General features: G+C 39.1%; 1 protein-coding gene across 1 annotated transcript; it reads left to right on the forward strand.

The window, feature by feature from the left end:
• The first annotated feature begins 10,284 nt into the window (after positions 1 to 10,284).
• On the forward strand, positions 10,285 to 29,642 carry LOC144233695 (uncharacterized). Its single transcript, XM_077766702.1, is given in 5 exon segments — positions 10,285 to 10,299; positions 16,071 to 16,197; positions 16,697 to 16,792; positions 27,268 to 28,801; positions 28,803 to 29,642. Coding segments are annotated over 5 exon segments (1,893 nt in total). The 3' UTR covers positions 28,924 to 29,642.
• Positions 29,643 to 72,089: the final 42,447 nt, after the last annotated feature.

Below are 72,089 nucleotides of genomic sequence, written 5' to 3' on the forward strand. Positions count from 1 at the left end.
CATTAACCCTTTACTGTCTTTTTCTTTTTTAAATATATAATTTTTTAAAATAATCTCTATACCCAACATGGAGTTCAAACCTACAACCCCAAGATCAAATGTTGCATGCTGTACCAAGTGAACCAGCCATGCCACCCCCCTTTGGTATTTAAAATGCATTTACTGGACTCTTTAGCTCCTAATTTTTGTTTCATTGTTTTGTATACTTTCAGCTTGAATTTTATTTTGGTTATGCATAGTTTTCCTGATATCATTAAGTTCCCCCATTTGTTTTCTTCCTCCATGAGCATGGTTATGATGATTGTTTTGAGTTATTTGTCAAGTAATGAATAGTTATGTATAAATTTATGGTAAGTTTTAGAGTTTTACTTTGTTCCTTCAATTGGAACACATTTTTTCTGTTTCTTGCTATGCCTTGTGATCTTTCACAGAGCTTTGGGAATTTAAAAACTAGCCTCTGGTCCTGGGCTTTATGAACTTGCTTTGTAAAGGAGAACACAAATAATAGTCAGCTGTGCTAATGAATTCTGGGTCCTATGAAACATATTCTGAGGATGTGTAAAGTCTGAAATTTTGTAATTTCCCAGTTAAAGTATGTGTTAAGTCTTATTTAGACCACATGATACATTTTTCTCCCTGATGTTTGGTTTCAGGTCTGCATTCTCTCTGACGTTTGAAGAAATACTTAGCTCCTTTTCTGAGCAGCCAGCACAATATATTCATAATATGCTTCCATTTCTTGAGCCCTCAGTGTCATATATGACAGAATCAAGTCCCCTTAGGTAGCTGCAAAAGAGTCAGATCATTGCCCACGCAGGTCAGTCATGTCTTCTTTCCTCATCAGAGTCGAGCATTTTCTCATAATCTTGCCATGAAGTGCCAGGCAGGGTAAAGAGCTATTGGGAGAAAGTGTCACAAACTTTTCTTACCTCTTTGGTGTGAGTCTTCTTCATTTTGTCTTTGCTTGGGGTGCTTCATTCTCCCAGTTGGATTCTGGAGCATTTGAAAAGGTAATTTGGTTTGTTTCTCCTTGAAGAAGCAAAGTTTCTGTGCCTCCTATTTCTCAAATCTACTGATGTCTGGCGATGGGAATTTTTTTTTTTTACATTAGCACATTATAGTATATGTATGCAAGTGTAGTTATGGGATCATTTGTTACCTTGCAGTTATGTCTTTTGATCACACTTTGGACTTGTTGACAAAGACAGGCAAAGGAGACTCTTTCCATGGGGAAGATATGGTAATGGGAAGATATGGTAACTGTGACTTTTGAGAATTCAGTTACTGAAAGATTGGAAAGGTGAAGGGGAGAGGAAAGAGCAGAAGGAGTATTGTGATGGATAGAACCAAACTGGGCATTTATCCACAATGAAATCCTTATTGCCTAAAGAGATTGAGGAAGGGCACCTGTGTGGATCAGTCAGTTAAGCATCACTCTTGAGTTTAGCTCAGATCATGATCTCATGGTTTGTGAATTCGAGCCCTGTGTTGAGCTGTGCACTGAGAGTAGGGAGACTGCTTGGGATTCTCTCTCTCCCTTTCTTTATGCACTGTCCCTCTCAATAAAGAAAGAAACAAACAAACAAACAGAACTTTAAAAATTCTAAGATATAAAACATTTGGAGGTAGACCCTACTTTAAAACAACTGTGTTTGTGGAACAATGTCTTTATGAATACAAAGACCCAAATCCATTTCTTAAACATGTATATGCTCTGAAAAAAACATTTAAAAAATCTATAAAGTCACCGAGTGCATGCCAAAAATGACCATTCCAACCATTTCAAATATAGGATAGGATCAATTATTTCAACACTTCTGATTTTTCGAAATTTAAAGTGAAGATAAAATTTCTAAATATCCATTTGAAGTGCCCTTTTTGAGGGTTTATTATCGTTTCACTAATAAATAATTCCTCTTTGTTCCAGAGTCTCTAATGTTGATAATTAGGAGAAGGTCTTTATCCAAACATCACTGTTCAATAAGATCACATAATATTGAATTTGGAACAACTTTACATGTTGTGAACTTGGGAAGATCTTTAGCGAGGACTGTATCTTCAATAATTACCAATGTGTTTACCATGGAGACAGAACTTATCAATGCAACGAATCTGGGTAAAATGTTAACCATGCATCAAATCCTAATAAGAAACAGAGAACTCAGTTTCTAGAGAATGAGTATAAAATAAATGTGGGGAAGTCTTTTATCAAAGCTCCAACCTTATTAAATGTCATTGTTTCCTGACTGAAGAGAACACTTACAAATGTAGTAAATGTAGCAAAGTTTTTAAACAGTCCTCACAACTTGCTCAAGAGTTTTCAACCTGAGAAGAAACCTTACATATGTAAAGAATGTGGCAAAGCCCTTACCCATTACTCACATTTTTTCACATGACAGAGCTTATACTGGAGAAAAGCCTTACAAATGTAAAAAATGTGGCAAAGTCTGTACCTGGAGTTGAAGTCTTCCTGGATATCAGATAATTCATACTACGAAGAAACCTTAGAAATGTAAAGAATTTGCTGAAGCCTTTAACCATTGCTCAGACTTTCCTTGACATCAGAGTAGATATATTTGGGTTGAAGCCCAACAACTTACGGAGACTAGGAGAAAGCTTTAAGCCCAGTATGGACTCCATTTCCTGAACTGTGAAATCATGACCTGAGCTGAAATCAAGAGTCAGCAGCTTAACAGACTGGACAACCGAGGTGTCCCTATAAAGTTACAATTTTTAATGTAAATTTTTATGATGTAATAAATGAATACTTGCAGATGTGTGGCAGAGAGAACACAGAGTTCTCACATACTCCTCACCCTGTTCCCTTGTCCTTGACGTCAGACATTACTCCGTATTTTTGACAAAACATACAACTAACAATGGCACCTTAATATTATAGAATTACATAATTATTATTTCACTAATTTTAATTTTTTTTCCTCCACAAAGATGTGATCCAAAATATCAATTTGTAGTCATCATCTCTCTGCAATATCCTTTGCTCTGTATCAGTCTTTCTCAAATTTTTATACATTTAAGGTTTGAGAAACCTTGGTATGGTGTGGTTTTTGTTTTAATCTCTAATATGGAATTTGATGTTTTTCTCAGGATTAAAATGTGTTCATAGGTACTGTGATGAACTCTGAGGAGGCTTGGAGATGCAAATTGATAGAGAAAGTGATTATTTCTATTTAATACAGGTATTAGAAATACAGAGATGAACAGCCGTGGCCTCTATGATTGAGATTTTCAATATAGACCAAATGTTTATTTGGTTGAATTCAAGGTTGAGGGTCACTGCAAGGAAGGGGTGATTTATGGGGAATTATGACTTCATTTCTCTGTAGTTTTGTGAGTACAAAGGTGCCCCTGAAGGCTACCCACAAAGAAAAGAGTTTTTAGTAGTATTAGTAATACTTGTATTTGTTTACCTTGTTAAGAATAAGATATAGTTGACCCTTAAGGTAGCAGTTAGGGGCACCAACCCCAATATGCAGATGAAAAAAATCCCTGTATCACTTATGATACTTCGAAAATTTAATTCTTTAAAAAAACTTTTTTAACGTTTATTAATTTTGAGAGAGAGATAGACCTCAAGCTGGGAGAGGGAGAGAGAGAGGAGGATACCCAGAATTTGAAGCAGGCTCCAAGTTCTGAGCTGTCAGTGCGGGGCTCCATGTGGGGCTCAAACCCATGAGCTATGAGATCATGACCTGAGCTGAAGTCAGATGCTTAACTCACTGAGCCACCCAGCCTCCCTGAAAACCGAATTCTTAACAGACAACTGTTGATTGGAAACCTTACTAATAACATAGTCAATTACACATTTTGTTATATACATACATATGTATATACACACACATATACATATATATATATACACACACACATAGTCTTACAATAAAAGTAAGCTAGAGATCTGTTAAGGAAATCACAAGGAAACACATTTACACTGTTCTGTGTTTATCTAAACAAAACTGTATGCACAAAGACCCCTGCACTTCAAACTTTTGTCTTTCAACAGCCAACTATAGTATTGTCCCAGAATCTCTAAGTGTTTATGTTAAGTCACTTACCATTTTCTGTCATAAAACAGTGAATTGGCTTAAGTAGAGTATAAGTTTTTCTTAGACAAAAGTAGACAAAACTGAAAATATCCCATAGGTAGGGAGATAAGAAGCCTAGAGCCCTCTGCCTCCACAGCTCATCCAGAACCCTCACTTGTAAAGCTTTTCTAGGTCAGGCCCCACCCTGGGCTCTCCCCTTACTGAACAGATTAGAGGAGATCAGAAGTTTGGCTCACTGCTCCTCCCATGTCTCATTGGTAGGTGCTAATATTTTGGTGAAACCCCAAATCAGATACATAGAAGCAAAGGCTGTATATTTTGGTGCCTTAATTTCATTATGTCTCATTACATAATGTCCTTTGAAAGGGGTGGGGACAGACCCTGCCAGAATGTGCCACTTTGGCATATGGATTATTTGGAGCTGAAGGCAATCAAGACCATGTGGGATCCAGAGAAACTTTGGTTCCTCCCTTAACTACATAGAGGATTCTAAATTGGGTACCCTTTCTAAAACAAGGGTTATTACAGAGGATAAATTTTATCTGACTGATCCGTGGCAGAGCAAACATCTAATTACCTGTGTCAGATGGCAAGAATTCATGCCCCCTTCAGGGGTCTTTCTAGCTGGACTAAGAATCAAATTAACAGAAGACAGATTAACGGGAGAAAATCAAGTGTACATAATGGCATATACACAAGAAATTCACAGAGACGTGGACATTTTAAAGACAGGTAAAACGAGGTACATATGTGATTCTGAACTGAGAAGTGAGTAGGACCTGGAATCTCAAGGAAAGGAATGTGCTTCACAGGGTGATAGAAAAAGAAGTTTGGTGATAAGACATTTACCTTCCCATACAGATGAGTCGCTCAGAGAAAATTTATTTGTTAATAACCTTTATTCTGGAAAGGACCTCCAATATAGATTATTCTATGTGGCTAAGGGGGNCACCCAGGTGCCCCTAATGGTCACTTAAATTTTTAAATATACACAGACATTGTGGAATGGAAAGAAGACCCAGAAGTGCCTTCATCTGTCTCTAATTTGATCTTCATCTATACTTTCTAATTCAGTCCTTCTTGCCAGTTTATCTTTTAGCTCCTGTAGAAGCCCTACTAGGCAAAGCATCCCAGGATGGGAAAGGAAACCATCCCTTCCAGCAACAGGGACTCCCCTGACCCAACAAGACCCTACCTGCCTGACAGCAACACAGTGATCAGCCTGACCTTCACCACCTGCATGTACCACCACCCTTTGTCCTACATTTTCTTTATAGGAACCTGGAAGAATTTTCAGCAGTCTGGACAATGTTTGAGATGTTAGCCCGCTGCCTTCTCGGTGTCAGCCGCACTGAAGAAAATTCCTTTCTTTTTTTGTTACCACTCATCCCTATGCTGTTCCCTGGTGTGCAGGGAGGGTGCAAGAGCACCTGTATCTGGGGTACCAAACAGACCAGATCTGGCCACTCACTGCTGACAGAATCCAAAGGCAGAGAGAATAGAAGTGGCAAAACAAGAAATGAAGTCATTTCAGGGAGGCCGACACGGGGAAGAGAGCTAATCTCTCAAAGATGGTCTCCAATGTGCGGGAAATACTTCCAGGTTTACGTAAGGGAAAATCCACACTTGGNTACCCAGGTGCCCCTAATGGTCACTCAAATTTTTAAATATACACAGACATTGTGGAATGGAAAGAGGACCCAGAAGTGCCTTCATCTGTCTCTATTTTGATCTTCATCTATACTTTCTAATTCAGTCCTTCTTGCCAGTTTATCTTTTAGCTCCTGTAGAAGCCCTACTAGGCAAAACATCCCAGGATGGGAAAGGAAACTATCCCTTCCAGCAACAGGGACTCCCCTGACCCAACAAGACCCTACCTGCCTGACAGCAACACAGTGATCAGCCTGACCTTCACCACCTGCATGTACCACCACCCTTTGTCCTACATTTTCTTTATAGGAACCTGGAAGAATTTTCAGCAATCTGGACAATGTTTGAGATGTTAGCCCACTGCCTTCTCGGTGTCAGCCGCACTGGAGAAAATTCCTTTCTTTTTTTTGTTAACACTCATCCCTGTGCTGTTCCCTGGTGTGCAGGGAGGGTGCAAGAGCACCTGTATCTGGGGTACCAAACAGACCAGATCTGGCCACTCGCTGCTGACAGAATCCAAAGGCAGAGAGAATAGAAGTGGCAAAACAAGAAATGAAGTCATTTCAGGGAGGCCGACACGGGGAAGAGAGCTAATGTCTCAAAGATGGTCTCCAATGTGCGGGAAATACTTCCAGGTTTACGTAAGGGGAAATCCACACTTGGGGCTTTGTTACTTTCTTTGATGAATGTCTCCTGGAAGATTACTTTTGTATGACTGGGATTCAGATCCCTGTTGTAAGGGAAAGAAATAGAGATTTCTAGATGTTGAGATAAAAATCCTCATGATATTTCATATCTTCAACTTTAGTGTCCCCTTCTTAAGGTACCATCATCCTTTTTTTTTTTTTANGACCCTACCTGCCTGACAGCAACACAGTGATCAGCCTGACCTTCACCACCTGCATGTACCACCACCCTTTGTCCTACATTTTCTTTATAGGAACCTGGAAGAATTTTCAGCAATCTGGACAATGTTTGAGATGTTAGCCCACTGCCTTCTCGGTGTCAGCCGCACTGGAGAAAATTCCTTTCTTTTTTTTGTTAACACTCATCCCTGTGCTGTTCCCTGGTGTGCAGGGAGGGTGCAAGAGCACCTGTATCTGGGGTACCAAACAGACCAGATCTGGCCACTCGCTGCTGACAGAATCCAAAGGCAGAGAGAATAGAAGTGGCAAAACAAGAAATGAAGTCATTTCAGGGAGGCCGACACGGGGAAGAGAGCTAATGTCTCAAAGATGGTCTCCAATGTGCGGGAAATACTTCCAGGTTTACGTAAGGGGAAATCCACACTTGGGGCTTTGTTACTTTCTTTGATGAATGTCTCCTGGAAGATTACTTTTGTATGACTGGGATTCAGATCCCTGTTGTAAGGGAAAGAAATAGAGATTTCTAGATGTTGAGATAAAAATCCTCATGATATTTCATATCTTCAACTTTAGTGTCCCCTTCTTAAGGTACCATCATCCTTTTTTTTTTTTAATGTTTATTTCTGAGAGAGAGAGAGAGAGACAGACAGACAGCGTGAGCAGGGGAGGTTCAGAGAGAGAAGGCAGTACAGAATCTGAAGCAGGCTCCAGGCTCTGAGCTGTCAGCCCAGAGCCCGATGCGGGGCTCGAACCCATGAACCATGAGATCATGACCTGAGCCGAAGTTGGACGCTCAACCGACTGAGCCACCCAGGCGCCCTAAGGTACCATCATCCTTTACTGTAGATGAGTGACAACTCTAAATATTGGGTGACATTAAATGCTATTGGCTACTCCTTCCATTCTCATTTCTACTCCTTGTTATTTATCAATAATACTTGGAAGTGGAGGGCTTTTTTAAAAAAATAATTTAGTGTTTTTAAGTGGGATCCTTTTATAACAAATATCTATGATTTATTCAGGAGTTTGAGGGTTAAAATTTCTCTTATTATTTGAGAATTCTGTTAATTATGCTTCCTTTTGTATGATAGTTCCCACAACATTAATTAATTTTGATTTTGTTTTTTATGTTTTAGGTTTGTGGGTGACAATTTTCAAGTCAGCACATTTTAAGATGGGGTTTAATTCAAATAGGAATCAGCCATATGTCAGTTGCCAATAAATTACTTACATTTTTGTCTGTATTAATATTATCCATACATTCTTTGCTCATGATTTACCTTGCTTATTTTTCTTGGTTAGTGTGCTCAGTGGTTGTTTTCTCCTGACTCTGATGTGTGGGAAATACTTCCAGGTTTGTGTCAGTGAGATGTGGGGCCAAAGTGAGTGGGTACCTGCAGGTAGGCAGTGAAGGTTAAATCTGTCATTGTCTGGGGTGGGGTCTTTCTGGCTCAGGGAAGTCCTTGTGACTTGAGGGGGTAGTTCCAGTTCCGCTCAGGTTTGCTTTGTCCTTAGGGTCTCCCTCCTGAGTCAAGAGACAAACTGGAAGGTACCCAGTGAGAAAACAAAATGTTCTTTAGCATTATTCTGCTGCAGCAAGGGAAGATTTCCTCTGAGACTGATATACCAAGTATAAATTAGATGAGGTACCTCTATCAGGAAAAGAGCTAATACTAGAGAAGAACCTTTTATAAAAAGTTACCTGCCTGGCATGGGCAAACATTTACTATGTCCTTTTTCCTGTGAATGTACTTCCCCTTTCTGAAATTCTAAATCCCTACCCCCTCTCCTTAAGTCACAATGGCACATAACCATCATCCATCCCTCTGTCTTTGAGCCTCAAATCATTGATGTTCCTATAATAAGAAATATTTTCTTCTCTTGTAAACCTGTCTTATGTCAGTTTATTAAACCAGCCAAAGAATTGATAACAGGTGAAGAAAAAATATTCTCATCTCCTACACATTCATTCTGTAGTTGAAAACTGACCTTGGTGCTCCAGAGTCAAAATATAACATGAAGACAGAGTTTGGGATAAAGAGGAACAGTTGGTTTCTTGGTTTGGGAGGCTGGGGAGGCTGAGGCAGGCTAGGGCCTTCAGAACTGCAAGGCCACCCAGAGGAAGGGCTGGGGGGTTGTAGGGAACTACAGGACCCACCTGGTTTCAGCAGGAGTTGTTTGTGCTGCCAGCCTTGTTCATCCTGTGTTCAGGGTGGTACTGGGTTTCTCATTAAAAACAAAACAAAAAAAGGCTAAGAGGGGTGCTTGGGTGGCTCAGTTAGTTAACCATCCCACTTTGGTTTAGGTCATGATCTCACAGAGTTCCAGCCCCACTCCAGGCTCTCTGCTGTCTGTTTGGAGCCGTGTCTCCCTCTCTCTGCACTTTCCCAGCTCACTCAAAAAGAAGTTACTTGGTTTAGTATCAAGCCTCGTTGATGGTTTAATGCGTCCATTTTGATTTCTGTTCAACACTATACTTATATAAGTTTCCTTTGTAAGTAGAGTTTCCTTTATAAGAGATATTTGCATGTATAAGGGGATGTTCCTGTTTGGAAGGGTGTCTCCCTCTGTGAAGCAGAAAGAGGGAGAATGTGTTAATCTCCAGAAACTCTGATCTGTGGAGAAGGAAAGGATTTAAATCTGGGTAAGAACCACACTCTTGTTTACGGTTTTTCACTTGGTTACCTCCCCCAAATGCTTCCCAATAGGATCACCGGTGGAGTTTCAGAAAAGGTCACTGCTGCTGCTGTCCCCCTCAGATTCTGTCAATTGGTGCGAGTGGAAACCATAGTGTTGTTTTAGTGAAGTGCTCCAGGTGATTCTGTTGCGGGATTTTTCCCCTCGATACCCAGGATTCCTTGCCTCACCACTTTGAATAATAAAGAGGTAGACACAAAATGAGCAGCAGGCAAAAGTTTATGAGAGTATAAGAAAGGAAGAGTTGTAGGAAATCTCTTTACAGAGAGTGGACATTCTCTTGGTGTGTTTCCATTGCACGAGGGGTGGTCTATGGCCATAGTGTTTCTTGGGGGTTCTAAGCTTTTTGGTCTACTACTTATTTTTAGTTAGGTCTTTAGTCAAACTATTGAGGGAAAACTGGGAGTGGGTAGGTGTCTGTTATTGTCTTACGAGTCACCTTATGTCTGAGGGGGCTTGCTGTGGTTGGCCACTCCCAGTATTGTTCTAAAATGTGTTTTTCCCCACCCAGGGACCTCAGCTCCTAATCTTTAATTTTCTGTAAACAGAATCGTATACTTTCCTGTCATAATTCTCAGTGAGCACAGAGTTAAGCACGAAGGCTTCCCATTAGTTTATGAGAGTTGAGTGCAGGCTTTGGTTCAAGGAGAGGCGACAGGGTCTCCTCCATAGGGGTTGGGGAGGGTCAGGTCCATGCAGCACACTGTTCCTATGCTCAAGCAGAATTTGCGGGCTTCTGTGGGAGGGGATGCCCCTGAAAACAGAGAAGGAAAACTCAGAGATTGGTCTCCAAGTGGGCGCTCATAGTTTCTGAGTAGCCCCTGACACAAAGACTAGGAAGTTGGGCCTTTTCTGCATTACAAAGTCCTGCCTGCAAGTGGGCAGTTTATAGATGAAGAGGCTGTGTTGGAGGCTTTAAAGACATTTCCTCCTAATTCAGCTGTGATTTCTCCACAAATATCTTCTGAGAAAAAAATCTAGAGGACAAGGTGAAAGAAGAAGAAATGGCCAGTTCTCAGGTAAGCCTTGCGTCCCAGGCTGGAGGCCCAGTTGTCTTTTTCTTGGGAAATTCCATGCATGTAGAAATTGCAAAGCACCTGGGTGGCTCATTCCATAGAACATCAGACTCTTCATGTCAGCTGAGGTCCTGATCCCAGGATTCTGCTATCTACCTAGGCATCGGGGTTAGTGCTGAGCATGAAGCCTACTTAAGATTCTAGTCTCTCTTTTTCTCCTCTGTTTGCATGCATGCTCTCTCTCTCTAAAAGAAAATTAAACACACCAATGATTTTTTTTTTAGTTCTAATGTTTCTGCTTTATGTTTTCACCTAATTTTAACCTTCTCAGAAATGATACTCAAGGTTAAGTCTTTAGAACACTCCTCCCCTGTATCCCAGAGACTTCTCTCCCTTCTCTCCAACCTGGCTTCCAGTAGGGCATCAACAGTTGTCACTTTGAATTAAAGTCCTGCAAGTATTGAAAATATTCCCTTTGTGACAGATCCAGAGCAGAAGATACTGAGTCCCAGTTTCCTATTGCTGATGGGGTTTGGTCCTGGGATTGCACTAAAATAACACAGTTCCCGTTTAGGTCTGACGTCAATGATTTCTCTGCTCTTGGTAGAGTAGGTATTTTTTTTTTTTAGGAGAGAGAGAGAGAGACAGCGTGAGCAGGGGAGGGTCAGAGAGAGAGGGAGTCACAGACTGAAACAGGCTCCAGGCGCTGAACTGGCAGTCAGCACAGAGCCTGACGCGGGGCTCGAACCAACGATCCGTGAGATCATGACCCAAGCGAAAGTCAGACGCTTAACCGACTAAGCCACCCAGGCGCCCCTAGAGTAGGTATTAAAATGGACAAATACACAAGATGGGTATGAGACACAGAATAATTCGGAATGTTCTGAGAAAAAGGAACTCTAGTTCTTTTTTTTTCCAATATTCTTTTTTTTTTTACAAATAGTTTATTGTCAAATTAGTTTCCACATAACACTAGTGCTCATCCCCACAAGTGCCCTCCTCCATGCCCATCCCTCCTCCCCCCCCCCCCCCCCCAATCCAANTCCCCACAAGTGCCCTCCTCCATGCCCATCCCTCCTCCCCCCACACATCCATCAGAAAGGAACTCTAGTTCTTTAGGATGTGGAAAAGATTCTCTACGATATACTACAGGATACTAGATATTACAAGACATGGAAACTATATGTGATTGAAGACTGTATAAATCCACTGTAGCCTCAAAGTTGTTTATATTCTGATTTACTGTTTGGGGGTCTCAAGAACATACCAGCGATCCTGTGTCCAGAACTATGCCTTAGGCAGTGATATAAATTTATTTCCTTAAAGTTGATGTTAAATTTTTTTTACTTGACTTTCAGCTCTCTGCCAGATTTCCTCTCTGTAAAGTTCATATTTTCCTTCTTATCAGTTGTAACGATTTTAGGCAGATTCCCTGAGCGATTTCCAGACATTTAAACTGGAAACTTCTCTCTCCTAGTTTCTCTTTACTTGTATTTTTTAAAGTTTGTTTGTTTGTTTTGAGAAAGATGGAGTGGGAACAGGAGAGTTGCAGAGAGAGGGTGCAAATCCCAAGCAGGCTCCACAGGGTCAGTGCAGACCCAGACTCAAGACTGGAACTCACAAAACCATGAAATCTTGATCTGAGCTGAAATCTAGTGTCAGACCCTTAACTGAATGAGCCACCCAGGAACTGCTTCCTTGTAGTTTCTGTTGAAGAGAACAAAGGAAAAGAAATGCAGATAAAATTAAGTTTTCTTACAACTTGCAACCCATTGACAAATACTTGAGACTGGCAGAGGAAGATGTTCCTCAAGGAATTCACAACTGCTTTAATGTTAATACTTTTCTAGAGGCACAAAGCAATCTTAGCTTGACAATAGCCAGACTTCCAGTATCCTGTAAGTCTTCTTTAACATATTAAAATCCTTTAAAACATCTATTATTTCTACACCCTACCCCCCACATAGAATTATTTAATCAGTGGTTCCTCCCAGTCACATTGCAGCTCATTCTGCCTCTGGATACTGACCCTGTGCTTTAACAAAGAGTTTCATTGAGCAAAAAAGCCTAAAGATATTTCCTTGAGCATTTATTTCTGGCCCACCTCACATCAGTTTCCACTGGGCAATGAAGGCAGTCACCTTTACGCAGTAGAGCTATTGACTTCTGGGAGTAGAGGTTCTAAATCAAACAGATCTTCATCCCATAGGTTTTTATTTCACTCCATAGTCATGACACAGACATACTCTTCTATTTACTTCTTTTACTTCTTTGTATATTCAGAAAAAGGAAATAAAAATCACATAATTAACATGTTTGAGTGTCTTAAAATCCTGAAATACCATAGAACACAATGATGATTGAAACAAAAGCTTTCAATCAGGGGCACCTGGGTGTGTTGGTCAGTTAAGCCTCTACTCTTGATATCGGTGCAGATCATAATCTCCTGGTTCATGAGATAGAGGCCCAAGTCAGGCTGTATGTTGTTTACTTGGAACATGCTTGGGAATTCTCTCTCTGCTCGTCCTTTCTCAAAATAAATAAACATTTAAAGAAAAAAAAAAACTCAGGGTACCTAGATGGCTCACTCCCTAACCATCTGACTTTGGCTGAGGTCAGGATCTCATGGTTTGTAGGTTTCAGTCCTGTATGGTGTGACCTCAAGACCTACTTTGGTTGAGCACATGCCCTGCTTCAGGTGAACATGTTCCATGCTTCCTCCCTCTCCCTCCCTCTCCCTCCCTGTCTCTCTCTCCACCCTCAGTCACTTGTGCCCTCTCAATAAGAAATAAACTTAAAAGTTAAAAAAATAATTTAGAAAAGCTTTCCAAGAACTAGTATGTTATGGGATTATTGAATACTGTGGTCAAGATACTATTCTTGAGTTACTGTATGGTACAAGATAGTTAATTTATTGAAGAAGCACAGAGATAGAACACTTGGGCAGAAAGAGCTATACTTTAACTGCATGGAGCTTATATGTATATTCAAGGAGGAGGGTAGGTGCACAGAGTGTTCAGTCACATATTTCTTTAGCTTTCTACTTATAAAACTCCTTCTGCAAAATTTCTTTGGTGGTTATGATTTATTTCATTAACTATTGGTGAGATGTAATGGCAGTCATGAGACCCTTTAAAATGTATCATCCATGGGCCCCTGGCCTGGGTGACACAGACACAGACTGGAGCCTGCTTGGGATTCTCTCCCTCTCTGGCCCTCCTCTTTTCACACCGTGTTAGCCCATGCATCTCTCACAATAGAAATAAACACTTTTTTAAAATGGAGGAATAAGCCTTTATTTGATGCTTATCAAAACTATCTAGGGATGCCTGAGTGGCTCAGTCACTTAAGCATCCAACTTCAGCTCAGGTCATGATCTCCTGGTTTGTGAGTTTGAGCCCCATGTCAGGCTCTGTGCTGACAGCTCAGAACCTGGACCCTGATCCAGATTCTTTGTCTCCCTCTCTCTCTGTCCCTCCCTAACTCGTGCTCTGTCTCTCTCTCAAAAATAAATAAACATTAAAAAAATTAAAATGTTTTGGAACATGTTCCAGGCTATAGATCAGCCTTCTGTGCTGAAGGTGAACAGTTTTCTTCTTGTATCCCTAGCCACACCAGACTTACAAATACTGTTATTTATATCATTCTATGTGTTTGTGCTGATAGCTGAGTAAAAGATCTAAGCATGATCATCTATAACTAGATTTATGAGTTTCATGTCATTGAAAAATTTTTTTCCTTTTTTTCTTTCTTTCTTTTTTTTTTTTATGAGAGACAGAGAGGGAGGGGCAGAGTGAGAAGAAAGAGAAAGAAAATCCCAAGCAGGCTCCAGGCTCTCAGCACAGAGCGTGAGGTGGGGCTTGAACTTGGGAAACATAAGATCATGACCTGAGTCAAAATCAAGAGTTGGATACCTGACTGACTGAGCCACCCAGGCACCCTTCATTGAAAATATTTCTTAGTCACCCTGATAATTTTCTACTTTATCACTTTTGATGTGTATATAACTATTTTCAGAATGGATCTGTGCATGGAATGTATAAAGGTAGATCAATTTTGCGTGGGTACCTTCTTTTTTCCATCATTTTTCTCAGGCTTGACACCTGCTGTGAACATTGTTTTAGGGTCCCCTCTGTATATTGACTGGTGTGTCATTTTAGGTCAACTCTTAGATGACCTGTGTTAAAACATAATCCCTACCATGTGCTGGATGTTTGACAAAATATTCCCTAAAAATGGAAGAATAATTTGTTCTCTTAGATCATTATTATGTATTTTCCATGAATTTATGAGAAACTGTTAGATGGCTGTCTACTAGGAAATTCTTGGAAAGGCTTGTTGTCACATGTCTTGCTATTCTAGTAGAACTTGTAATTGCTATAAGACCCATTCAGTTCCAAGTCCTCCAAGAGTTCTTGTCTTTGAGTTCTACTTCTTTGTTATTGAAATATGTGTCCTTTGGCCCATAGACTAATGTCTTGTTAGAAATGCAAACTCCTACACTGTCCTAGAACTCCTGAACAGCATTTGCATTATAACAAGATCTCTAATGCACTGTTACGAATTTCAGTTCACATTAGAATTTGCTAAATATATTTGTAACTCACCAAAACTTTCCATTTAAGAAATAGACACCACATGTACTGTATGATGTAAATAGAGGATTCAAAAATGTGTATGCCTGTGTTGATGCCTTCATTTCACAAATTCTCTTCAATAAACACAATATTATCAACAGTTAATACCTCAAAGTTAAAGAATATGTTAGAGCGTAATATTGTGTTACAAATTCTCTTACTGCAGAAAGCAAGAAACTCACCTAAGCCAGAACCAGTTCTAATATAACTGAACTAATAGGAGTCCTTGGTGAATCACACAAACACTACAGGTGGGGATATCAGACAAAAGAAAATTGATTTACAAGAAACAACATCACAGGAGTAACTTCCAAAAGCAGGGACTCAGAGGAAGGGGGAAAGGTTTCCTTTTATTTAGGGTTAGGGTGGATATTAAGAAAGAGGAAGCCATCATCTTTGTCGAGCTTGTGACAAGGTTTGCACATGAGTCTTAAGAAAACTCTTCTGTGCATACTCTGTAGTTACATAAGAAGAGATTTGTGATCCTTTTTGGGAGGAGATCTTAGTGTCATAATGAGGTAAAAGGGAACTCCTGGGTGGCTCAGTCAGTTGAGCATCTGACTCTTGATTTAGGCTCAGGTCATGATCTCACAGTCCTGAGATCATGCCCCAAGTCAAGCTTCACACTGAGCATGGAGCCCGGTTGGAATTCTCATTCTCTTTCTCTCTCTCTCCCTCTCTTTTTTCTTTCTCTCTCTCTCCCTTCTTTCCCCCTCCCTCCCTGCCCCACGCTCACTTGTGTTGTCTCTCTAAAGGAAATAAATATTCTTTTTAACAATGAGATAAAGTAACTGTTCTCCCTGCTTTACTCTATTGTTCATTTGCATAGGTGTGAGTCAGAGGCTAAGCTCAAACTGGGCCAATCTGAGCTCTTCCTCAGGGTACTTACTATGTCTTTTTGGATACTTTCTGTTTCCACCACAGAACACAAAGCCCATGGGGTGTTTTGCCTGAAGTAAAAGATAAGGTAGAAAAGGAGGTTGAGTAAAATGTGGGACTAAGGTCAGTGGGTACAAGCAAGTAACCACTGAAGATCAGGACTTGGGGACAAGCTGGTGACATTAACTACCTTTTTCATCTTAGGTAACTTTATGACCTCTGCCTGTGGCCACTTGGTAACTATAGTATTTATTGCAGGGACTGCTGACATTCAGGGATGTGGTCATAGGATTCTCTCAGGAGGAGTGGAGAATCCTAAACCACAGTCAGCGGCAACTGTACAGAGATGTGATGTTAGAGAACTATGGACACCTCCTCTTCTTGGGTGAGGATAACTACTTTCAAACTTCCCAAACCACCCTCAGGGTTTTGTCCTTTCCTTTGAAGTCATTCTCTTGGAGACTTCCTCTTTGCATGACTGGAATTCAGATCTCTGCAGTAAGGGAAAGAAGTAGGCATTTATAGATGGAAAGAAATATTTTCATGATGTTTCCTTTCAGCTTTAGTTTCCCCTTCTTTAGGGTAACATCATAATTTCTGTAGATTAATGGGAATTCGAAACATTGAGTGGCATAAAGTGGTATTTCACATGCCTTAAATACCAATTTCTACTCATTAATATACTGGTATTATTTGGAAGTGGAGATCAAGAACCGAACATTGAGGGTCCCTCCTTTGTGTTCTAAAGGGGTTGTTGGGCAACATCATTTGGGAAATCGTTTTTCTAGAATTCTACAATGTCCTCTCTTCTCTACGGAGTCTAATACTGGGTCGAAAGGTAGAATCTCCAGGCACACTCATATTCCTTTTTTTCTAATAAACAGATCTTGTTTTGTCAAAGCCAGACCTGGTCTTCTTTTTGGAACAAAAGAAGGAGCTGTGGGGTGTTAAGAGAAAGGAGACAGTAGCCTCATACCCAGGTAGGTGGGAATGAAACAGATGACAGAGGTAAGGTCCAAATGTAAAGGAGGAAGATAGACCTTAAATATGTTTTAAGCAGCTCTCCTTGAATGGAAATAAGTTGGAGAAGTCTAGTTTTATGTCTCTCCCTCTCAGCTAGACATCTGCTTTCCAAAAAAGCATGATCTTGCATTCTCTTAAGATTCTCCTTCAGTTCCACTGAAGGTTCTTCACATCCACAGTGAGGGCCTCAATAATATGATTGGTTCTCCATTGCTTGGAGGGTCTTCGGGGACATCTCTGTATTTCTGAGGAACTCTATGCTAATCCATTTCTGAGTTCTGGTTTGCCTCATGTGAAAAGTATGTCAGGGTGTAGTGGTGGGCATACTGGGGCTTGGTGCAGAAATCTCTGGAACACTGAAGATGGATATCACATGTTATCTTGTTTATGCTTTCCTATATTAATTGGAGGCTTAAATCTTAATTGTATAAATGTGAGATCCAGTAATTTCATCAGCTGACAAAACACCTTCCTAAAATGAGAAAATCTAATCGTTTATTCCATTTGAAAAGTCCATTTTTTGGGGCACATGGGTAGATCAGATGGTTAAGCATCTGATGTTGGTTCATGATCTCAGAGCTTGTGAATTCCAGCACCACAGAGAGCTCTTTGCTGACAGCACAGAACCTCCTTGGGATTCTGTCTGCTTTTCTCTCACTCCACCTCTCCTATTTGCTCTTTATCTCTCTCTCAAAATAAATACAAATAAACTTTCAAAAAATTCTAAAAGTTTATTTTCTTTGTATTAACTAAAATAAGAAATGTCCATCCTATGATTTTCATTCTTCAAAGGTAAAATAATTTAAAGCACGTATTATTTTCCTACAATTTATATATAAATTAATGGCATTTATATATAAGTTAATGGCATGGGGGAGCTAGAACATTTAGAATTTTAAATTTGTAGCCTATAATAAAGTGTCAATTGTTATCTTATTTTTTAATAAATTGAATCATTTAATACTTTTGTCCTGTATAATAAGTAGTTCCTGTGATCTTGTCATGTGTTTTCACTTTCTGAATAGTTATATATGAGATTCCTTTATGATTTATTAGATCAAACATTCTGATGTGACATGGACATGTATTTTATAGAAGAAGATAATTAGTAAACTTCCTATGTAAGAAAGAGTTTTAATAGTAAGTGTAATTTTTTAAATGTTTTATTTATTTCTGAGAGAGAGAGAGAGACAGCATGAGCATGAGAGGTTCAGAGAGAGAGGGAGACACCGAATCTGAAACAGGTTCCAGGCTCTGAGCTGTCAGCACAGTCTGATGTGGGGCTTGAACCCATGAACCGTGAGATCATGACCTGAGCCAAAGTAGTACGCTTAACTGACTGAGCCACCCAGGCGCCCCTAGTAAGTGTAATTTTACTTCGGGAAAAGTTAATTAGTTTTTCTACTTTCCTCAGTGTATCTGAATTTAATCCGAAAGATGTTTTTTAATAAAGCGATTGTTGACATATTTTTCAACTTTGGTGGTGTTTGTTTATTCAGAAATGAAAGTTTTTGGGGTACCTGGATAGCTCAGAGTGTTGAGATCTGACTCCTCATTTCCGCTCAGGTGGTGATCTCAAGGTTTGTGAGCTCCAAGTTCTGCTCTTCACTGACTGCATGGACCCTGCTTAGAATTCTCTGCCCCTCTCTCTGCCCTTCTCTCTCTCTCTCTCTCTCTCTCTCTCTGTCTCTGTCTCTGTCTCTCTCTTTCAATACGCTGTAAAAAATTTAAAGAAATGAAAGGTTTTTATTTGCTTGATTCTAAATAATGGATTATATACACTTAAACTCTTTGTAATAGGATGGATCTATTAACATAATACAAATGTTAATGTCTTTTAAGTGCTTCATTCCATAAAAGTTTTCACTAGAGGTTTCCAATGTTGATTTTATTTTATTTTTTAAATGTTTTTATTTATTTCTAGGAGAGAGAGAGAGACAGCATGAGCAGGGGAGGGTCAGAGAGAGAGGGAGTCACAGACTGAAACAGGCCCCAGGCTCCGAGCTGGCAGTCAGCACAGAGCCCGACGCGGGGCTCGAACCCACGAACCGCGAGATCATGACCTAAGCGAAAGTCGGACGCTTAACCGACTAAGCCACCCAGGCGCCCCTCCAATGTTGATTTTAAAGAATAGACTTTACAGTTTTAGTGTCCATGAAGACAGGTCAGTAATTAAAAATATTCCTTTTTTCATGAGTACACCGTCGCACTTTAAAATTATAGCTACATAGGGGTATCTGGGTGACTCAGTGGTTAAGTGTCCATCTCTTAATTTCAGGTCAAGGCATGGTCTCATAGTTCATGAGTTCAAATCATTTGTTTAGCTCTGTGCTAGCAGCACATATGATGGTTTGTTATACCTTTAAGATGTTTTAAGTAATCTCTAAGGGAACCACAATGAATATACGTACAGATAATATATTCACCAATAAATAGATGATGAAGTTAATTCCATTATGATGACAATTCACATAGACATGCTACAACACTCACTGACACTAACCAAGCAAAGAAATATACAAGGTGAGTCACAAAGTATACAAGGGTAATATTTCTACAAATAGATTATTTTATTGGCATAGGGCATAAAGCTCATTTATATTTGAGTTACACTCACAATGTCCAAAAACATAATGGGCTGAAAATTGTCACTCTAACAAAATACACAGGTAAAAACAAAACCTAAATAATGCTGTGGAAAGTCCCATACAAAAAGAAGCATATTATTATGAAATTATAAAACCAGAATGAGACAAAATATAACCCCAAAAATTCTATATAAATAACGATGAATTATTATTTAAAAAAAATTTTTTTTAATGTTTTATTTATTTCTAGGAGAGAGAGAGAGACAGCGTGAGCAGGGGAGGGTCAGAGAGAGAGGGAGATACAGACTCTGAAATAGGCTCCAGGCTCTGAGCTGGCAGTCAGCACAGAGCCCGACGCAGGGCTTGAACCCACGAACCGCGAGATCATGACCTAAGCGAAAGTCGGACGCTTAACTGACTAAGCCACCCAGGCGCCCCACGATGAATTATTTTAATGAAACCTACTATAATTTTACGTTAAAGCTTATTTACTTGGACAGATAGCACAAGCTGGGGAAGGAGAAAGAGTCCCAAGCAGGGTTGCATTGACAGCACAGACCCTGATTCAGGGCCCCGACTCACGAAGAGTGAGATCATAACCTGAATCGAAATAGAGATAGACTCTTAACTGACTGAGGCACCCAGGTGCTCCTCTGTGTGTGTGTGTGTATACATATTATATATATATAATTTTAAATTTTTTAATATGCTTATTTATTTTTGAGATAGACCATGTCAGAGAGCACAAGCAGGGGAAGGTTACAAAGAAAGGGAGACATAGAATCTGGGGCAGGTTCCAGGCTCTGAGCTTGATGCACAAAGCACAGAGCCTGAAGCAGGGCTCTAACTCAGGAACCTTGAGACTATTACTTGAGCCAAAGTCAGACCCTTATTGACTGAGCCACCCAAGTACCCTGAGGTGTAATTTTATTATTTTATTTTTCTTTTTCTTTATTAATTCTCTTCTTTTATAGTTTATTGTCAAGTTGGTTTCCATATAACACCCAGTGCTCATCCCAACAAGTGCCCTCCTCCATGCCCATCATCCCTTTTCCCCTCTCCCCCATCTCCATCAGCCCTCAGGTTGTTCTCAGTATTCAAGAGTCTCTCATGGTTTGCCTCTCTCCTTCTCCCCAACTATTTTTTCCCCTTCTCCTCCCCCATGGTCCTCTGTTAAGTTTCTCCCGTTCCACTTATAAGTGAAAACATATGGTATCTGTTCTTCTCTGCCTGCCTTATTTCGCTCAGCATAACACCCTCGAGTTCCATAAACGGTGCTATGCATGGCCAGATTTCATTCTTTCACATTGTCATGTAGTATTCCATTGTATAGTTGAACCACATCTTCTTGATCCACTCATCAGTTGATGGACATTTAGGGTCTTTCCATGATTTGGCTCTTGTTGAAAGTGCTGCTATGAACATTGAGGGTACATGTGCCCCTATGCATCAGCACTCCTGTATCCTTTAGGTAAATTCCTAGCAGTGCTATTGCTGGATCGTAGGGGAGTTCTATTGTTAATGTTTTGAGGAACCTCCACACTGTTTTCCAGAGGGGCTGCACCAGTTTACGTTCCCACTAACAGTGTAGGAGGGTGCCCGTTTCTCCATATCCTTGCTAGCATCTATAGTCTCCTGATTTGTTCATTTTAGCCACTCTGACCAGCATGAGGTGGTATCTCAGTGTGGTTTTGATTTGTATTTCCCTGATGATGAGTGATGCAGAGGATCGTTTCATGTGTCTGTCATCCATCTGGATGTCCTCTTCTGAAAACTGTTCATGACTTCTGCCCATTTCTTCACTGGATTGTTTGTTTTTCGGGTGTGGAGTTTGGTGAGTTCCTTATAGGTTTTGGATACTAGCCCTTTATCTGATATGTCATTTGCAACTATCTTTTCCCATTCTGTTGTTTGACTGTTAGTTTTATTGATTATTTCTTTTGATGTGCAGAAGCTTTTTATCTTGATGAGGTCCTAGTAGTTTATTTTAGCTCTTGATTCCCTTGCCTTTGGGGATGTGTCAAGTAAGAAATTGCTGCGGTTGAGGTAAAGGAGGTTGCTTCCTACTTTCTCCTCTAGGGTTTTGATGGTTTCTTGTCTCATGTTCAGGTCCTTTATCCATTTTGAGTTTATTTTGTGTTTGGTGTGAGAAAATGATCTAGTTTCATTCTTCTGCATGTTGCTGTCCAGTTCTCCCAACACCATCTGTGAAAGAGGCTGTCTTTTTTCCATTGGATCCTCTTTTCTGCTTTGTCAAAGATTAGTTGGCTGTACATTTTTGGGTCCAATTCTGAGTTCTCTATTCTATTCCATTGGTCTATGTATCTGTTTTTGTGCCAATACCGTACTGTCTTGATGATGACAGCTTTGTAGTAGAGGCTAAAGTCTGGGATGGTGATGACTCCCGTTTTGGTTTTCTTCTTCATTACTTTGGCTATTCAGGGTCTTTTGTGGTTCCATACAAATTTTAGGATAATTTCTTCTAGTTTTGAGAAGAATGTTGGTGCTATTTTGATTGGTATTGCATCGAATGTGTAGATGGCTTTGGGTAGTAATGACATTTTAACAATATTTATTCTTCAGATCCATGAACATGGAGTGTTTTTCCATTTCTTTGTGTCTTTTTCAATTTCCTTCATAAGTTTTCTATAGTTTTCATCATACAGATCTTTTACATCTTTGGTTAGGTTTATTCCTAGGTATTTTATTTATTTATTTATTTATTTTGTGCAGTTGTGCATGGGATCAGTTTCTTGATATCTCTTTCTGTTGCTTCATTATTGGTGTATAAAAATGCAACCGATTTTTTTTTAATGTTTTTAAAAATTTATTTCTGGAGAGAAAGACAGCATGAGTAGGGGAGGGTCAGAGAGAGAAGGAGACACAGAATCTGAAACAGGCTCCAGGCTCTGAGCTGTCAGCACAGAGCCCGATGCAGGGCTCGAACCCATGAACCGTGAGATCATGACCTGAGCCGAAGTCGGATGCTCAATCAACTGAGCCACCCCGGTGCCCCAAAAATGCAACCGATTTCTGTACATTGATTTTGTACCCTGCAACTTTGTTGAATTCCTGGATCAGTTCTAGTAGGCTTCTGCTGTAGTCTGTTGGTTTTCCATGTAGAGTATCATGTCATCTGTGAAAAATGAAAGTTTGACTTCTTCTTTGCGAATTCTGATGCCTTTGATTTCCTTTTGTTGTCTGATGGCTGATGCTAGGACTTCCAGCACTATGTTAAACCACAGTCGTGAGAGTGGACATCCCTGTCGTGTTCTTGATCTCAGGGGGAAATCTCTCTTTTTCCCCATTGAGGATGATGTTAGCTGAGGGCTTCTCATAGATGGCCTTCATGATGTTTAAGTAAGTTCCTTCTATCCCGACTTTCTCGAGGGTCTTTATTAAGAAGCGATGCTGTATTTTGCCAAATGCTTTTTCTGCATCTATCAACAGGACATATGATTTTTTATCTTTTCTTTTTTTAATGTGATGTATCACATTGCTTGATTTGCCAATATTGAACCAGCCCTGTAACACATAATGAATCTCACTTGATCATGGTGTATAATTCTTTTTATATGCTGTTGAATTAGATTTGCTATTTTGCAACTATTTTGTTGAGGACTTTTGCATCTGTATTCATCAGGATATTGGCCTGTAGTTATCTTTTTTTGCTGGATCTCTGGTTTGGGAATCAAAGTGATGCTGGCTTTGTAGATTGAGCCCGAAAGTTTTCCTTCCATTTCTATTTTTTGGACCAGTTTGAGATGAATGGGTATTATCTTTGATTTAAATGTCTGGTAGAATTCCCCAGGGAAGCAATCTGGCCCAGGGTTCTTATTTGGGAGATTTTTGATAACTGATTCAATTTCTTCACTAGTTATGGGTCTGTTCAGATTTTCTCTCTCTTCACATTTGAATTTTGGTAGTGCATGTGTGTTTAGGAATTTTTCCATTTCTTCTAGGTTGTCCAGTTGGTTGGCATATAATTTTTTGTATTATTCCCTAATAATTGCTTGTATCTCTGAGGGATTGGTTGTAATAAATCCATTTTCATTTGTGATTTTCTCTATTTGGGTGCTTTCTCTTTTCTTTTTGAGAGCCGGCCTAGAGGTTTATCATTTTGTTTATTTTTTCAAAACAACTCTTGGTTTCATTGATCTGTTAAACTGTGAGGTTCTTTTTGGGGGGGGGGAATTCTATATTGTTTATTTCTGCCCTGATCTTTATTATTTTTCTTCTTATGCTGGGTTTGGGTTTTTCTTGCTGCTCTGCTTCTAGTTCCTTTATGTGTGCTGTTAGATTTTGTATTTGTGCTTTTTCTAATTTCTAATTTCTTGATATAGGCCTAGAGTGCGATGTATTTTCCTCTTAGGACTGCCTTTTCCACATCCCAAAGAGTTTGGATTATTTTCATTTTCATTCGTTTCCATATATTTTTTAAGTTCTTCTCTAATTGCCTGATTGGCCCGTTCGTTCTTTAGTAGAGTGTTCTTTAACCTCCATGTTTTTGGAGGTTTTCCAGACTTCTTCCTGTGATTGATTTCAAGTTTCATAGCATTTTGATCTGAAAGGGTGCCTGGTATGATCTGAATTCTTTTATATTTCTTTTTTTTAATTTTTTTTAATTTTTATTTATTTCTAGGAGAGAGAGAGAGAGACAGCCTGAGCAGGGGAGGGTCAGAGAGAGAGGGAGTCACAGACTGAAACAGGCCCCAGGCTCCGAGCTGGCAGTCAGCACAGAGCCCGACGCGGGGCTCGAACCCACGAACCGCGAGATCATGACCTAAGCGAAAGTCGGACGCTTAACCGACTAAGCCACCCAGGCGCCCCATGAATTCTTTTATATTTCTTGAGGGCTGTTTTATGACCCAGTATGTGATCCATCTTGGAGAATGTGCCATGTGCACTTGAGAAGAAAGTGAATTCCATGGCCTCAGGATGTAGAGTTCTAAATATATCTGTCAAATCCATGTGGTGTAATGTGTCATTCAGGTCCATTGTTTCTTTAGTATTTTCTGTCTAGTTGATCTATTCATTATTGTAAGTGCAGTATTAAATTCCCCTGGTATTATCTCATTCTTATCCATAAGATTGTTTCTGTTTGTGATTGTTTTATGTATTTGGGTGCTTCCAAATTCAGTGCATAGATGTTTATAATTGTTAGCTCTTCCTGATGGATAGACCCTGTAATTATTATATAATGCCCTTCTTCATCCCTTGTTCCTGCGTTTACTTTAAAGTCCAGTTTGTCCGATTTAAGTATAGCTACTCCAGCTTTCTTTTGACTTCCAGTAGCATGATAGGTATTTCTCCATCCCCTTACTTTTAATCTGAAGGTGTCCTCAGTTCTAAAATAGTCTCTTGTAGACAGCAAATAGATGGATCTTGTTTTTGTATCCATCCTGATACCCTATGTCTTTTGATTGAAGCATTTAGTCCATTTACCTTCAGTGTTATTATTAAAAAATACGTGTTTAGAATCATTTTGTTCTCCGTAAGATTTGTGCTTGTAGTGGTGACTCTGGTACCTTGTGATCCTTGCAACAGTTCCCTCACAGAGTCCTCCTTAGAATGTCCCGTAGGGCTCATTTAGTGGTGATGAATTCTTTCAATTTTTGTTTATTTGGGAAAACCTTTATATCTCCTTCTATTATGAATGACAGGCTTGCTGGATAGAGGATTCTAGCCTGCATATTTTTTCTGTTCATCACATTGTAGATTTCCTGCCGTTCCTTTCTGGCCTGTCAAGTTTCAGTAGATAGGTCTGTCACCACTCTGATAGGTTTCCCTTTGTATGTTAGGGCCCTTTTATCCCTAGCTGGTTTCAGAATTCTCTCTTTGTCCTTATATTTTGTCAGTTTCACTATGATATGTCATGCAGAAGATTAATTCAAGTTATGAGGGGAGTTCTCTGTCCTTCTTGGATCCCCATATTGGGGAATTTCTCAGCTATAATTTGTTCAAGTACCCTTTTTCTCTCTTTTCTTGTGGAATTCCTATGATAAGGATATTGTTCCATTTGATTGTATCTCTCAGTTCTCGAATTATCCTTTTGTGCTCCTGGATCAAGTTATCTCTTTTTCTCGGCTTTCTTTTTCTATAATTGTGTCTTCTAATTCACCTATTCTCCTCTCTGCCTCTTCAATACGTGCAGTGGATGCCTTCGTTTTATTATGTATCTCATTTATAGCATTTTTTAATTCATCACCACTATTTTTAAGGTCCATAGTCTTTGTAGCAGTAGCTTCTCTGGTGTCTTCTATGCCGTTTTCATACCTAGCGGTGAATGTTAAAGCAAACCAATGACCAGAGTGTCCAGTCCAGGGGAGGGGTGATATAAGAATGAGATAAGGGCAAATATATCTGAATAGCAAGAATTGGTCTAGAGTTAATCACGGCAATGCATCAATGTTGGTCTTTCCCCAGGCTCCAGGAAAAAAATGGGGGGGGGGCAGCTCTCCATCGTGGATGGGTGTGGTTGGGTGTAGGCAGGTCTCCCCTCCACTGCAGGTCAGTGGGCCACTCTCTGAGGTCCCACCTGGCAGTTTTGGGGAGAAAAATGGCAATGCCCCAGTCCCTTCTCGAACCAAGTGTTGCAAATCACTCTTTTGGGTCCAATCTCTCTTTGCCATAGGTGTAACCAAGGTGGGCCGTGTTCTATGTCCCAAGCCCTGCCTCGTTTCCAGATCGTAGTCCGTATGCGTTATTGCTACCACCTGAAATGTAATCCCACAGGATGGGCCGCTTCCTAGCTGTGGGTCGAGTAGTGGGAGCAGGGGAGTAGTTTCTCCTGGCGCTGCCTGGGACTGGGGCACCCAGCCCAAAGACAGCACAACAGCTAGAGTTAGGATCACTCTCTGAATGCCCTGTGGTTAGACATGGGATCATAGGATCCCTCTCTGTCAGGTCTGAGGGTTTTCTCTTCTCCAGGGACAGTGCTATGAGCAGTTTCAGCCACTCTTTCTCTTCCCCTCGTCTCTCTGTGGAGAGGGCTTCTTCCCCTCTGCCTCCAGGTCCCGGTCTGTTTTTGTCTTCCCCAGTTCTCAATCATGCACCTATGAAGCTGTCTTCTTTGTGGACTCTGTCTCATCCTGCCAGACTCTTGTGGTTCAGTGTCCTATGTCTTCATCCCTTCTTTGAGAAATGCAGGTGGGCGAAAAGTACAGAGCTCCCTATTTCTCTGCCGTCTTGCCTCCCACCCCTGTAGCTATAATTGTAAACTGTGAAGGTGTTCCCATGAGAAAAGCAACATTTTGAATTATTGGCATGTCTTCATGAACAGTAAAATTATGAAAAATATTCATAAAATCAACCGTGGGAAGCTCTAATGAAAACTTTTATGAATGAAGCACTTAAAGACATTTAAAAATGTATAGATCCCTCCTATTACACAGAATTTAAGGGTATAATCCATTCGTTAGAATTAAGGAAATAAAAACTTTTCCCTTTTTTAAATTTTTTTAAGATTATTTTTAAAGAGAGAGAATTCCAGGCAGGCACCACACTATCAGGGCAGAGCGGGATGCCGAGCTGGAACTCACAAGCCACAAGTGACAACCTGAGCTGTAGTGAAGTCAGATGCTTAACACTCTGAGCCACTGAGGTCCCCCAAAACCTTTCATTTCTGAATAAATAAACACCACCAAAGTTGTAAAATAGGCCAACAATCACTTTATAAATAGAATCCTTGGGTTAAATTAAGATATATTGAGGAAAGTAGAAAAACTAATGGCTCCTTTTTCCAGAGGTTGAAGTTGTCTAATTTTAGTTTTGTGTATAAGAAATTTTAATTGTATTCATCTGATAGTAGAAATTGGAATGACGTTACTTTTGTTACCTTTCAGGTATATCTTCAAACGATACCCAGAGCCTCCTTCCAAAGAGGTGCATGGAAACTATTTTCCAAAGAGTGTCAGTGGATAGATACATACATAATGCCCTTGCGAATGGAAACTTAATATACTGGAACAGTGTTGGGGTGGGTGAAGGGCATCAGAGATGCCATGAAGCACATATCGAAATGGAGGCAACAGCCCATAGGAAGATTTTCATCACCCACAATAGTGAAGGATATAAAACATTTTGGAAAACCACCTTTTCAAAGTCCACCACTTCTGGAAAGCAATGTATTTCTATAGTCAAAGGCTCAAATCAAACAGTCAAACATACATATTTGCAGAACAAAAATGTAGAAAATCCAGGTGACCAAGTACATGCTGAAAATAATTATTTGTACCATTTTGACAATAGGATTGCATTGAGCTCTCAGTCAAATATTTCTGAAAATCAGAGATTTAAATATGAAGAAAAAAGTGGTAAGTGGTATCCATTTGGAGGGTACTTCACTGAGCAGTCAACCTTAGAAGGTAAACACAAGATTTTCAGTGAAAACAGAATTGGTCAGTGCAGTAAATCTGAGAAAATATTTAACCAGGGTTCAAACATTAATAAATGTCTGAGGACTCATTCTCCAGAGAGCCATTATGAATGCAATAAATGTAGGGAAGTCTTTTACCAAAGCTCCAAACTTATTTTACATAAGAGAATACATATGAGAGAGAACCTAAATAAATATAAAGAATGTGGGAAAATTCTTAACCAGTCCTCCAGTATTGGTGACCATCAGAGGATTCATGTGGGAAAAAAACATAACATATGTAATAAACCTGGGAACATGTTTAGTCATTCATCAAAACTATCTATAATTAAAACAATCCATAGTGGTCAGAAAGGTTACATTTGTAAGGAATGTGGCAAAGCCTTTAAGTGGCCCTCAAGACTAATTCCACATCAGCGAATGCATACTGGCAAGAAACTTTACAAATGTGAAGAATGTGGTAAAACACATAGGCGAATCGTTAATGGAGAAAAACTTTACAAATGTCAAGAAAGTGGCAAGTCCTTTAACTGGCACTCATCCTTTATTGGACATCATAAAGTTCATGCTGGAGAGAAACCTTACCAATGTAAAGAATGTGGCAAGGTCTTTACCCGCCCCTCATCCCTTACTATACATCAGAGAATTCACACTGGAGAGAAACCTTACCAATGTAAAGAATGTGGCAAGGCCTTTACCCACCCCTCAAACCTTATTGTACATAAGAGAATTCACACTGGAGAGAAACCTTACGAATGTAAAGAATGTGGCAAGGCCTTTACCCAGTCCTCACCCCTTATTATACATCAGAGAATCCACACTGGAGAGAAACCTTACGAATGTAAAGAATGTGGCAAGGTCTTTAGACAGCAGTCAACCCTTATTCAACATCAGAAAATCCATACTGGAGAGACACCTTATCAATGTCAACAATGTGGCAAAGCCTTTAGGCAGTACTCAAACCTCAGTGAGCACTACAGAAGTCATACTGGAGAGAAACCAATGTGAAGAATGTGGGAAGATCTTTACCCAACACCGGAATCTTATTCAATGGCACAGAATTGATGCTTGAGAGAAACCTTACCAATCTAAGGAATGTGGGAAGACCTTTATTCCAGGTTAAGCTTCATTCTACATCAAAGAATTTATACTGGAGGAAAAGACTGAAAAATGTATAGAATGTGGTAAAATTTTTAGGACTGTTCAACCTTTACTCAGTATCACAGATTTCAGACTGAGGACAAACATACAAAGGAAAGAATGTGCCCAGCATATTAGCTGAAACTCACAACTTGGTCAGTATCCTTATTGTCTTTCAGGATCAAAACCCTAAATTACAGAGAAAGTTGCAGAGCCTTTAACCAGAACTCAATCCTTAATATTTCAACGTGCACGCTAGATATAAGCCCTACAAACATAATAAGGAAAGTCTTCATATTTAATGTACACTTTAGGACATACCAGGGAGTCTATAAAAGTAATTTGAAAGCTATAAATACTTAGAAAAGTACTTAATTGAACATCAAAAGTCATCACAAAAGTCAGAGAAAGAGCAGTATGTCAGTCACTATTCAGATATTGCATCAAAATATTTATTATAAGGAATAATACAAAGTTAAACACTTTTCAAAATGTATATGGTATTATGCTTCGAAAGATTAAGTGGATGAATTATTGCATAAATATAACTAATTTCATTCTGAGTTTTTTTGGGAGACCTTGGTGGATCAGTTTGTTGTGTCTAACTTCGGCTCAGGTCATGATCTCCCAGGTCATGAATTCAAGCCCCATGTCAGGCTTCATGCTCAGACCCTGGAGGTTGCTTCAGATTCCGTGTCTCCCTCTCACTCTTTATCTCCCCACTAGCACTCTGTTTGTCTCTCTCTCTCTCAAAAATAAACATTTTTAAGAGTTAAAAAATGGTTCTCCCTCCTTCAAATCCATCCTGACATGATTACTAAATATTAATGTATTTTTATTCAATTTCCTTCTGAAATTCATTCCTTCAGAAATTATGTGGCTGATTGTTTCTGCATCAAAGGTATGACATGTCCTCCCTAGGTGTGACTCCTGTAATTTACTATGGAAGATGAAGGACATAACACATAATATATAAAGGAAAACTAATTCAGATGCTATTTGTGGTTATAACATTGATGTAAGTTACCATGAAATAGGTGTTCAGAAGATCATTTTTCTCCCTGTATTAAAACAAAATCTTGGATGTTATAAATAAGATAACTCGCCAACTGGTCTTTAAAGATAAAGAGGTGGTAGTGCGGTAAAACAGTGATGTGTCTTCATTACAGCAATAGTTAGAAGGAGGAAAGGTCAGTTATGTGAGTGAAATGAAATCTTCACACAACCAGAAAGGGGATAGCTAACTCTTCCCCAAGGTGGGGTAAAATTGTATATACAAATTGTTTATGCTTTAAACAGTTTTTATTATGCTTCTACTTTAGGCCAATAACAAAGATGCTCAAATCATGATGAATTTTCATTTCATCCTACAGTCTTATGCTGCTTCTTCCCTAGGATTTTTTTGAATATACTTTGTCAAGTTGGTATCCATATAACACCGAGTGCTCAGACCAAGTGCCGTCCTCCATGCCCATCACCCCCCTCCTCCCCCACTCCCATCAACCCTCAGTTATAAGTATTTAAGAGTCTCGTAGTTTGCCTCCCTCCCTCTCCCCAACTATTTTTTTCCCTTTCCCTTCTCCAGGGTCCTCTGTTAAGTTTCTCCTGTTCCACTTATAAGTAAATACATATGGTTTCTGTCTTTCTCTGCCTGACTTATTTCACTTAACATAACACCTTCGAGTTCCATCCACGTTGCTACAAATGGCCAGATTTCATTCTTTCTCATTGCCATGGAGTATTCCATTGTATACATAAACCACATCTTGATCCATTCGTCAATTGATGGACATTTAGGCTACTTCCATGATTTGGCTATTGTGGAGAGTGCTGCTATGAACATTCGGGGTACATGCACCCCTACGCATCAGCACTCCTGTATCCCTTGGGTAAATTCCTAGCAGTGCTATTGCTGGGTCACAGGGGAGTTCTATTAATTTTTTGAGGAACCTCCACACTGTTCCAGAGGGGCTGTACCAGTTTACATTCCCACCAACAGTGCAGGAGGGTGCCCGTTTCTCCACATCCTCACCAGCATCTAGCGTTCTCTGATTTGCTCATTTTAGCCACTCTGACTGGCGTGAGGTGGTATCTCAGTGTGGTTTTGATTTGTATTTCCCTGATGAGGAGGGGTGCTGAGCATCGTTTCATGTGTCCGTTGGCCATCTGGATGTCCTCTTTGGAGAAGTGTCTGTTCATGTCTTCTGCCTATTTCTTCACTGGATTATTTGTCTTTTTTGTGTGTGGAGTTTGGGGAGTTCTTCATAGATTTTGGATACTAGCCCTTTATCTGATATGTCATTTGCAACTATCTTCCCATTCTGTCAGTTGCCTATTAGTTTTATTGATTGTTTCCTTTGACATGCAGAAGCTTTTTATGTTGATGAGGTCCCAATAGTTCATTTTTGCTTTTAATTCCCTTGCCTTTGGAAATGTGTCGAGGAAGAAATGGCTGCGGCTGAGGTCAAGGAGGTTGTTTCCTGCTTTCTCTCCAGGATTTTGATGGTTTCCTGTCTCACATTCAGGTCCTTCAACTATCTTGAGTTTATTTTTGTGTATGGCATAAGAAAGTGGTCTAGTTTCATTCTTTTGCACATTGCTGTCCAGTTCTCCCAGCACCATCTGTTAAAAAGGCTTTTTTTCTCATTGGATACTCTTTCCTGCTTTGTCAAAGATTAATTTGCCATACATTTGTGCGTCCAATTCTGGGTTCTCTATTCTATTGGTCTATGTGTCTGTTGTGCCAATATCATACTGTCTGGATGATTACAGCTTTGTAATAGAGGCTAAATTCTGGGATTGTGATGCCTCCCATTTTGGTTTTCTTCAATATTACTTTGGCTATTTGGGGTGTTTTGTAGTTTCATACAATTTTAATTCTAGTTTTGAGAAGAATGCTGGTGCTATTTTGATTGGGATTGCACTGAATGTGTAGATGGCTTTGGGTAGTAATCACATTTTAACAATATTTTTTCTTCTGATCCATGAGCAAGGAATGTTTTTCCATTTCTTTGTGTCTTCCTCAATTTGCTTCATAAGTTTTCTACAGTTTTCAGCCTACAGATTTTTACAACTTTGGTTAGGTTTATTCCTAGGTATTTTATGGTTTTTTTGTGCAATTGTGAATGGGATCAGTTTTTTTATTTCTCTTTCTGTTGTTTCATTATTGGTATATAAGAATGCCACCGATTTCTCTACATTGGTTTTGTACCCTGCAACTTTATTTAATTCATGTATCAGTTCTAGCAGACTTTTGGTAGCATCTGTCAGGTTTTCCATGTAGAGTATCATGTCATCTGGGAAAAATGAAAGTTTGACTTCATCTTTGCCAATTCTTATGCCTTTTATTTCCTTTTGTTGTCTGATGGCTGATGCTAGGACTTCCAGCACTATGTTAAACAACAGTCATGAGAGTGGAAACCCTGTCGTGTTCCTGATCTCAGAGGAAAATCTCAGTTTTTCACCGTTGAGGATGATGGGCTTTTCATAAATGGCTTTTATGATGTTTAAGTAGGTTCCTTCTATCCCGACTTTCTCGAGGGTCTTTATTAGGAAACGATGCTGTATTTTGTCAAAAGCTTTTTCTGCATCTATCGACAGGATCATATGGTTTTTATCTTTTCTTTTGTTAATGTGATGTATCACATTTATTTGCGAATATTGAACCAGCCCTGTAGCCCAGGAATGAATCCAACTTGATCATGGTGAATAATTCTTTTCATACGCGGTTGAATTAGATTTGCTAGTATCTTGTTGAGGATTTCTGCATCTGTATTCATCAGGGATAGTGGCCTGTAGTTCTTTTCTTTTTTTCTTTTTCTTTTCTTTTTTCTTTTTTTCTTTTCTTTTCTTTTTTTTTTTTTTTTTTTTTTTTTTTTTTTTTTGTTGTTGTTGTTGCTAGGTCTCCATCTGGCTTGGGAATCAAAGTAATGCTGGCTTTGTAGAATGAGTACGAAAGTTTTCCTTCCATTTCTATTTTTTGGACGAATTTGAGATGAATGGGTATTAACTTTGATTTAAATGTCTGGTAGAATTCCCCAGGGAAGCCATCTGCCTCAGGGCTCTTATTTGTTGGGAGATTTTTGATAACTGATTCAATTTCTTCACTAGTTATGGGTCTGTTCAGATTTTCTATCTCTTTCCATTTGAATTTTGGTAGTGTGTGTGTTTAGGAATTGTCCATTTCTTCTAGGTTGTCCAGTTTGTTGGTATCTAATTTTTCATGGTATTCCCTGATAATTGCTTGTATTTCTGAGAGATTGGTTGTAATAAATTCATTTTCTTTTGTGATTTTGTCTATTTGGGTGCTCTCTCTTTTCTTTTTGAGAAGCCTGGCTAGAGGTTTGTCAATTTTATTTATTCAAAAAATCAAGTCTTGATTTCATTGATCTGTTTAACTGTTTTTTGGATTCTATATTATTTATTTATGACCTGATCTTTATTATTACTCTTCTGCTGGGTTTGGGGTGTTCTTGCTGCTTTGCTTGTAGTTCCTTGTGGTGTACTGTTAGATTTTGTATTTGCGCCTTTTCTAATTTCTTGAAATAGGCCTGAATTCCAATGTAGTTTCCTCTTAGGACTGACTTTGCTGCATCCCAAACGGTGTGGATTTTAGTATTTTCATTTTTATTTGTTTTCATATATTTTTGTTTTATTTCATTTTTTTAAAGTTTGTTTCGAATGTAATCTGATATTTTTAATGTTTATTTATTTACTTATTTTGAGAGAGAGAGAGAGAGAGAGAGAGACAGTGAGTTGGGGAGGGGCAGAGAGAGAGGGAGACACCGAATCACAAGCAGGCTCTAGGCTCTGAGCTGTCAACACAGAACCCAATGCAGGATTGGAACTCATGAACAGTGAGATTTTGACCTGAGCTGAAGTTGGCCAGTTAGCCCACTGCACTGCCCAGGCACTCCATGTTTCCATATGTTTTTTAATTTCTTCTCTAATTGCCTGGTTGACCCATTTGTTATTTAGTAAGGTGTTGTTTAACCTCCATGTTTCTGTAGGTTTTCCAGACTTTTCCTGTGATTGATCTCCAGTTTCATAGAATTGAGATCAAAAGTGTGCACGGTATGATCTCAGTTCTTTTATATTTATTGAAGGCTGCTTTATGACCCAGTATGTAATCTATCTTGGAGAATGTACCATGTGCACTTGAGAAGAAAGTGAATTCCGTAGCTTCAGATGTAGAGTTTTATATATGTCTGTCAAGTCCATCTGGTCCAATGTGTCATTCAGGGCCATTGTTTCTTTAGTGATTTTCTGTCCAGTTGATCTATCCATTGCTGTAAGTGGATTATTCAAGTCCTCTGCTATTAGCATATTCTTATCCATAAGATTGTTTCTGTTTGTGATTGTTTAATGTAGTGAGTGCTCCCGAATTCAGTGCAGAGATATTTATGATTGTTAGCTCTTCCTGATGGATAGACTCTGTAATTATTATATAATGTCCTTCATTCCTTGTTACTGCCTTTACTTTAAAGTCCAGTTTGTCCGATATAACTATGGCTACTCCAGCTTTTTTTTAACTTCCAGTAGCATGATAGGTATTTCTCCAACCCCTTACTTTCAATCTGAAGGTGTCCTCAGATCTAAAATAGTCACTTATAGACAGCAAATAGATGGATCTTTGTTTTTTTATCCATCGTGATACCCTATGTCTTTTGATTGAAGCATTTAGTCCATTTACCTTCAGTGTTATTATTAAATACGGGTTTACAGCCATTGTGTTCTCCGTAGGATTCAGCTTATAGTGGTGTCTTTGGTACCTTGTGTTCCTTGCAACATTTCCCTCATAGAGTCCCTCTTAGGATTTCTTGTAGGGCTTGTTTAGTGGTGGTGAATTCTTTCAATTTTTGTTTCTTTGGGATAACTTTTATCTCTCCTCCTATTCTGAATGACAGGCTTGCTGGATAGAGGATTCTTGGCTGCATAATTTTCCTGTTCATCACATTGAAGATTTCCTGCCATTCCTTTCTGGTCTGCCAACTTTCAGTTAATAGGTCTGCAGCTACTCTAATAGGTCTCCCTTTGTATGTTAGGATCCTTTTATCTCTAGCTGCTTTCAGAATTCTCTCTTTATCCTTATATTTTGCCAGATTCATTGTGATATGTCATGGAGAAGATTGGTTCAAATTATGTCTGAGGGGAGTTCTCTGTGCTTCTTGGATTTCAGTGTCTTTTTCCTTCCCCTCACCTATGATTTGTTCAAGTACCCCTTCAGCCCCTTTCTCTCTCTCCTGGAATTCCTAGGAGATGGATATTGTTCTGTTTGATTGTATCACTCAGTTTTTGAATTCTTTCTTGATCCTGGATCAATTTATCTCTTTCTCAGCTTCCTCTTTTTCTGTAATTGTGTCTTCTAATTCACCCATTCTCCTCTCTGCCTTTTCATTCCGTGAAGTGGCCACCTCCATTTTATGATTCACCTCATTTATAGCATTTTTTATTTCATCACAAGTATTTTTAAGATCCATGACCTTTGTAGCAATAGCTTCTCTGATATCTTCCATGTTATTTTCAAGCCCAGTGATCATTTTATGACTATTTTTCTAAAATCTTATTCAGTTATCTTCTATCTGTTTTGAGCAGTTCTTTAGACGAATGTCACTTCCTCCTGGAATTTATTTAGAAGAGAGTTCTTCCATTTCATCATTTTGCCTAGCTTTTTGTCTAAGTTTTAAAGCTTGTTAGGTGCTCTGCACCTGTGAGTACTGCTATACTAAAGGAGGCTCATAGACTGTCCAGGGCCTGGCCATTCAGGAAGTGTTCTTTTAAGGGTGTCCCTTGGTCTCTCGTTGTGACTTTGCTTATTGTATTTCCCTACTCATATTAATATTTTGGACTTTCCACCATGTGTACTTTGGTTTGTTCCTTGAGGTAGCCCTATAAGGCTGTCTTCTAAGTGGACTCTGTGTCCTTTCCTCCCAGACTTTTGGTGTTCAGAGTCCTTTGGTTTCAGCCCTTCGTTTGATAAATGTGGGTGGGAAGTACAGAACTCTATTTCTCTCCCATCTTGGCCTTGCGCCCCATCACTGTTAGGGAACCCTCGGCAGAAACACTAAATAGCACTTTGAGATCTTGGAAGATAGGAGGTTTATTTCACACCAGCGGGCTCAGAGGAGATAACTTTCCAGAGCTCTGAGCCTGTATACATACATTTTTAAAGAGTGAGGTCAGGTCTGAAAATTTTGGAAATCCATATTCTCACATACTATCAGCAGACAAATAGTTTTGGAAAGCTTGTATTCTAGATTTTGAACAATAATAATATAGTGGATTTGAAATGCATAATTTCATCTATGTGTGAACTTAACACATTTTAATAAGACATAATAATGGCTTTTAATGTGTTAACATGGATGTGTGCAGAATGAAGTGTTATCCCACCACCAATGATATCCTATCATATTTTTAAAGGTAGGAAAGGTGTGGTAAGGAAAAAGATGTGAAGATAGTTTTGCAATGTATGGAGGGAACATGAAGTAGCTCTCTTTTCTAACTCCAAAGTCACAGGCAGCTCTTTGGTGGCATCATCTGATGAATAAATATCATGGAGATAAGTGGCAAATGTGGTGGGTTCCTGAAGATTAGGAAAGTCCCATTTCATCTTAATGATTTAATTGAATTCCTGTGTGTTACTGAGAACTAGAAGTCACTGGATGACAATGATTACTGTGATTGTCCAGTCCTTGATGAGTGGCACTTATGGAGGAGGGTGTGTTGGACAATGCAATCACAGTGTTCTAAAATGTGTTTTGCCCCACCCAGGGACCTCAGGTATTAGTCTTTCCCTCTCTGTATACAGAATCCATATTTTCCTATCATAATTCTAAGTGAAGGAAGCAGGAAGGCTTCCCATTAATTTATGAGAGTTGAGTGTAGGATTTGGCTCAAGGAGAGATAACAGGGTCTCCTCTATAGGAATTGGCGGGGGAGAGGGTCAGGTCCATGTAGTACACTGTTCCATATGTTCAAACAGAACTTGTGGGTATCTCTGAGAGGAGAAGGCACCTAAAAAAGAAGAAAGTCAGAGATTGGTCTCCAAGTAGGAGCTGACAGTTTCTGAATAGCTCAGGACGCAAAGGACTAGGAAGTTGGCCCTTTTCTGCATTTCAGGGTCCTGCCTGCGGGTGAGCACTTTATAGGTGAAGAGGCTGTGTTGGTGGCTATAAAGGCATTTTCTAATTCAGCTGTGATTTCTCCACAAATATCTTCTGAGAAAGAAATCTAGGGGAGGAGGGGAAAGAAGAAATGGTCAGTTCTCATGTAAGCTTTGGCTCCCAGGGTTGAGGCCCTATTGTCTTTTTCTTGGGAGATTCCATGCCTCTAGAAATGGCAGGACACGTGGGTAGCACTGCTTACATCAAATTTAGAGAATATACGAGAGCATAATACTGTGTTATAAATTATCTTACTGTAGAAATCAGGAAACCCACCTAAGCTAGAACCAGTTCTAGTAACATAACTGAACTAACAGGAGTTCACACTTCGGTGAATCACGAAAACACTGCATGGGGACGGGGGGAGGAGATGTCAGACAAAGGAAAATTGCTTTATAAGAAATAGGGAGAGAGGAGGAGTGCCTGGATGGCTCAGTCAGTTGAGGATCCGACTTGATCTCGCAGTTTGTGGGTTTGAGCCCCGTATCAGGCACTGGGCTGACAGTTCAGAACTTGGAGCCCACTGTGGATTCTGTGTTTCCCTCTCTCTATGCACCTCCTGTCTTTGCACTCTGTCTCTATCAAAAATAAATAAACATTAAAAATTTAAAAAAAAAAAAAAGAAGAGGGGTGCCTGGTTCGCTCAGTTGGTTAAGTGTGTGACTTTGAGTAGGTTATGATCTTATGGCTCATAGGTTCAAGCCCCAGGGTCAGGCTCTGTGCTGACATTTCAAAGCCTGGACCCTGTTGTCTCTTCCCCCTCTCTCTCTCTCTCTGCCTCTGTCCCATTCACACTCTGTGTCTCTCTCTGTGAAATATAAACATTAAAAAAATGAGATGGGACATTTTTTATGGGACATAAAAAAATGTACAGGGAATAATGTCCAAAGCAGAGACTCAGAGGGAGTGGGAATGATTTTCTTTTATTTAGAGTTAGGGTGGATGTTTAGAAAGGGGGGCGGTATTATGTATGTAGAGCTCAGATAAGATTGCATGTGAGCCATAAGAAAACTGATCTAACTTTGTATGTTACATAGTAAATGAGATTTGTGCTTCTGCTTGGATGGAGATTTTAGTATTATAATAAGGTAAGTGGAGGTGTCGGGGTGGCTGAGGCTGTTGAGTGTCTAACTCTTGATTTATGCTCAGGTTAGTATCTCACTCCTGAGTTCAATCCCCAAGTCAAGCTCCACGCTGAGGATGGAGCCTGGTTGGAATTCTCTCTTTCTCTCACTCTCTCCCTGCTTCACCCCCACTTGTGTTCTCTCTCTCAAGGAAATAAACATTTATCATTTTTTAAAAATATAATGAGATAAAGGTAACTGTCCTCACTCCATGGTTTATTCTCTTGTTCATCTGCTTAGGTGTGAGTCAGGGATTAAGCTCAAATTGGGCCAGTCCAAGCTCTTCCTCAGGGTAGTCATTACCTTTTGTTGGATACTTTCTACACAGGACAAATGCCATGGAGTATTTTGCCTGAAGTAAAAGATAAGGTAGAAAAAAAGAGGTTGAGTAAAATGTGGGATTAAGGTCAGTAGGTACAAGCAGGTAAGCAGTGAAGGCCAGGTCTGGGGTCTAGCTGGTGACATGAACTCTCTCTTGCATCTTAGGTGCATTTATTGCCTCTGCCTATGGCCACTTGGTAACTATGGTATTTATTCAAGGGATTGCTGACATCCAGGGATGTGGCCAAAGAATTCTATCAAGAGGAGTGGGGATTCTTGAAACACAGTCATTGGGAACTATAGAGATGTGATGTTAGAAGACTATAGACACCTCTTCTTGGGTGAGGATAACTCCTCCTAGACTTTCCAAACTACACTTGGGGTTTTGTTCCTCCCTTTAAAGATTGTCTCTTGGAAGCTTCCTCTTTGCATGACTGGGATTCAGAACCCTGCAATAAGGGAAAGAAGTTGGAGTTTGTAGATGTAGAGAAATATCTTCATGATGTTTTCTTTTCAGCTTTAGCTTCCCTTTCCTTAGATATCATCATCATTTCTGTAGATTAATGGCAATTCTAAAATTTTTTAAGTTTATTTTGAGAGACAGAATGTGGAGGAGGGGCAGATATAGGGGCAGAGAAGGAACCCTAGTCAAGCTCCATGCTGTGAGCACAGAGCCCCATGTGGGGCTCAAATTCACAAACCATGAGATCATGACCTGAGCTGAAACCAAGTGTTGGATGCTTAACTGACTGACCCACCCAGGTGCCCCACTTAATGACAATTCTAAACACTGATTGACATCAAGTGGTATTTCCCAAATATTAAATGCCAGTTTCTACTCATTAATATAGTGTTAGTACTAGGAAGTGGTGGAGGTCAAGATCTGAACCTCAGAAATCCCTCTTGTATGTTCTAAAAGGGGTGTTGGGCAATGGCATTTGGGAAATCGTTGTCTAGAATTTTACAATGTTCTTTATTTTCTACTGAACACAATAATGTATTGAAAGTTAGAATCTCCATTGATACTCATATTCCTTTATTAAAAACAAAATATTCTTTTGAGAGAGACAGTGCACAAGCAGGGAAGGAACAGAGAGAGGAGAGAATCCCAAACAGGCTCCTCTTTGTCAGCAAAGAGCTCAACTTGATCTCGATCTCATATCATGAGATCTTGACCCAGCTGAGATCGAGAGTCGGATGCTAAACCAACTGAGCCATTCAGTTGTCCCAAATGTTCCTTTCTCCTAATAAGCAGGTCACATTGTGTCACAACCAGACCTGGTCATATTTTTGGAATAAAAGGAGGAGGCTTGGAATGTGAAGCAAAAGGAGATAGTAACCACTATCTAGGTCGGTGGTAATGAAGGAAGCAGATGACAGAGGTAAGGTCCAAATGTAAAGTAGGAAGATAGAACTGAAAATGTCATTTGAATAGTTCTACGTTAACGGAAATTAGTAACATCATACTGACATAACACATAATATAAATTCCTAACCTAATACATATTTAAATGTATTTTCATTGCTTATTCATAAAATTTTTAATTAGAGCTTTTTATGATTGATTTTAATGAATATTCTTTTACTGTCAATGAAAACCTGCTAGGAAATCAAATGCTTGCTTCTCATGGGTACACAGTTTAAAATTACAGTAATATAGGCTTCTTCTTTTTTTTTTTTTTTACAAATAGTTTATTGTCAAGTTGGTTTCCATATAACACCCAGTGTTCATCCCCACAAGTGCCCTCCTCCATGCCCCCTTCCCTCCCCACACCCATCAGTCCTCAGTTTGTTCTCAGCATTCAAGAGTCTCTCATGGTTTTCCTCTCTCCCTTTTCCCCACTATTTCCCCCCTTCTTCTCCCCCTTGGTCCTCCATTAAGTTCCTCCTAATCCTCCTATACGTGTAAACATATGGTATTTGTCTAGAAGGTTTCCTTTTAAAAAGTAATCTTTTTGTGTAGTATTTTGGGGGTTAAATGTTATTCTGGATTATTTTACAATCCCATAATAATGTGCTTCCTTTTGGTGGGAACTTTCACAATATTAGGTAGTTGTTGAATTTCTGCCTGTGAATTTCTGCCTGTTACAAACTAACAATTTTCAGCTCAGTACATTTTAAGACAATGTGAGTTTCACTCAAATGTGAATTAGCTTTTTGCCCTTTACCCATAAAATTGTGCATTTGCCTATATAAATATCACCCATACATTCTTTGATTGAGACTCATGTTTTTCATTTCTTTCCTGGTTAGTGTTCAGTTTACATTGTATCATGTCTAGATGAGTTGTCATAATAATAGAATTAGTTTCATCATCTATTTATTGGTGAATTTATATTCTCTCTGCATGGAAGAAATCCTTTTTTTAATTGAAAGTAATATTTGAACAGTTCGGTATTATATTTTATCTTCAATTGTGATATTATACCCATGGCGTGCTTTGATACCATTCTCATTAACTTTTGTGTCCTCTGTATGTATTTTCATTGTGTTTGCCTGAGAGATTACTTTAAAACATCTTAAAGGTGTAACATACCATTGTAAACTGATATAGTCCATTATATGCAAAACTCTTCTACTTATCTCCATCCCTGTACCCACTTTACCAATATCAGTAATTCTATTCTTTATGTTGTGTATTTTATTACCTTGATTTATACTTTTTATTCTTTTATTTAAAAAAAATGCTAGCTGAAATGAAAGTGACATGTGCTAACTGATTACAACACTAAAGATATCTGTAATGTGTAAATATTTATATTTAGCAGAGCTAAATATATGGTTGTTGTCATATGGTTTCATTTACTGTTTGGAATCCTTTGATTTCAAGTAGAAGGTCTTTGAACATTTCTATCGCACAGGTCTACTGGTCAGCTTAGGGGGTGGGATGTGGTTTCACTTTGGAAAGGCTTCATTTCTACATTCATGGAAAACAGTTTTGCCAGGTAGAGTTTTCTTGGTGGATATTTTTTGATCTGTCAATACTTGAATACATTGTCCCATGCACTTCCTCCTCTCAGGTCTGCTGAGAATCCCACTAATAATCTTTCAGGAGCTCTCTTGTACAAGATGGGCTGCTTTTGTCATGATGTTTAACAATTCGTTTATCATCATGACTTTTGATAGGTTAATTAAAGTGTGTCACTGTGTTCATGTCTCGACATGTATCCTCCTTTGAGTTTACTGTGTTTGTTGTATTTGTCTCCTCTTTCCACATACATGGGAATTGTACGCCCTTAGTTCTCCATAGAATCTCTTTCTCTCTCCCCTCTGTATATGGAAGGAGACTTGCTGATGACCCATGAGTCCCTGGGTTCTGTTCTTTTCCACACTTTTCTGTGGTTCTCTTAGTAGTTAATTTAAAACAAGGGGTCTTGAGGTTGTCTGATTCCTCCTTCTTGATCAAGTCTGTTGCTGTCCCATTAGTGTATTTTTAATTCAGTAATTGTACTCCTCAGCTCCTAATTTCAGATGTGTGTTGTTTTGTCCCTTTAGACTTTCATTTTGGTCTTGTATGGTTTTTGATATTATTTATTCCCTACCTGTTTCCTCTTCTTTCTACATGAGCACCTTTATGATACATTTTTCTGAAGATTTTATTTTTAGCTCATCTCTATACCCAATGTGGGGCTCCAACTCAGAAACCTGAGATCAAGAGTCATACCCTCCACTGACTGAACCAGTCAGGTGCCTCATTTATAATTAGTTCTTTGAAATCTTGTCAGGCAATTAATAGTTTTTTTAATTAAGGTCAGGTTTGAGGATTTATCTGATTCCTCTGATTGAAATACATTTTACATTTTCTTTGTATATTTTGTGATCTCTCAATTTGGAAATTTAAAAAAAAAGCCTCTGGGCACAGGCTTATGAAGTTGCTTTGTAGAGGAAAACACAATAATAGTAATTCTGGTACCTGTCACATATGTACTGGCCATTTGTAATGTCTGAATTTTTGAAATTTTCCAATTTGGGAAAGTGTCGTTACTGGAGAGTGTATGATACCTTCCTTTTCTGATTGTCTTCACCTTTGTACTTTCCGTTATTTGAACAGATGCTCACCTTTTGTCTGAGCAGCCACCACAGGGCATCCACCACAAGGTGCTGTCATTCCCTCGGCTTTGCATCTCCAGCATGACAGAAACAAGTCCTTCAGACAGTTGCAAACAAGTCAGATCATCATTCAGGTCACTTATGGTTTCTCTCCTTAGAGGAGGTAAGAGTTTTCTCAGTCTTTCCATGGACTTCCAGAGAGGGTAAACAGCAATTGTGGACAAGTTTCATAAATGTTCATTGTCTCCTTGATGGGGCTCTTCTCCATTTTTACTTTCCTGGGTGTGCTGTGTTCTCCTAACTGGCTTCTGGAGCATTCCAAAGGTAATTTGGTCCACTTTTGATTTCATGGAAGAGCAAAGTCCCAATGTTTCCTATTTCTCCATTCTGCTGATGTCCTATGATGGGTATTAATTTTGTACATTAGCATTATAATGTATATACATGTGAGTTTAGTAAGTGGGAAAACTTCTATCTTGTAGTTGTGTCTTTCCTTAATACCCTAGGCTTGTGGGCAATGATTGCCAAAAAAGATTCATTCCTTAGACCTAATTTGGGTAGATCTGGAGGCTTTAAGTATTCATACTTAGACAGTGGTAAGGGTAGAAAGGATGTTATGATGGATAAAACAAAAGTGTCTGAATTACCATAATAAAATCCTTACTGTCAGAAGAAATCAAGAATATAAGCTAGGGGTTAGGGGAGGGAACCCAACGTTATGTCAGTTATATTTGCAGAACACTGTCTTTGAATGAAAGGACCCAAATCCATTTTTTAAACATACATATTCTCTAAAAGGACATTCGGCAGTTCTGGAAAGTCCCTTAGCCCATGCTGAAAGTAACCATTCAAACCATTTCATATAGAACATGAGTTTAATCATTCACTGAAACATTTCTGAAAATTATAATTTTTATCTTCATTGTTAAATATCTAAGTATGATTGATTTAACAGGTATTTTTTGAAGGGTTCTTGATTCTTCCACCAACACATACTCTCTTTTTGTTTCAAAGTCTCTTAATTTTGACAAACATGGTTGGATATTTAATTAAACATGACTGAATATTCTACTATACTATTAAATAATTTGGAGCAAGTTTTCATGTGTTGTGAACTTAGGACGATCTTCAGTGAGTACTCGATCTTCCATAATTACCAAGGATTTTATAATGGAGATAGAGTTTATCAATTCAATGAATCTGGGAAAAATGTTAATCCTAACAAACACCAGAGAATCCATCTTAAAGTAATAAGTATGGGAAAGGCTTTTATAAAAGCCCAAATATTAGTATACATCATTGTATCCTTATTGGAGAGAAGACATAGAAATGTAGTAACTATGGCAAAACTTTTAACTTGTCTTCAAAATTCACTCAACAGCAGAGATTTATATTGAGAAAAACACAAATCAAAAAAAATGTGGCAGACATTAACTACCACTCAAAACTTACCAACATAAGTTTATAAATAGTAGGGAGAAGGCTACAATGTAAAATAAAATATGACAAAGCCTTTAAGCAGAACTATAAAGTTTCTGAACATCAGAGAGTACATAGTGGAGAAAAAGCTTAAAATGTAAGGAATGTGCACACCTGGGTGGCTCAATTGGTTGAACTTCCCACATAAACACAGGTCATGGTCTCACAGTCTGTGAGCTCAAGTCCCACATCAGGCTTGCTGCTGTCAGGGCAGTGCCCACTTCAGATCTTCTGCTCCCCTCTTTCTGTCCATCCTCTGCTCTTGCTCTCTCTCTCTCTGAAATAAAGAAATCATTTAAAAAATAAAATATAGGGGCACCTGGGTGGCTTAGTCGGTTAAGCGTCTGACTTTCGCTTGGGTCGTGATCTCGCGGTTCGTGGGTTCGAGCCCCGCGTCGGGCTCTGTGCTGACTGCCAGCTCAGAGCCTGGAGCCTGCTTCAGAGTCTGTGTCTCCCTCTCTCTCTGACCCTCCCCTGCTCACGCTGTCTCTCTCCCTCTCCTAAAAATAAATAAAACATTAAAAAAAATTAAAAAATAAAATATAAAGATATGTAATGAATGTGACATGCCATTTAACTCATATTCAAAACTATTCAATATAAGATAACAAATCATGGGGTGGTACCTTACAAAAGTGAAGAATGGTGACAAAGTCTTCACCTGGAACTGAACCCTTACTCAATATCAGAGAAAGCATACTGCATAGAAACCCTAGAAATGTAAAAAATGATGGCAGACTTTTGTTTTAAAGATACACTTGAGTATAAAATAGAGTCTTGTCTTTTCTTGTAAAGAGAGGAAGAGGGGCAGAGGGAGAGAGAGAGTGAATCCTAAATAGGCTCTATGCTCAATGCAGAGCCCACAAAGGGTTCAATCCCATGGCCCTTGGATAATGACCTGGGCCAAAAGCAAGAGTCAGACCACTCAACTAATAGCACCTCATCCCTTCTCACCCCCCCCATCCCCCCGGCAAATAGAATCTTTATAAAGGATAAAAACATAGAGATGTAAACAATCAGCAAACTATGTAATATAAAGCCAAATCTAGATAAAATCCAAATTCACAGCAGAAAACATAAGTAAGTACTAGTTTTCAGACATGATTCAAAAATCAGAGTATTTATTACAGAAAGAATAAAACATTAAAGCGCTCAAATCAATTATATTTTAGCCTTGGATGATGCAATTGTTAGGGGCACTAACCCCTGCACAATTGAAAATCTGTGTATACCTTCTGAGTCTCCAAACTTAAAGCCATACCTACTTTTACATGGAAATAGTATATTGTTGACCAGAAGCCTTACCTAGAATATTAACAGTCAGTCATCACCTTTGTATATTATCTGTATTATATATGATATTTTTCTAATAATGTAAGCATGAGAATAGAAAATACTAAGGAAATCAAAACAGAAAACGTGTTTTCAGTATTGTATTTGTTAAAAAAATATATGTGCATAAGTGGGTCAATAGTGTTCAAACCCATGTTATTCAATGGTCAACTGTATTTTTTTTGTTTATTTATTTTGAGAGGAAGGAACAGGCAGAGAATCCTAAGCCTGCTCCACAATGTCAGCACAGGTCTGAAGCATAGCTTGATTTCACAAACAGAGATCATGACTTGAGCTGAAACCAAGAGTCACACCCTTAATTGACTGAGCCATCCAGGCGCCCTGGCAACTGTATTTGTTAATATGCATGAAAGTATTAAGCAGGGGGATGGATGTCTGGAGAGGGATAATTATTATCAGTGTGCCTCTCTTGTTTGTGTTGTTGTTGTGACTGTTTTTTTGGAACATATATGAGAGTATTTGCACAGTACATATTAATTTTACTCCTAAATCATCTCATGCTATGGCTTTATTGTTTGTGAGCATGGAAAATGATTTGATTGTTGCTGTCTTACACAAAGGAGGGGCTCTTCTATGATGTGGAATTCACTCATACCTACTTTTCCAAGGAAGATTCAAGAGGCTGTCATGTATGATGTATGAAGAATGTCTACATGGAGATGCTCTTTGTGATTGACATACAAAAGTGATGTAAGGCAGCATGAGGTAAGTCTTCAGGGAATCATTCTTTGCATTACAATAGGACAGCAAGAGAATTTCAATTTTAAATAGTTTTGTCACTTGCTGTTTGAGACAACAGTAGCAGTTCATTAAAATCTGGATGTATTTTCATAATAGCCATTCCTGGAAGAACATTTGTTACAAAGTTGACATAAAGAAATTTTCACAGATACTTGAAGAAAGTATAGGTAACTCTTCCTTTTTTTAAAAAAAAATTTATTTCTAGGAGAGAGAGAGAGACAGCGTGAACAGGGGAGGGTTAGAGAGAGGAGACACAGACTCTGAAATAGGCTCCAGGCTCTGAGCTGGCAGTCAGCACAGAGCCCGACGCGGGGCTCGAACCCACGACCTGCGAGATCATGACTTAAGCGAAAGTTGGACGCTTAACCAACTAAGCCACCCAGGCACCCCAGGTAACTCTTCCATAAAAGAATGTACAATATTGTAAATCCACATTTACTCAGTAATTAGCCTCAGTGTGAAAAACATGGGAAGTACAAGTCACAGATTATTATATCAGAGAAATAAGAATGGTTCTTGAATGCTTGTAATGGGTATTTTGACCAAAGATCCTACAGTGATCTTGCAGTGGTTTGCTTAGTGAGTGTTTGAACTTATTATTTTAATAAATAACAGTGTATGGATTTTACTATATGAACAGTGATCTGTAATAGATGAAGTGTTCTCCTACACCAACTTAGCCAGCCCCACTTTCATCAAGGCCAAAGGTAAACTGACAGTAACACAAAACACACTTGACCCTTGAACCTCATGGGATTGAACTCTGCATCCACTTACAGTCAGATGTATTTACAGTATAGTATTGTAAATGTATTTTATCTTCCTTCTGATGTTAACATCTTCTTTTGTTGAGGTTCTTTAATTGCAGAAATACCATATATAACACCTATGAAATAAAATGTTAATTGACTCTTTGATAAGGTTTCTTGTCAACAGACTATTAAAATGAGTTGTTAGAGAGTCAAAGTTATACATGGATTTCAACAGCATGAGGGGTGGGTACACTGAACTCCTGCATTATTCAAGGGTCACTTTGTTAAAACAGTGGAATGAAGCATTAAATGAACTTTGCCTGTTCCTCTTCTACTTACTAGATCATTAATGATTTTATAGAGAGATACAGTGCTATAGGCACTCTCAAAGAAGAACACCATTTTTGAGAGAAAAAAAATGGGACAGGATATCAGTCAGTATGAGGGCTAGGGCTTCTATTAAAACCCCCAGTCCATCTGTATTGCAGTGGAGAAATCCCCTAATGTTTTAGGAACCCCAAAGAACATTATTAAATGAGGAAAGGGCACAAAAAGGAGATCATAGTTTCACAAGCACTGTACAACAGGTAATCTCCCATGTCAGAATCTTTGGCCCAAGCCTTTGTGATTGAGCTGTTGAGAACAATTCAAAGAGAAGCTTCTGAAAGTCTCTAATCACTCATGAAAGACAAAGTTAAACACATTATTATAGTTAAATATATGGTTGCTATATTGGGCTTGGTAATTGAATAAAACAGATGCTATCCATTTATTTTATTTTATTTTATTTATTTTACATTTTATTTTATTTTCAGAGAGAGAGAGAGAGAGAAGGCAAATGTGAGTGGGAGAGGGCCAGAGAGAGGAAGAGAGAATCCAAGCAGGCCTCATGCTCTCAGTGCAGAGCCTGATTCAGGGCTCGAACACATGAACCGCGAGATCACGACCTGAGCAGAAATCAAGAGTTGGACACGTAAGTGACTGATCCACCCAGATTCCCCTATGTTTACATTTAGATTATGATTTGCGTTCTTATTTCAGACATTTATTTCAATGCAGTTATTATTTCCTTTGAAGATCATTAGGCACCTGATACCTACGTGACCCATTATAATAGGTTCAAGCACTTCGTTTTCTCTCTGCCCTCTGCTGCATCCTTCTACCTTAAGGTTAATAGTTTTTTTTTTTCCTCTCATTTATCATTAAGTACTTTAGGAGGATTTATTGAAAGAGGTCATTTATTCTAGAAACTCCCTTTCATGTTTCACTTTGTTTTGAGTCTGCTTTGGAAAATGAGGGCTTTCTCCTGTTTTTGTTAGAGACATTGGTGCTTCAAGTGGAGATTGTAGGACTGCCCTGACTGATATACGAATTGGCATTTTATCTCACCCTCCTGTCAGACACAATCATCCTTCTCACTGCTCTGTTGCTTCAGAGAAAGAAAAAATGAACGATATATGTTACTAAACTGTGTTCAAATTGTAAAATATAACTCAGCCCAAATGATAAATGAGACAAAAACTCTCAGTGTTCTAGGAGACTCAAGTAATAGCTATTTTAAAAAAAATTTTTTTAATGTTTTATTTATTTCTGAGAGAGAAAGAGAGAGACAGTGTGAGCAGGGGAGGGTCAGAGAGAGAGGGAGACACAGAATCAGAAGCAGGCTCCAGACTCTGAGCTGTCAGCACAGAGCTGGACGTGGGGTTCAAACCCACGAGCGGTGAAATCCTGACCTGAGCCGAAGTCGGATGCTTAACCAACTGAGCCACCCAGGTGCCCCAAATAATAGCTATTTTGGTTAAATTGGGTATGTGTTTGTCTTGGTGGTGTGTTTGCCAGACACTATAACCTTCTTCTACAAATAGATTTCTTAATTTTATGCCCCTGAAAACATTTCTTAGAGTAAAAATTTTTCATTGGCATTAAAACTATCAATTTTATACTTTAATATGTAATTTTCATATTTTATTTTATACATTCACTTCTTTTAGTTGGTGAGTTCTGTGTTGTAAATGTGTTTGCATTATCATTGTCAGTGTGAAACCTGCAGTGAATCTTCTTTTAGGGTTGCCTCTGTGTAATAGTTTGTGTGATCTTAGTTGAATTCAAAGTCAGACTTGCTGGGGTAAAACTCAAGTTCTTTACTCAAGTTTTGGCAAGGTACATTTTGAAAGATTAATAAAAATTCTGCTCTCATAGGTTAGTATAGATTCATGGGTGAATTTATGAAAAACTATTAGAATGGTCTGTAATGGGTCGTAAATATTCAGTAAGAATTGTCGCTTTTGTTCTTCATGTTAGAAGCTGTAATTTCTACAATACCTTTATTTTCTTAAATTTTTAAAAAAATGTTTTATTTATTTCTAGGAGAGAGAGAGAGAGACAGCGCGAGCAGGGGAGGGTCAGAGAGAGAGGGAGTCACAGACTGAAACAGGCTCCAGGCTCTGAGCTGTCAGCACAGAGCCCGACGCGGGGCTCGAACCCACGAACCGCGATATCATGACCTAAGCGAAAGTCGGACGCTTAACCGACTAAGCCACCCAGGCGCCCCCTACAATACCTTTAAATTTTTTTTTAATGTTTATTCATTTTTGAGAGATGGAGACAGAGCATGAGCAGGATGGGGGAGTGAGGGGGGGACACAGAATCTGAAGCAGACTCCAGGCTCTGAGCTGTTAGCACAGAGCCTGACATGGGGCTTAAACCCACGAACCCTAGGATCGTGACCTGAGCCGAAGTCAGATACTTAACCGAGCCACCCAGGCGCCCCTCCACAATATCTTTGAAGTTCAAAGTCATCCATTTTTTTTTTAAGTGTGGCTCCTTTTTAATGTTTATTTATTTATTTTGAGAGAGTGAGAGCTTGCAAGTGAGTGGGGGTAGAGCAGACAGAGGGAGAAAGAGAATCCAAGCAGGCTCCCCAGAAGTATGACTTTTGAATTGGAGATGTTGATATCCATTGAAGCTAATGAGAAGTGTGGAAAACTCAGACCTCACCTAGAAATTTCAATCAGAATATGAATTTTAACAAGATTTTCAGTTCATTGTCATACACATTAGCATTAGAGGAGTGTATGTGTAATTCACCTTCACTTTGCATTATTCTATGCCTGTCTTTATAGTACATTATCTGATAACTATGTAGTTATCAGGCTTTGTAGTATGTTTTAAATCAGGAAGTGTGGTGCTACCAATGTACTCTTTTTTTTTTCAAGAATATTCTCAGTATGCGACATCTTGTTAAATGGTATGAATGTTAGGATAGGTATTGATCTTTCTGCCTAAAATGTCATTGGGATTTTGATGGAGATTGCATTAAATCTGTACATGACATTCAGTAGTGTTGACAACTCAGTAGTGGTGGTTTTTTTTTGTTTTGTTTTGTTTTGTTTTGAGAGAGAGATGAGTGAGAGAGACAGAATGCGAGCCAAGAAGGTGGAGAGAAAGACAAAATTGGAAGCTGGGTCCAGACTCTGATCTGTCAGCAAAGAGCCTGACACAAAACTTGATCCCACAAACCATTAGATCGTGACCTGAGGTAAAGTTAGACTCTTAACAAATTGAGCCACCAGGTACCCCAACAGCTCAGTAATGTTAGGTGTTCCTATCCAAGAACATGGATATAGTTCCACTTATTTTTCTTTCAATCCTGCAAAATATTTCATAGTTTTCATCATAGTAGTTGTGACTGCTATCATTGTGTTAAATCCTATGCATTTTATTCTTTGCCATTCTATTGTAAATGTAGTTCTCTTCATTTGGGGGATTGTTATTTTTTGTGTAGAAACACAACTAATTTTTAAGTGTTAGATTTGTATTCAACTTTATAAAATTTGTGAGTTTTCACACATTTTTAAAAACAGATTCTTCAGAGGAGAGGAAGATGTAGGTGATATGGGAGGACTCTAGGCTCATACATCCGAAAACAAAACTAGATAATGGTTACCAAGTCATCACAAATACCCCAAGAAGTATTTGTGCTTTTTTTTAAACAACTGGGCATCACTTTCAATGTTATTTGTTCTATTTTATTTGTCACTAGTTTATTTCTGATTTTTTCTCATTTCCTTCTACTAAATTTTGCCTATATTTTTTCCTTTTTCTAGTTAATTGCGATGGAATATTAAGAAAAAAGTGAGGGGCTCCTGCGTGGCTCAGTCAGTTTACTGTCTGGCTATTGATTTCAGCTCAGGTTATGGCCTCACAGTTTGTGAGCTTTTACCCCAAGTCAGGCTCTGTGCTGACAGTGCAAAGCCTTCGCAGAATTCTGTTTCCCTCACTCTCTCTCAAAAATAAACAAACATGAAAACAAAAGAAAATAAAGTTTAAATAAACAGTTTGATTAAAAAATTTATAGTATAAAAATTTGAAAACCGAGTGTCCACTGGATAAAATTAGCAGAAATAAGCAATACAAGTGGTAATCAAAACAAACAAAAACACCAAAAATATAAAAATAAGGATTCTGTTGGATTTCTATAGATCACATTGTCTGTGAACAGAGATCATTTTGTTTTTTTGGTTTCCATTTTGGATCCCTTTAATGTATTTTCTTCTTGCCTAATTGTTCTGAATAGACTATCCAGTGCTATGTTGAATGAAAGTAGTGACGTCACTTCATTACCTTATAGAAGAAGCTTCTAGTGTTTTACTATTGAATATGTGAGATTTCAGCTTTCCATACATGCATGGCCTTTATTACATTGTGGTTGTTTCCTTCTATTCCTGCTTTACTGAGTGTTTTTAATAAAAAAAAAATTGTGTCCTGTATGTCCACTTCCTGTTCTGTATCAATTAATATAATCATGCCAATTTTGACCTTCATTCTTTTAAGGTGCAGGCTTAAACTCACAGTTTTTCATATGTTGAAAACCCTTGAATTTTAAGAATTCCCACTTGCTAGTCATTTAAAGTATTAATTTCTAAAATTTAATTTGCTTTGTTTTATTGTGGACTTTCCATGAATATCCCCCACAGGTAGTAGTTTGTACTCTTCTTTACTCATGATGTCTTCCTTTGCTTTGATAACCTATTAATGCTGGGGTCACAGACAGTGTTTTCTAAATCTCCATTCTTTTTCCTCCTTGGAAATGTTTGAGGAGATTTGAAGTCCTTTATATGAATTATCCAGTTAATTCATCTGGAAAAGTACTTTTCTTTGGAGTGTTTTGTTTTAATTACTTGTTCAATCTACCTAGTAGTTAAAGATCAGTTGAGGTTTTTAAAAGTATTTCTTCATGAGGGAGTCCAGGTAGATTCTATGTTTTTGACATTTATATCCATTTTTCACTATTTCTTGGTATGTAATTCTCTATTGTCACCTCTTCTAATTATTTTTATTTCTAGGTTTTCAGTTATACTGTGTCTACCTTTATTTCTGATTCTAGTTGGTCTTATTGCTTTTGTTCTTTAGTTAATGGTTTGTCAATTTTGTTCATTAGTTCTGAAAATGAACTCTATTGTTGATATTTTCCTAGTTTTGCCATATCCTACATTGTTCATTTCTGTTGTATGTTTAAATTTCCTTCCTGCTGGTATTTTGGGCTCCTATTGTATTTTTCCTGAGTATTTGAGGTAATTTGAGGTATAAGAAAATGATTTGTGCTATACCATGACAATACCACAGCATTATCTATTAGGCTATGTGGTCACTAAGTTGTGTGCAAGATTATGTGTCTATGGAGGAATAAAGTCCTGATGATTCCTTCTCAGCCACCTTGCTGACATTCTGTGACTGATTTTAAGGTTGTATAGAAGCTGTAAGCATATCCTCTGAGAATGAGAAGTGGAATGATTTTACTTTTCTGTTATTTGGTATCTTTCAGCTGTATCTTAACATGGCATCCTGAGTTTCCTGCTAAAGTTGTACATAGAAGCTTCTTTCCAAAACACATCAATGAGTAGATACAAACCTAGTGCCCTTGAGAGTTTGCACTTAATGATAGACCCGGATAATGATAGAAAGAGTAAAGTTCATCAAAGAAGTCATGAAGGAGATATCCAAATTGAGACAACTGCTTGTAATGAGATTCTCACTGCCCAAACTGTTGAAGGATATAAAACACTTTGGAAAATCTATTAAAGTCAGCTACTTCAGCAAATCCATGTGTTTTTGTAAGCAAAAATCCAAATATATTGGCAGAATAAAAATTTGGAAAAATCTGGAAATTTACCTAGTCCATGCTGAAAATAATTATTTTAACCATTTTGAAAATAGGATTGCATTAACTTTTCAGTTGCATATTTCTGAAAATCATAGACTTAAAAATGAAAAAAAAAAAAGCTAAATGGTGTCAATTTTCGAGGTCCCTCACCAAGAAGTCAAACCCACAACCCTACCAGAGCACTGTTAATGGAGACAGAATTGTCCAATGTGGTGAAACTGAGAAAAAATTTAATCAGTGGTCAAATGTTAACAAATGTCTGAGGACTCATTTTCCAGAGAACTGTTATGAATGTAATAAATGTGGGGATGACTTATCAAAGCTCTAATATTTTTATATATAAGAGTATGCATATGGGAGAGAATCCTTGTAAATATAATGAATGTGGGAAAGCTCTGAAGCTGTCCTCCTATGATCCTGTGATCATCAGAGGAATCATGTGGGAAAAAAAAATCCAGATGTAATAAACCTGGGAACATGTTTAGTAAGTCACCAAGACTAAATATACATAAGACAGTTGGTACTGGAAGGAAAAGGTATCTTTGTAAGGAATGTGATGAAACCTTTGGCCCTCAAGACTGTCTTATCATCACTGAATGCAGAGTGGAGAGAAACCTTACAAATTTGAAGAATGTGGTAAAGCCGTTAAGTATGGCTTATCACTAAATGGACATAGGGAAATCCATACTGGGGAGAAACCTTACTGATGTAAAGAACATGGCCAGGCCTTTGCCCACCACTCAAACTTTAATCAGTAAGACAGAATTCATATGGGAGATAAACCTTATAGATGTATAGAATGTGGTAAGGCTTATAACAGTCACTCAAACCATATTCAACATCAAAGAATTCATACTGAAGAAAAACCTTAAAAATGTAAAGAATGTGGTAAGGCCTCTAAGAGCCACTCACACCTTACTCAACATCACAGAATTCACACTGGGGAGAAACCCTACAAATGTAAAGAATGTAGTAAAACCTTTAAAATCCAAACCTTAGTCAACATTGCACAATTCATACTGAAAGAAACCTTATAAAAGTAAAGAATGTGACAAGGCTTTTTAACCATAATTCAAACCTTATTAGAAATTAAAGAATTGATACTCAAAAGAAACCTTACAAAGGTAAAGGTGACAAGGCTTTTAAGAGGTACTGAACACTTACATGACATCACAGAACTCATCCTGAAGAGAAATCAAACACATGTAAAGAATGCTCCAAGAACTCTACCTACCACTCAACCCTTACTCAACTATGACAGAATTCATATTTGAGAGAATTCTTACCAAAGTAAAGAATTTGGGAAGTCCTTTAATCACAGTTCTATATTTATTCATTATCCTAGAATTCATATTGGACCAAACCTTACAAATTTTAAGACTGACAGAATTTGTAAGAACAGCTCAACCCTACTCCACGTTAGATAATTCATTTTGGAGAGTAATGATACATGTAAAAACTGTGGTAAGTTTTTTAAAGCAATGGAAACCTTGATTACTTATCAGAAAATGCATACTGGAGATGATTTTACAAATATAAAGAATTTGGGAAGCTCTTTAATCCATGTTCAAGTCTCATTCAACACCACAAGATTCATACTCAAATGGAATACTATATCTGTGAAAAATGTGATAAAGCCATGAAATAAAAATTTCATTCCAGGAAATGAAATAATATCCATATCATAGGAGTTCCAGAAGAAGTAGTGTCAGAGAAGGGCAGAGGGATCCTTGAAAAAATTATTGCTGAGAAGTTCCCTGGTCTGGGGAAGGAAACAGGCATCCAAGTCCATGAGGCACAGGGAACTCCCTTCAAAATCAACAAAAGCAGGTCAACACCACAACATATCATAGTGAGACCGGCAAAATACAAAGACAGAATACTGAAAGCAACTAGGGACAAACGGGCCTTAACCTACAAGGGCAGACACATAAAGGAGTACCAGACTTGTCCACTGAAACTTAGCAGGTCCAAAGAGAGTGGCAGGAAATATTCCATATGCTAAATAGGAAAAATATGCAGCCAAGAATCCTTACAGCAAGGTGTTATTCAAATAGGAGAGAGAAAGGCTTTTCCAGACAAAAACTAAAGGAGTTCATGACCACTAAACCAGACTTGCAGGAGATCTAAAGGGGGACTCTCTGGAGAGCAGCCAAGAATATAAAGGACCAGAGATATGACCACTAACATGAAACCTTAAATAACACAATGACACTAAATCCATATCTTTCACTAATCTCTTAATGTAAATGGACTAAATGCTCCAATCAAAAGACATAGGGTATCAGAAAAGATTAATAAAAAGAAAGATCCATCTATATACTGCATATAAGAGACTCATTTTAGACCCGAGGGAAGCTGCAAATTCAAAGTGAGGGGATGGAGAACCATCTATCCTGCTAAGGGACATCAAAAGAAAGATGGAGTAGCCATACCTATATCAGACAAGCTAGATTATATTGTTTAATATTTATTTTTGAGAGAGAGTGAGAGACAAAGTACAAGCAAGAGAGGGACAGAGAGAGAGGGAGACACAGAATCTGAAGAAGACTCCAGGTTCTGAGCTGTCAGCACAGAGCCCGACACGGGACTCGAACTCACAAATGGTGATATCATGACCTGAGCTGAAGTTGGACACAGCTGATTGAGCCACCCTCATGCCCCCAAACTAGATTTTAAAATAATGTAGGGGCACCTGGGTGGCTCAGTTGGTTGAGCGTCTGACTTCAGCTCAGGTCATGATCTCATGGTTTGTGGGTTCAAGCCCCGCATCCGGCTCTGTGCTGACAGCTAGCTCGGAGCCTGGAGCCTGCTTCAGATTTTGTGTCTCCCTCTCTCTCTGACCCTCCTCTGCTCACGCTGTCTCTCTCTCTCTCAGAAATAAATAAAAAACATTAAAAAAAACAATGTAACAAAAGATGAAAAAGGGCATTATATCATCATTGAGGGGTCATCCATCAAGAGGAACTAACAATTGTAAATGTTTATACCCCTAATGTGATAGAACCCAAATTTTGTAAATCAATTACAAAAATAAATAAATGTATAGCTAATAATACTGTGATTGCAGTGGACTTTAATCCTCCAGTTACAGCAATGGACAGATCATCTAGGCAGAAAAACAGTAAGGAAACAAGGACTCAGAATGACACATTGGACTTGATGGACTTATCATATATAAAGCAGAATACACAACTTCTCAAGGACACATGAGACATTCTCCAAAATAGATCACATAATATGTCAAGTTATTTCTAGAGAGTATATTGTAAGCCCTGGGAAGGTGAACGGGGTAATTGCTGAAACATCAGAGACGTTCTGGTTTCAAGGCTCTCAGATGTGATAGGACTATGAGAACAGAGCGCCATGATCTCCCAGGAGCCAGTTAGGAGACAGACCCACTGTAACCGCCTCCCAGTCCTTGAAACTGCACATCTTTCTTGTAAATACAGATGTGTGTTTGGTCTATGTCTTGAGGGTCTTTGTGTTTTCCTCCCGTGCTTTCACATTCTTGGATGTTTATACCTGGTGAACATGAAATAAAGACGCTATGTAGTTTGCTGCTGCTGCTGTTTCACTGGCAGAGGCAGCCTTGCACATCTGCTCAGTCTTAGTTGTCTGAGAACTTTTTCTTCAGTGCATAGTGGTGACCAAACAGGGACCGGCAGAATTGACTGGCTCCTAGCTTCATACCTCATCTCTCAAGCCCAAAAAAGGGAAAAGGATGTCCACTCATTCAGGTAGGAACTACTAGCACTCAGTGCCCATAACCCTCACTTAGGTTGGGCCTACCGACACTTGATGCCTACAAACCTCATTTAGGTAGGATCTACTGGTCCTTGGTACCCATAACCCTCATTCAGGTAGGAACCATTGAATCTCAGTGCCCATAACAAGATCAGCAAATTATCCTCAGTCTTTCCTTTTCCAATCAGGTGTGCAGAACCCCATCATCTTCTTGTCTCTTTTACTTTTGTTTTCATGTTCACCTGTCATGAAAGTTTCACCAAACAGAAGAATATACATAAGGAGCAACTCCATATGTTTTTACACTCATCAGGATGTAAAGTCCCAAAGATTTAATGCAATTGCTTTTTATAATTTATCATCAATGTCCATGATACCCTGCTAAGGGATCCCTTGAATTGGCAGATTGGGAGGGCATAGGGCACTACTTTTTAAAAAAGTGCTCTTGGCCCAATAAAGATCTCTAATTTACACACCTTAAGCCACATTGCTATTCATGCTTTACAAGAAAAACCTGATAAATATAGTTGGCAGGACTTAATCCCCCTGCCTCCTAATTCACCTCCTCCGTCTCCCGTTAGGGACAGGACCCCAAAACCTGTAGCTCCAGGCACATTACCAAATATGTCTAACCCCGGCGCCATTAATATGCAGGACCCTTCTTTTCTCCATCTCTTCCTCTGGTCCCACCAGTGGATTCTGCATTAAACCCTCAACCGCTTTACTTTTTCTAGTAGAATCCATGTTAAAGGAAAGACGAGTACAGGAAGGTTTTGCTGTACAGGAAGGTTTTGCTATAACCCTACCCATTCTATGGGCTCAAGGTCAGGCACCTCAGCATGATCCCCTTCCTTTACAGGTTTTTAAGGAGCTCTGTAAAAGCATACGTGAGAGTAGACTCTTGAGCACTTTTACCAGGGGAATTATATAGGAAATAGGGGGAGAATATGAGATGACCCTTTGGGATTGGAAAACTTAAAATGGTTCTCAATACCACTCAATATTCCCTCTGGTTGCAAAAAAGATGCCTTACAAATTACATCTATGGAGAATTCATTAAGATTTTTTTTATGTTTATTTTATTTTGACGGAGATAGAGAGCATGAGCAGAGGAAGGGAAGAGAGAGAGGCAGACATAGAATCTGAAGTAGGCTCTAGGCTCTAAGCTGTCAGCACAGAGCCCCATGCAGGGCTTGAATTCACAGACTCTGAGATCATGACCTGAGTTGAAGTGGGACAATTAACTGACTGACCCACCTTGGTGCCTCCAGCTATGGAGAATTTAAATAATGGAATTCCTATTGGAATGGGCAGGCTTTTGGGATAGGGTCCCTATATGACTATACAGGCTCAAATAAACACGGGCTGCAGACCTTTACCCCAGATCTCAGATTGGCATGTAAAGTTTGGTCCCATATCCCTGATGCTCAGACACTCATGGGCTCCTTTGCCACCATCCAACAAGTTGCAAATGAACTCTATATGTCCTTTATTGAAAGATTACAAACTGCTATCTTAAGACAGGTTAATAACATGGATGCTCAAAATGTCTTAACCCTTCAATTGGCATATGAAAATGCTAACCAAGACTGCCAGGAGATCCTTGCTCCCTTAAAGGGACAGAACCCTAATATTGCTGAAAATGTGGTAACTGAATCCTATAAAGCTGTGTTATTAGCCTCAGCATAAAAAAAGCCCAAAATATTTTAAGTATGGAAAATAAGTCTTACATCACCCTATTCAAAAAATGTCCAAGATGTAAAACAGGATATCATTGGGCCAATCGATGAAGATCAAGAATTGAGCCCCAAGGTAACTCTATTCAGGGAAACTTGAAGGCCTGTGCCTGGAGACAAAACAGGAGTCAGGCATCCCAAATTTGGAATGTGGGTGCCAAAGAATGGATCCCCAAATCAGCAAACAACCCCTTCAATCAAAACCTAGATTAATCTCGGGGCACCTGGGTGGCTTAGTCGGTTAAGCGTCCGACTTTTGCTTAGGTCATGATCTCGCGGTTCGTGGGTTCGAGCCCCGCGTTGGGCTCTGTGCTGACTGCCAGCTCAGAGCCTGGAGCCTATTTCCGAGTCTGTATCTCCCTCTCTCTCTAACCCTCCCCTGCTCACGCTGTCTCTCTCTCCTAGAAATAAATAAAAAATATTTAAAAAAAAAAACAAAAACCTAGACTAATGTCAGATCTCCTGGCTGCCACCTCTGGCAATGCAGAACTTGATTTGGGCCTTAAGTCCAATTGAACCCTTAACATTATGGGGGGAGTCAAGAAGGGACCTACAGGCATTTTCAGCCCCCTTCTTCCCAGTTACATAGGACTTCCATCAGGGAGATCTAGCACCACTTGAAAGGAGTATTTGTTTTACCTGGAGTTACTGATTTTTACTTTACCAAAGAAATTTATATCATGATTACGTCCTCTGTTTACACAGAGATTCCTGAAAATATCCCTATAGCACAATTATTTATATTACCTTATTGAGTGCTGGCAACTGGCAATGCTAGGCATGGCCCTAAAGGTTTTGGTAGCACTAATCCTAAAGATGAAGCATTCTGGGCCATGCCCATATAACATGCAAGACCTACTTTACAAATAAAAATTGCAAACCAATTAATGGTCTAATTGATACTGGGGCCAATGTTACAGTTATTAAGACACATGATTGGCCATCTGAGATCCCCCTGGCCTCCACAACCCAGACCACTACTGGGATGGGGGAACAAGGACTTCCTTTAGGAAATAAATACCTTTTCTGTACTGACACTGAGGGACACCATTACCCTATTTGTCCTTGACTTCATGATATCATTATAGGGGCTGGGACTTACCAAATTAAACCTGTCCAACAGTAAAATTTACCGTAAAGGCCATTGCTGGAAACATCCCCCCACCGCCCCTAATGTACTGGAAAGCAGGAGAACTGGTCTGGGTGGAGCAATGGCTTTTTTAAAAGGGGAAAATTAAAGCAAATTCAAATACTAGTAAAAGAACAACTTAATCTTGGACATATTGAACCTTCAACTAGCCCCCGAAACACTCCTTTTTTTTGCATTCCAAAGAAGTCAGGTAAACGGAGGCTCCTCCATGAGGTAAGGGCTGTTAATGCTTGCTTGATCCCAAGGGGGCCATTGCAATTTGGCCTTCCTAACCCAGCTTTAATTCCTCGAGATTATACCATAATTGATTTAAAAGATTGTTTCTTCACTATTCCATTACATCTGGATGACAAGAAAGAATTTGCTTTCTCTCTCCTTACTAGTAACAATCACCAACATAGAGAGATTTCACTGGAAATTCCTGCCACCATGCGTGACGAACAGCACCACAATGTGTCAGTCGTTCATTACTGCAGCCTTAACACCCACCAAAAAGCCCGAAGTTCTCATTTATCATTACATGGATGATACTCTATTAGCAGGCTCCCCCAAAAATACTCTTGAGACTTGCTTACAATTTCTTATGCAGTCAATTACTTCTGTCAGCCTCCTCTTTGCTCTTGAAAAAGTTCAGAGGTCAACTCCACGGAAATATTTAGAACATAAATTTTTGCAAAGTTATGTCATCCCACAACATATAAAAATTCATCTTCCTAAACCAACTCTTAGTTCACTACAACAATCCTTAGGACATATCAGTTGGCTTAGACCCACTTTAGGAATTCCGACATAACACCTTACTTCACTGTTTGACTTGTTAAGAGAGGACCCTAGTCCTGCTTCCCCATGGCATGTCACACATCGAGCCTCCATTACCTTTATTGATCGATAGGCATCCCAATTTCCTTTCACTCTTTTAATTATAAACACACCCCATTCTCCCACTGGAGTTATTTAAAAAATTTTTTTAATGTTTACTTATTTTTGAGAGAGAGAGAGAGACAGAGCATGAACAGGGGAGGGGGAGAGAGAGAGAGGAAGACACAGAATCTGAAGCAGCCTCCAGGCTCTGAGCTGTCAGCACAGAGCTCAACATGGGGCTCAAACCCACAAGCCATGAGATCATGACCTGAGCTGGAGTCAGACACTCAACCGACTGAACCCCTCCCTCCCAGGTGCCCCTCCCTCTGGAGTTATTTATCAACTTTTGCTTACTAAATATCTGATCATTGAATGGTTATTTTTAACTTCCCAACCCAAAAGACAGGTACCTCCTTATCTGCCACTCCGACTACAATTAATCCATGAAGGCCACAATTGTATGGTTCAACTTACCAGGGCTGACCCGATATCTATTTTTCCGGGAATTAATAAAGATGAGATGGAATACCTTTGGATCCACTATGGCAGATTACACAGGTGATTTTCTTTATTCTCTCTTGGATGATGAAAGAATACAGGACTTCAATTTCTTCATCTCTCTGCTAACCCTTTCAGTTCAAAACAACCAATTTCTGATGTTCTTACTGTTTTTATTGATGGCTCAAAAGGGACCTCCCGAGATGTCATTACATGAACAGGAAGCACCAGTAGGATATTCGCCTTTACTGCTCTCACTACTTCTACCCAAAGGGCCGAACTGGCTGCTGCTATATTAGCTCTGAAAACATTTTTGAATCAACCAACCAATTTAATTACTGACTCTCAATATTTTGTTCAATTAATGACCTTCCTGTGCCACTCTCAATACTAACTTTGATCAACTTTTGTTCAATTTGTTTCTAGAAGCCCAAGCACTTTTGCAAACACATCATCATCTTTCATATTTCATATTCGGAGTAATTTTTATTTACCTGGATCCCGTACATATGGAAATGACTTAGCTGACTCCTTATTAATAGGATCAGTTTTCTCATCTGCTATCACTTTTTTTTTTTTACAAATAGTTTATTGTCAAGTTGGTTTCCATATAACACCCAGTGCTCATCATCCGCTATCACTTCTCACTCCTTTTTTCACCAAGGTGCACGTTGTCTATCCAAACAATTTTCTATTCCTCTTGCTTAAGAGAATAATGTCATTTGTTCCTGCTCAGAAGGGTAACAATTCTTCCCTACTTACTTGCCCCATGGAACAAACTCGAAAGGCCTAACAGCTAATCAATTATGCCAAATGGATGTTACACACATATCATCTTTTGGTAAGTTTTAATGGGTGCATGTGTCCATTGGTACTTTTTCTGGATATATATGGGCTTCTGACCAGAGGGGAAAATGCACCTCACATATCATCTCTCATTTATTGGGATGTTTTATAGTAATGAATGTACCTGAAAAAAAAAAAAAACTGATAATGCCCCGACTTACACCTCACAACAATTACAATTCTTCTTACAATGGAATTTACCCTACTCCACTAGAATTCCTTAGAACCCACAAAGTCAAGCCACCATGGACCACACAAACGTCTTCCTAAAACTACTTTTATTTACAGGAAAAGGTGAGGGGGGGGGAATTCCACCCCTAAGGCCAGATTAATGAGAGCCCTATTCACATTAAATCATTTACAGTTAGACAGAAATTCTCGTACTGCTATGTCAAACATTTCCAAATTGGACAGGAACTCCCAAAACTGAAGGTAATGTATAGATTGCCCAATGAGGGGCCAACCTGGAAAGGTCCAGTACCATTGTTAAGGAGGGGTTATGCTGCTGTGCTTTCTCCTCAAGATCCTGTGTGGGTACCTGTCCCATTAATAAAACCACATCATGAGCTGGCATGAGGAACTCAGGAATCCAGTACCAGACTTCAAATTGATGGCAGTGCCCCCTCCCAATGAGATGTTGAATTCAAAGAAGAGGAAGCCAGCCAAGACATCTCCTGGGGTGATGTTAAGAAATTAACCATCCTGGGGCGCCTGGGTGGCTCATTCTGTTGGGCATCTGACTTCAGCTCAGGTAATGATCTCACAGTCTGAGTTTGAGCCCAGCACTGGGCTCTGTGCTGATGGCTCAGAGTCTGGAGCCTGCTTTGGATTCTCTGTCTCCCTCTCTCTGTGTCACCTCCCCATTTGTGTTCTGTCTCCCTCTGTCTCAAAAATAAACAAACATTAAAAAAAATTTAACCTCCCAGGGTGAAGCAATTTTAATCAACATAGGCATGCCTGTGACCCCTGAAACTATTTCTATCCATTCATCTCTTGCCTTACCGCCAACTCAACTAAGGTAACACTCCTGCTAATGTGTCTGCATTCTTTACCTGTTGCTTCTGCTCACACACACTCTACTTTTACCTACTGGGCTCACCTTCTTAGCCCTCCTATGTTTGACCTAGTCTCCTGGGAAGATCCTGAAATTCCTATCTCATCTAGTGACTCCTCTATTACTGGAGAACACTATTCCTATTAACGCGGATGATTCTTCTGACTATCCATCACATAGACTCTCAATAAATTGGGCTTTTTCTCACTTGGGCATCGCTTTGTTTCTATTATAATCCTAATATTTGCAATACTAACCTAAGTCTCTGTGTCCCTCTTCACAAACAATGGTATATTAATAACATACTTAAAACACCAGGAGATGAATCTCAGGTAAGTACTATCAAATATCAATGTTATGTTCTCACAATAGGAATAGGGGGAGACCTATCTGAGGGAAAACATGTACCCAAACCTCCAGTGCCAGTGTGTACCAGACCCTGGCTGGAGATGGGGTCCTATGATGACTTCCCATGGGACCTCTGCCATTCTTGTAACTTTACTCAAATATCCTTATTTAACAATACGATCCTTGAAAAGGGGGAACCCCAAAGACTGATGGTGATGGAGAGTAACAGAACCGGAGTAGGACATATCTGAAACTGGTCACTTCCTTTCCATTATGACACTTCTAACCCCATATGGAATTCTGGATTTACGGGTCCAATACTTAGACTCAAATACTCCACCGATGCCTAGTCTTCTTTTAAAACTTCCTCTTGGAGAATTGGCCTACCATTTATTCAAAGGAAATTTAGACATGGACCTGCTTCATTTATATGTGGTAAATTTAACTGGTCCTATACTGATGAAATTAACAGTACTCATATGTACCACCAGGCCATATATTTTCTTACTTGCACCTACAACTCCAGATTTTAATTAGACACACTATTTTCATAGGGAACAAAACATGGGGTCCCTGTTTCTCCACTACAAACATATCACATATATGGATAACCTTTGTCTATATAGCCAAACAAAAGGCACAGCTCTGGTTACCAGTCTAATTAAACTGTCCTTGGCAACCGGGGATTAGGGGAGGTCCCACTGCAACAGCTTGTCTCTGCCTTAGAAGAAAAAGAACCAAAAGCTTTCTAGGCATTTTATTGGTCACTATTTTGGCCATTAGGGCACTTGCAGCAACAGCAGCCTAGGCAGCCACCCCTCTAGTCATCTCCTTACAGATCGCACATCAGATAAACCAATATATGAAAAATACCACATTAGATTTAGAAGAAGAAGTGAGAATGCACCAAGAAGTCCTTGCCTGACTTCAGACATTAAAGGCCACTGTTGTCTAGCTAGGGGAACATCAACAGACATTATGGACCTGATCATAGCTTCTATGTGACTGCAGTTTCACAACTTAAAGTATCAGTCCTACTTTATACAATGAGTCCAGGAGTCAAATGCATAGACAGCTTGATCAGGCATTGACTCATCCCTAAATGTCTCCATTGACGACTTAAAATATCAGATTGCAAAAACAACTATAAAACCTTTAACAAGAAGATCAACAGGCCACAATTGACACCCTCAATGATATTTCTAACTGGATCAACCCAAAAAACTGGTTCTCTAGGTTCAATTTATACTCCTGGTTTAATACTATTGTAATATTGCTAATAATCTTGTTTTTTGTTACATTTGTCAAAATGACGATATCTCTATGCTCCTCTAACAAACCACCCAAGGTGTTCTTCACCAATACCCAGATATTCACCACTTTCATGACAACTCCTGGTCCCACTAATAAAAAAAAGGGGGGAGGGCTGTGGAGTTACTTCTCGAGAGTATACTGTAGCCCTGGGAAAGTGAATGGGGTAATTGCTGAAACATCAGAGATGTTCTGGTCTCAAGGCTCTCAGATGTGATAGGACTATGAGAACAGAGCGCCATGATCTCCCAGGAGCCAGTTAGGAGACAGACCCACTGTAGCTGCCTCCCAGTCCTTGAAACTGCACATCTTTCCTGTAAACACAGATGTGTGTTTGGTCTATGTCTTGAAGGTCTTGGTGTTTTCCTCCCATGCTTTCACATTCTCTGATGTTTATACCTGAGGAACATGAAATAAAGACTATGTGCTGTTTGCTGCTGCTGCTGTTTCACTGGCAGATGCAGCCCTGCACGTCTGCTCAGTCTAAGTGTATGAGAACTTTTTCTTCAGCGTGTGGCTACATACTGGGTCACAGAACAGCCCTCAACAAGTATAAAAGGATTGAGATCATACCATGCATGTTTCCAGATTACAATACTATGAAACTTGAAATCAACAAGACAAAAATTTGGAAAGTCTCCAAATACATAGAGGTTGAAGAATATTCTACTAAAGAATGAATGGTTCAGGGCACCTGGGCAGCTCCTCGGTTGAACATCTGACATCAGCTCAGATCATAACTTAACAGTTTGCAGGTTTGGGCCCAACATCAGACTTTGGGCTTATAGCACAGAGCCTGTTTTGGACTCTGTCTGTCTCTCCCTCTGCCCCTCCTCTGCGTATGCATGCTCTCTCAAACAAACAAACAAACAAAATGAATGGTGGGTGCCTGAGTGGCTTAGTTGGTTAAGCTCCTGACTTCAGCTCAGGTTCATGGGCTTGGGCCCCACATCGGGCCCTGTGCTGACAGCTCAGAGCCTGGAGCCTGCTTTGGATTCCGTGTCTCCCTCTTTCTCTGTCCCTCCCCTGCTCGCACGCTGTCTCTTTCTCTCTCAAAAATAAACAAACAGTAAAAAAAAAAAAAAAAAAAAAGAATGGGTCAACCAGGAAATTAAAGAAGAAATTTTTTAAGAATATGGAAGCAAATGAAAATAAAAGCATGATAGTCCAAATGTTTTGGGATGAAGCAAAGGCAGTCCTAAAAGGATAATACATGGGAATTAAAGCTTATCTCAAGAAGCAAGAAAGATCCCAAATACACAGCCTAACCTTACACGTAAAGGAGCTAAAAAAGAAGCAGCAAATAAAGACCAAAGCCAGGAGAAGAAAAATAAGATTAGAGCAGAAATAAAAAATAAAGCATCCAAAAAATGTAGAACAGATTAATGAAACTAAGATCTTTAAAAAAAATTTTTTTTAACTTTTATTTTTTTTAAGAAGAGACAGAGCATAAAGAGGGGTGGGGCAGGGAGAGAGGGAGACAAAGAAATTGAAGCAGGCTCTAGGCTTTGAGCTATAGATCATGATGTGGTCCAAAGTCAGATGCCCAAACGACTGAGCCACCCAGGTGCTCCAAGAACTGTTTTTTTTTTTTTTAAGAATAAACCAAATTGATAAACACCTAGCCAGACTTCTCAAAAAAAAAAAGCAAGAGGAACCAAACAGCTAAAATCACCAATGAAAGAAGACATCACAACCAACACCGCAGAAATACACTTATAAGAGAATACGATGAAAAATTATATGCCAATAAACTGCATAGTCTGGAAGAAATGGACAAATTCCTAGACACACACTACCAAAACTCAAACAGGAAGAAATCGAAAATTTGAACAGGCACAAAACCAGCCAAAAACTTTGAATCAGTTATCAAAAATCTTCCAAAAAATAAGAGTCCGGGGCCAGGGATGTTCTACCAGACATTTAAAGGTTAGTTAATACCTATTTTCTTCAAAATGTTCCAAAAAAAAAAAAGAAAAGAAATGGAAGGAAAGCTTCATTCTTTGAAGCTATCATTATCTTGATTCCAAACCAGACAAAGACCTCTCCAGAAAGAATTACAGGCCAATATCCTTGACAAACATGAATGTAAAAATTCTTAACAAGATATTATCAAATCAAATTCAGCAGTACATCAAAAGGTTTAGTCACCAGGTTAAGTGGGATTCATTCCTGGGCTGCAGGGCTGGTTTGATATTTGCGTATCTATCAACGTGATAAACCACATTAATAAAAGAAAGGATAAGAACCAGATTATCCTTTTAATAGATGCAGAAAAAAGCATTTGACAAAATACAGTTTACTTTCTTGATAAAAACCCTTCAAGAAAGTAGGGATAGGAAGAACATACCTTAACATCATAAAGCCATCTATGAAAGCCCACAGCTAATATCATCCTCAATATGGAAAAACTGAGTTTTCCCCTTAAGATCAGGAATGTGATGGAGATGTCCACTCTACCACTAGTGTTTAACATAGTACTGGAAGTCCTAGCCTCAGCAATCAGAAAATGAAAAGAAAGAAAAGGCATCCAAATTGGCAAGAAAGAAGTCAAACTTTCACTCTTTGCAGATGACTTGATACTCTCCACTGAAAACATGAAACATGAAAGACTCCACCAAAATGCTGATACATGAATTCAGCAAAGTTTCAAGATATAAAATCAATGTACAGAAATCAGTTGCATTCCAATACACTTACACTGAAGCAGTAGAAAGATATTAAGGAATCAATCCCATTTCAAATTACACCAAAAACCATAAGATATCCAGGAGTAAACCTAACCAAAGATGTAAAAGATGTGTATGCTGAAAAGTATAGGGAGATTATGAAAGAAAGGGAACCCAGTTCCACGTGGATGTTCTGTTATTAATCTGTTTGCCCCTGACCAGTGGAGACATCTCAAGGTCCCATTCAGCAGCTGACCAGACCATGTTGGTTATGCCACTTTTGTTCTTTTTATTGAGATATCTGCTATAATTTTTCTTTTCTCTTTTTTCCAGTTTCACCTTAGACCAAAGTGTACACCATTTCTATTATTTGTGATGAGCTAGGGACAATACAAGTGTTCAAATTCACCTTATTCTAACAATAAGGCAATTAATTGCAATGGAAGTCTGAATTCCAAGTGTAAATGTCTTTTTTGTAACAAAATATTTTCTAATCTGCCTACATCCAGAGAGATTTTTATTACACAATTTGATTTGCACAATAATAAAATATTAGATATGTAACTATACAGATGAAGGAACAAGAACTTAATTTGTAATGAAATAATTTTAGATATATAAAGTACATGTAGACAAGGAGTAAGAATGAAATCTGGCCATTTGTAGCAACGTGGATGGAACTCGAGGGTTTTATGCTAAGTGAAATAAGTCAGGCAGAGAAAGACAGATACCATATGTTTTCACTTATAAGTGGATCAGAAGAAACTTAACAGAGGACCATGGGGGAGGGGAAGGGGAAAATAGTTAAGGAGAGGGAGAGAGACAAACCACAAGAGACTCTTAAATACTTAGAACAAACTGAGGACTGATGGGGGTGGGGGAGAAGGGGTAATGGGTGATGGGCATAGAGGAGGGCATTTGTTGGGATGAGCACTGGGTGTTATATGGAAACTAACTTGACAATAAACTATATTTTAAAAAAAATAATAAAGTACATATAGTGAGAATGGGTCACAATAAAGTGAGACATCATTTTGCTCAGTCACTAAAGAAAGCCCCTGACATGTCCAGTTTCACACCATCAAATTTATTATTCTTGCTGATAGAGCAGAACGCAAAACAAATATGGATCTCAGGGCTGGCTTTCAGAGGTTCCAGCATAGATAACTTATTACAATGACCCATGGAAATCAGTAGGAACCAGTAAATCACTGCATGCAGGGGTGAATGAGGTCCTTTTTCCTTTGTGTCAGCAGCTAGGATTATTGTTTCTTAGATTTTCTAGAAGGACTTCCCATTTTCTCAAATATTCAAGAGAAATGTATTTTACATCTGAGCCCTACACAAGCATGATTATGCTTAGCCCTTGAATAAAGAAGGATGAGTTTTAAAAATTTATATTATAAATTTATACAGTCTGGACAGTATTGGCCTGAAGAGTAGAAATCCCTAAACCGTACATTATTTGGTATTAAAAATGGACTCGAGAAATTACTAGGAAATACTGACATACTGTATATATAGATTATTCTTTGAATATCCCATTATATAGAGAACCAGAAGTAATGCATTTATAAAGGAGTTTTTTTAGGAGTCTAGTATTTATAACACTTTTACATTTTTTCTGATATAGTGTTCAGTTAGGACTCTAATAAAGGATGATCATTTTTTTGTTTTTTGTAATACTGCATGGCCACAATGCACTGTAGGGTCAGGAAAATCACAGATTGCAGGTTTGTGGCAGAAATGACTCGTCCTCTCAGAAATTTGAAATTCTAGAGCAGGACCAGCAAACACAGACACATGCCTCCACCATCTACAATGAGTATTTAGGAGTGAGGCAAGATGGTGGAGAAATAGGGAGCTCTGTACTCCCCCTGCCTGCATCTCTCAAACAAAGAAGGCCATGGGGCGCCTGGGTGGCTCAGTTGGTTAAACAGCCGACTTCAGCTCTGGTCATGATCTCACAGTTCGTGGATTAGAAGCCCACGTCGGGCTCTGTGCTTACAGCTAGCTCAGAGCCTGTCTCCCTTTCTCTCTGCCCCTCCCCCCCGACTCATGCTATCTCTCTCTCTCTCAGAAATAAATAAAACATTAAAAAAATTAAAAACAACAACAACAGAGAAGGCCTGTAGCCAAAGGACACTGAACCACAAGAGGCTGGGAGGAAAATAGACAGAGTCCACTAAGAAGACAGCTTCATAGGTGCATGACTCTGAACTGGGGAAGATAAAAATGGGCTGGGACCTGGAGGCACGGAGGGAAGGGAGTCTCCTCCATGGAGAGATGAGGGGAAGAGAAAGAGTGGCTGAAACCGCTCATAGAATTGTCCTTGGAAAAGAGAAAAACCTCAGCCCAGGATGGAGAGGGATCCTATCATCCCATCTCTGACCACAAGGCGTTTGGAGAGAGATCCTATCTTTAGCTGTGGTGCTTTCTTTGGGCTTGGTGTCCCGGTCCCAGGTGACACCAGGAGGAAGTGCTCCCCTACAGCCCCTACTAGATCCCTTGCTAGGAAGCAGCCTGGCCTGTGGGATTACATTTCAGGCAGTATCATTAAATAACGCAGACTAAGATCTGGAAACAAGACAGGGATTGGGACATAAAACACGGCCCACCTTGGTTACCCCCACAGCACAGGGAGATCGGACCCAAAAGAGTGATTTGCAATGCTTGATTCGAGACGGGACTGGGGCACTGCCAGTTTTCACCACACAACCACCAAGGCGGGGCTTCAGAGAGGGGCCTGGGACCCATCGTGGAGGGGAGACCTGCCTATACCAAACCACTTCCATCCATGCTGGAGAGCTGCTTTTTTAATTTGTTTGTTTGGTTTTGTTGTTGTTGTTTTTACCCGAGCCAGGGACAGGCCAACATTGATGCATTGCCATGAAAACTCAAGATCAATTCTTGCTATTCAGATATATTTGCCCTTATCTTATTCTTATATCTCCCCTACCCTGGACTGGGCACTGTGATTATTGGTTTGCTTAAACATTCACATTTAATCCATTCTCTTGATGCATATTCTACACCTCTGTCATTACCTTCCTTTCTCTCTCTCCCTGGAATAATCACCCTTTGTAGTTTCTCTGGATAACATTATCGTCGTTTCCTTCTCCTTACCTCCTAACATATTCTTCTTTTTTTCTCTCTAAATTAAGCCTTTTAGTCTCTCTGCCTTGTCAATGTTCAATTTCGCTTTCTCCCCATCCCTGTCATTTCTCTCTTTGTATATGCTCTTCCATCAGCACTGCCTACACCCTGCCCTTTCTTTGTAGCTGTTTTTTTTGTAGCTTTGTTTTGTTTTGTGTTGTTTTTCCTTTCGGTTTGCTAGTTTGTTTGACTTGTCTATGCGTTTGCATGCCTTTGTTCCCTGTTTGTTTGTTTTCCTTTGTAGGGCTACCTCAAGAAACAAGCCAAAACACACATTGTGGAGAGTCTCAAATGTCACTATGAGTAGGGATATAAAAAAAAAACAAAAAAAAAACAAAGGCACAACAAGAGAGACGTCTGTACACCATTAAGAGAACTCTTCCTGGACAGGCCATGTACAGTCAATGAGCCTTTCTTAATATAGCAGAAATTGCAGATGCAGAGCACAAAACAAGCTTTTAAAACTTACAAGAAACAGAAAGCTAGCCAAAATAACAAAACGTAAACTCTCCTCTAAAGAATTTCCAGGAAGAAAAGACAGCTAAAGAATTGCTCAAAACAGATATAAGCAACATAACTGAACAAGAATTTAGAACAACGGTCATAAAATTAATTGCTGGGCTTGAAAAACGCATAGAAGACACCAGAGAAACTATTGCTACAAAGACTATGGACCTTAAAAATAGCTGTGATGAATTAAAAAATGCTATAAATGAGGTGCATAATAAAATGGCAGCGTCCACTGCACGGATTGAAGAGACAGAGAGGAAAATAGGTTAATTAGAGGACACAATTATAGAAAAAGAGAAGCCGAGAAAAAGAGGGATAACTTGATTCAGGAGCACAAAAGGAGAATTCGAGAACTGAGTGATATAATCAAATGGAACAATATCCGTATCATAGGAATTCCATTAGAGGAAGAGAGAGAGAAAGGTGCTGAAAGTGTACTTGAACAAATTACAGCTGAGAAATTCCCCAATCTGGGGAAGGAAACAGACACTGAAATCCAGGAAGCACAGAGAACTCCCCTCAGATATAACTTGAATCAATCTACTGCACTACAGATCATAGTGAAACTGGCAAAATATAAGGATAAAGAGAGAATTCTGAAAACAGCTAGGGATAAGAAGGTCCTAACATACAAAGGGATACATATCAGGATGGTTGCTGACCTATCTACAGAAATTTGGCAGGCCAGAAAGGAATGGCAGGAAATCTTCAATGTGATGAACAGAAAAAATATACAGCCAAGACTCCTTTATCCAGCAAGCCTTCATTCAGAATAGGAGAGGTAAAAGTCTTCCAAAATAAACAAAAATTGAAAGAATTCATCAACACTAAACCAGTCCTACAAGAAATCCTAAGGGGGAAATCTATGAGAGAACTGTTGCAAGGAACGCAAGGTACTAGAGACACCACTACAAGCATGAATTCTACAGAGAACACAGTAACTCTAAACCCATATTTTTCAATAATAACACTGAATGTAAATGGACTAAATGCTCCAATCANGAAGGTCCTAACATACAAAGGGATACATATCAGGATGGTTGCTGACCTATCTACAGAAATTTGGCAGGCCAGAAAGGAATGGCAGGAAATCTTCAATGTGATGAACAGAAAAA

Source organism: Crocuta crocuta, unplaced genomic scaffold (assembly GCF_008692635.1).
Source record: "Crocuta crocuta isolate KB4526 unplaced genomic scaffold, BGI_CrCroc_1.0 scaffold434, whole genome shotgun sequence".
In the NCBI taxonomy this organism is placed as follows: Eukaryota; Metazoa; Chordata; class Mammalia; order Carnivora; family Hyaenidae; genus Crocuta; species Crocuta crocuta.